At 39.0% G+C, this 72,089-nt stretch overlaps 1 protein-coding gene across 1 annotated transcript; it reads left to right on the top strand.

The window, feature by feature from the left end:
* The first annotated feature begins 18,748 nt into the window (after positions 1 to 18,748).
* LOC142176457 (uncharacterized) lies at positions 18,749 to 24,565 on the top strand. The gene is made up of 8 exons (XM_075244279.1): positions 18,749 to 18,864; positions 18,915 to 19,584; positions 20,108 to 20,179; positions 21,083 to 21,258; positions 21,343 to 21,463; positions 21,698 to 22,342; positions 22,562 to 22,594; positions 24,047 to 24,565. Exons 1-8 carry the CDS (start codon positions 18,749 to 18,751, stop codon positions 24,563 to 24,565), a joined length of 2,352 nt encoding a protein of 783 aa, XP_075100380.1.
* Positions 24,566 to 72,089: the final 47,524 nt, after the last annotated feature.

The raw sequence follows: 72,089 nt of genomic DNA, 5'->3' as shown, positions 1-72,089 counted from the left end.
TAAGGAGGAGGAGACGGTGGCCATCTAGCCTGGCAAGTCTAGAAGTTAAGATCCAAAAGTTATCCTTTAGCTCGAGTGTAGTAGAGAGTCGAGCCGATCGAGGTAGCTACATAGGAGTCTGAGTTCGATAGGCCGAGTAGATACTCGCACCTTTTCACTAGCCCAAGTACTTTTTTATGTACGTTCGAGGACGAACGTTAGTTTTAGAGGTAGAGAATGTGATGACCCAATAGGTCATTTTGAGATTTATCATATATTTCCGTATTCCTAGACCTTGATTATATTTGTTTAGCATTTCTCAAATTGTGTGCGCAGTTCGTGTCTTATTCCGGAATGTCTTTATGTGAGAAATTGAAGAAAATGTGAATTTTGCCTTTAAAATGACTTGAGTTGGCTACGGTCAATATTTTGTGTAAACGGACTCGGATTAGTGTTTTGACATTCCCGATAGGTCCGTTTCGTGATTGAGACTTGGGCATATGCTGGAATTTAATTCGGGAGTCCTAACTTGTTTAGACTCATTTTGCCAAAACTAGCATTTTTTAAAGTTGGAAATTACTAAGTTTGACCGAAAATTGACTTCCTAGCTAACAGGTTAGGGTTTTGATGTTAAAACTTGGAAAAGTACCATATTGCTATTTGAGACTTGTTTGGAAAATTTGGTTCAATTCGGAATTGATTTGACATGATTCGGACGCTGTTCTCTAGCTTCACTTTCAAAGTTCATACGTTTTGAGGATTGATTCGTAGATTCAGATGTTATTTTGGTAATTTATTTGCGCGAGCAAGTTCGTATGATGTTATTACACTTGTGTGCATGCTTGGTTTGGAGCCCGAGGGGCTGGGGTGAGTTTCGAATAGGCTACATATTGATTTTTGACTCTTGAGATAGCCGATGTCTTCTCTGTTGCTGATGTGGTCTGCAGATCTCGCATTTGCGAGCTCTAATTCGGAATTGCGAGTCTCACTTTTGCGAACAAGTGTTTGCATTTGGTAGCATAGTCAGGACTAGGTAGCCTCGCATTTTCGAAGAAAATATTCGCATTTGCTAATGAACTGTGGTTGTTTTTGCGAAGACAGAGTCGCTTTTCCGAAGACAGAGTCGCATTTGGGACTCAGTCTGTTCCTGGGTAACCTTTGCATATTGGTCCGCATATGCGAAGGTTGGGAGTTTGCATTTGTGAACAAAATATCATATTTGTGACCTCTGTAGCTCTGAGACAGGGTTTGCATTTGCGATGCTTGCAATTGCGAACAAGACATCGCAATTGCGACATCCGCAGTTGGGTAAAAGAGGGGAAAATGGGACTTAGCTCATTTCTCAAATTTCTCAACCTTAAATGCCCTAGAGGCTATTTTCCAAGAGACCTTTCTTCCTAAATTCATTGGTAAGTGACTTTAATCCATTTCTTTTCAATTACCCATTACATTTCATGAGATTTCAACATCAAATTTACGATTTGCAAGGTAGAAATTAGGGACTTGGGTAGAACTGGGGATTTTTGTAAAATTGAGATTTAGACATCGAATTGAGGTCGGATTTCGAAATAAATCACATAACCGGGCTCGGGGTGAATGGGTAATCGGTTTTTTTTCCAAATCATGATTTCTACCAAGTGGGCCCGAGGTTGATGTTTTTTGACTTTTTCAAAAATTATCTAAATTGAACCTCTTTCATTTGTGGGTAGTTTCTAGAGCTTATTTTGAATCATTTGGTCACTAATTTGCTCGATTTGCTTTGTTTGGTGGCTTATTCAAAAGGCAAGGTCGTGATTGATTGATTTCTTGAGTTGCGGAGTGAGATAAGTGTTGGGTCTAAACTTGATTTGAGGAATTAGGAATCCTTGAACTACATGTTGTGTGAATTACTTGTGAAATGGCTTATATGCGAGGTGACGAGTGTATATGCACCGTTACATTACTTGTTTCCATGTCTTTATTACTTTATAGTATATCTTGTTTCATGCCCTAATTGCTACATGCTTATTTGACTTCCATGCCATAATTGTTACATGACATTTAGTGTTCCTTATATTAAATTGTCCATTCCTTCCATAATTCCATGTTTATTTTCTACTTGTCTCTATTTGCTCTTCTTGCATATCTAAATTGTCTTATGTCTTGCTTGTCTTATAGTTTCGTAACATTTGTTGTCTTCAATAATATATTTCTATTTGTATGAGTTGTTACTTGGTAGATACCGTTGAGTTGGTAAAGTTTATATATTCGAGTTGTCAGAGGTTCTTTGATTAATATGTTATTCTCCACTGATTCGTACATTTGCTCTCTTGATGTTGAACTTCTTGTAATCTTGGTTGTTGAATTGCTATTACAGATTGAAATTGTTTATGGAGCGAATTTCACGCTGCAACAGAAATTGAAAGGTAATGAGTTGAAATGGTTGGATAAGGACGGATTATCATATTGACCGGTGATGATATGATGGGATCGGGTTGCGCACTGCGATGGACTGTATAAAGTTATATTTGTTTGTGACTGTTAGATTTGCCTCGGTAATTGAGATGTGTTTATATGATTGCTTATTCTGGACTCTCTATTAGTTAGATTTGAGTTCGTTATCATGAATTAACTGGTTTATTTCTATTCATGTCCTTTATGTTATTATTACTATTGCATACAGGTTAGTGTAAGTGACTCGCCTTAGCCTCTCACTACTTCGTCGAGGTTAGGCTCGGCACTTACAGAGTACATAGGGTTGCTTGTACTCATACTACAATCTGCACTTCTTGTGCAGATACCGGAGTTGGTCCTAGTGGCGATCAGTAGATTTGCTCGGATCCAGCTACTAGTGGAGACTTGAGATATAGTTGCACGGCGTTCGCAGCCCTGAAGTCCTCTTCTACATAATTTTAGCTGTTCATTTTGATTCAGACAGTTATGTTTATTTCATATCATTATCTATAATACTCTAGATGCTCATGTATTTGTGACATCAGTTCCGAGATTCGTATTTGAATTTCATAAATTATTAGTTTATTACCTTATTTCAGACTATTCAGTTTTATTGTTGTCATTTAATTTGAAATTTTTTAAAAATGGTTAATAGATATAGCTAATGTTGGCTTGCCTAGCAAGTGAAATCTTAGGCACCATCACGATCCCGATGGTGGGAATTCTGGGTCGTGACAGAAATATGCAAGCAAAAGATGGAATTGGGGAGGGGGGGGGGGTAAATAAGAAAAATATTGTTTTTCCCAAAATTTAGATCTTGGTTTGAACAATTAGATTTTCGAATAGAATAGAATTAATCTTAGCCAATATCAATATTCAAAAGATCATTTATCTGATTTTGTAACGAGATGTCGTGAATACTATTCGAGTAGTAACAAATAGCAACAATAAAGCAATATTCAATGGCCAAGAACAAAGAGGACAACTTTAAATGGCAATGAATGATAATGAATGGTATTTAAGTAAATAAATGCAAGCAAGTCACCCAAAACGGGTGAGATTCTTTTATATTCCCTCTAACAAAGATGGATGATGATAAGCCTTAAAATCATCAGATCCTCTTTGGATCGTGGGAGAAAAGATAGGCACAAATCAAAAGAAAAGGTGTATTTTGTGTGTTAATGGTAAAGCAAGAATCTTCAGAGAATGTCAATATGTTATTTTTTACACTGAGTGTCCAATCCCTTCTATAATTCTTTCTCTTTCTATTTATAAGGAAGCATGGTCCAAAAAAATCCTAATAGTACATATGGGAGGAATATCCCCGAGAATATTCCCTATAAGGTCTTATCTCTAAAACTAGTTGTTACTGCCCTGCTAAAGGGAGTGCTCGTCCTCGTCCTTCTGCTGAGTCAACTCAACCTCATCTTCATCCTTTTTCCAGTTAGTTCGATCTCGCCTTCGTCCTCTATTGAGAACACATCGATGACGTGTGGCAGCCTTGGAAGGCTATCTTACTGTTCACTTGGCCCACATATAATAATGATAATTTTTAGCCCATACAGTTAGTCCCTCTGCTTGTTGAGGTCGTCCTCGTGGGCGAGTTCAATGGGCGAATAATAGCATCCATGATCATCTTCGTGGGCAATGAATAGATAACAGCGGTCGTGATCGTTGTGGCAAATAGGCGACGTGGCTCTTTGTGGATCACATATTTCAAACCCCTAAATTTCTCGGGTGATTTGTTGGAACCATCTGGTCCAAAAAAAGAAGTGATGTCATGCGTCATGATAATGCCATTTTCCGACGCATTGCATCGATTCGCAGGTGACCCTTGATTGGCTCTGCCATTTTGATTTTAGTACCAAATACGATGAACCATTTTAGACTCAGTGCCTTAATCTTTATAAATATGGATTATTTCTTCATTATTTAAACTTTACATCTTTTCATACCATCCTTGCTCTTCATAAACTCCGTTCATTTGCTTGAATCTTCTTTGCCTTCTGAGCCTTATCTTTCTTCCATACTCTCATATTCTAGTAAACTTCATAACCATGTTTAATCTTCCTTCTAATGTTGATTTAACTTTCTTTCATACTCTTATCTTCTTGTAAACTTCATAACCATGTCTAATTTTCTATCTAATGTTGATGAAGAGAGCCATGCCATTCCTTTGGCTATTGTGTTCCCTACTCACGGGGAGAACGCTATCGCCATCGCAGAAGATGAAGCTCTTCCTTCAGTGGAGGAGATCATCCCCCGCAACCCTGAGTCTAGGTCCAATTTTCAACGGTCGCTAGAAACAACGCCCGAAAACTTTCTATCGTCAATAGCGTCTAGGCACCTAGTTGAATGCAAAGCCATGTTTGGCCTTCCCAACCACGTAGAATTGATCCCCGCTGGTAAGGACGAAGTGAACGTTCACCGTCCCAAGTATTGTGCTCTCTGTGCCTACCAGTTTACCATTGGTTACACGTTCCCCCTTCTCCTGCTAGTGGAGGAGTTTTTCCACCATTATGGCCTTTGCCCTGCTCAGCTCGCCCTTTTTGTTTATAAGGTCATCAATATTATGCTATTAAAATTAGCTGAATTTGTCGGAGTCGAGCTCACGGTGCGGTACTTGGTGCATTTGTTTGCACCTAACTTCAAACACCTAGCTTCTACAGAGGGATGATGTTGAACTTTTGACATCGTGGGGGCAAATGCTTGGTGGTGAAGATGGTTTATAAGGGTAGTTGACAATTCTGGCTCGACTACTTCTATGTCAATACTGAGACCGTTGTGGCTAATGTCGACAGTTTCCCTGAGGCCTGGAACTATACACATAAGTGTTTGAGTTTTTTAAAACTTTTGAAGCACTTTGTTCTTCTTAAATTAGTTGAACAATTTTTCTCTTCCTGCATCCACTAGTTGTCCGCCTCCTTTGGCCATACGTATCCATGATTGGGTCAAAAAAGTTCTCCCCTACACCAAGGGGATTCGTGATTGGCCGGGTTTCTTTTAGAAGTTCAAACTAGCCCTCCCCATAAGTAATTTATCTCTTCTAGCCGTGATCGTATTTTGTATTGGCTTATGTCATTATTAAAACCCTATGTTTCTTATTTTTTAGGTTTAGTCAGGGGGACAACAAGAAGGAATAGGGTGCCTGTGCCCGTGTTTAGGAGGAGAAGGGCCCCTAGGCCTTCTGCCTCTACCCCTATCTCGATTGTCATCCTTCTGCCTCCGCCCCCATCTCAGCTGCTGCGCCCGCTCCTCAAATGTTTTCACTTAACGATGAAAATAATGAAGTCCCTTCTTGTAATGGGGATCTAAGGCCCCGCAAGAGGAAGGCTGTGGATGTAGGATGGGGAGTTCCCTTGGACGTTGATTCAATAGAGGACGATTTTGTCACGATCCAAACCGATGGGCCACGATGGATCACCCAGTGCCTTACCCAATTGAGTACCAACATAACATATATTTCTTATCATATCATCATAGGTAAATGGGCCAAAATGGTGGTCATAAGATAACCAAAATAAAACATAAGGGAGTACTAGACCTGGTACCTTACTCAACCTGATATAGAAACTTGTAAACGTGACATACGGTCCTATAAGGCCAACATAATCATTTGTAAACTCAAAACATAGGCCGATAAGGCCATACAAGTATATGTATACATGACATCTGTTTACAAGCCTCTAAGAGTACATAAGTATCATAAAGGTTCCCCATATCAATCAATACATGTCCTAATTATACTGACCAAATAAGTAACTTCGGAGCAAATGGAGCGCACCAACACCTTCCGCTAAGCTGATAGCCTACTTAGAGAACTCTCAACCTGTCTATCGGTACCTGCAGGCATGAAACGCAGTGTCCCCAGGCAAAGGGACATCAGTACAAATAAAGTACCTAGTATGTAAGGAATAAAAAGTAACATATAAAAGACATGAAAGAAACATGGAGTAAAGTACTCAAACTGTCAGTCTAAATAGATTAGTGAATTGTGAAACATTTATAATGTCATGCATGTGCGTATAAATGTCATATCATGCAAAGTTATATGAGTACATAACATCATCAAGCCTATGAGAGTATCACATCATATCATCTCAACCTTTGTCAGCAAAATTATCAATGTAGACCAACTGATCAGGTGGTGGTACGTATATAACATTGTAACCTTTCCCTGTACCCCATATACATATAATATACGCATATATAACGCCATCTGGTTATAATGTACATGTATAAATGAATGCAATGCATAAGGAACTAAGTAAATAAGATATCTCGAATGTCATAAGATCAATATGCCTTCGGTTAATACCATGAAATAATCTTTATCAACTTAAATATTTCTAATACCCATGAACAAATGATATGATAGTAGGACATATGGGGAATCAAGAACATAGGCAACCCTAGTACTTCTAGGAATAGAATCATTTGTGAAAGTTGCATGCTTGCTCATTTCGTTGCATCATATGGATCATGACAAAAGAAAAGAAGGGATAGACTTAACATACCTTAACTCCATTGAGTCCTTAATACCTTCCAAGGAATTCTTCAAACAACTCAACTCAATCTACCATAGCATAAAGAGATTCAAAATCAGTGTTGAGTAAAGGCTAAGTGTGCAACTTAAACTTGTAGCTTGTTCATGTAACCTTGGGTAGCATATCCCCTGTAACAAGAAACTCCTACAATACCATATACCAAAAATAGCAACTAGAGAAATCCAACAACATATAAATATCAATAACAAGACACCATATAGCAACAACAAGTCACAACTACTTCATGACGAGCGGCAAGCTCTGATTGGAATCCATATACCCTATATCATCCCTTGTAGATCTTTTACTTTCACTTAAAAGTATCATTAAAATGATAATGAATACATTCACCAATTATTCCAACCTTATACCATATATTTATAACAAAGAAAACAATCCACAACTCCAATTATCCTTAATTAGCAACTTTATTCACTAGTTCGTGTCTAGTCCATCCATTTAACTTAATCACCATCAAGATAACATTAAGAACATGCAAGAACACAATATACATACCTCCTACAGTAGCTTCAACTTAAAATCCAAGTTATATTTAGCTTACAGCAGCCCTCAATGGCAATACAATACCATAGAAGTGACTTAAGCTAATCCAAGTATTATCTTGTAATTTATCATCCTAACAACTTAAGCAGTATATAAGAAAGCTCAAGCACAATTAGTAGGATTTTATACTCACCTTATCTAGTAGCAACAACTTGAAATTTTAGCCGAACACAGCCCAAAACTATCCTCAATGACAACACAACCTCAAAGAGGTGTTGCTCTTCACTAGAACAAACTTTTGATGTTGAAATATGGTGTAATCACTTTGGAACCACTTTAAACCCTTATGGTATCTTTTTAGAAGGATTAGGAGAAGTCTGGAAACTAATTACACTCGAAAATGAGCAAAAATAGTGTCTAAATTGTTTTTAAAGTGTAGTAGGTCGAGCACCGCCTAAGTGGGTCCCATGGGAGCTGCTTGCGCAGTCTCGCAGAAATGCAAATTTCTCTCTACTTCGATATCTTATCGACAAACAGTTTAATGAATTGGAACTAGACTCTAGACCTTCATTTTGGTACGTAGAAAATCCCTTAATTCCAAGTATAGTGGGAGAAAATCTCAGCTACATTTGACCTAATTTTTAGTACATTATGAATGTATCTTGGGATGACCTTTGCCAACTTTTGTTCCACAACTTGCTTGACTTCAAAACGTAGCACACGACTATCATATGACTAAAATAACTCATAACATAACCTCTTTATCATGTTAAGAACCCTAGTCTCACCCCAAAGTACATGTTATAACATTCCAAACTTGTCAACTTTCGACGAAACTTATTTTCTTCAATTGGTTTAGCTTCTATGCTTTCCAACCCTCTTAGTACTTGTTATTCATGATCTTAATTATTTGTAACCTCCAAGGTAACATGATTAAATTACTTTATATTTGATAGACTTTAAATAATCTTGCCCTATGTTTTGATGATCTAACAAACTTCCTATCAAGAACTAGATAGGGAACCTGACCTACTTGGAGTGATGCAAGCTTTAACGGATTCCAGCTAAAGGTGAACTGCTATAGCTTCAGGAGCTAGGAACCCACATAAGGACCTGATGCTCTTATGGTTTCCTCATAGCAGTACAAAGTCCATTGGACACAGCTGGAAATGAAGTGACTGAAGGCACTGTCTCTATCGCACTGCATTACACTGTCCGCCGACTCATTCTCTAACTAACAAAGTACTCACATCATTTTAAGTGATACGAACAAGATGTACCAAATGATCTTTATACAAAAACATCACTGGAAGTATTCTGTTTCTTATTCAAGCCTCTTGTAAAAAACAGATAAACCAATCCTCACAAGCTTGAAGAGCAAGGTTGAACTCTACTACGAACCTGTTCCTAAAAGATAGACTATTATTGTCCTAGTTGAGTTGTAACCTTGTTATTGTACTTACTGTATCTCCTAAACTGCATACCTAGAAGCATTTTGATTAGGAATCCTTTTGAAAATCCGTAAACTCCTTGAGTTTATGTTGTGACTAATTTTAGTCATAAGGAAATGTCTTTGTAATCGTAGAGTTACAAAGTGGCTTGTGGTGATAGCATCACAAGTTAGAAAAAGCCTTTGTAACTGGGATAGTCATAAAGTGGCTTGTGGTAAAGGTACCACAAGTTAGTAGAGTAAATCCTTTGCAATAGGAATTATTGTAAAGTGGCTAGTAATAGGTAGATTACAAGTTAGTGAAGTTAAAAGCCTACAGGTGTAGGTTGTGGTTTTTTTATCCCCTTCTGTGGGATTTTTCCTCGTAAAAATCATCTGCCTCATTTACATTCTGTTTTATTAAGTGCTCTCAGTATAACCTTGTAGAGGATCAGGTACTCTACGATTTGGTGGACCCATACAAACTAAGAATTGGTATCAGAGTAGGTTCCTCCTATTAGACTAACACCTAGGAAAGATCCTCATGGTGGCTCTACTAAAGTTTGAAGAAGGTCAATCCATATACCAACCCCCCAAGTTTGATGGAAAATGCTATTGGTGGTGGAAAACTAGAATGCACGATATCATCTTGGCTGAGGATTGTGAGCTATGGGATATCATTTGCGATGGTCCTTATGTTCCAATCAAGGTACTAGATGAATTTCCATTATCAATGGAAAAACCAGCAAAGAATACACTGAAGTAGACAAGAAAGCTATGGAGAAGAATTTTCGTGCCAAGAAAATTCTGGTATGTGGAATGGGACCTAAAGAGTACGCTAGAATCTCTACCTACGACACTGCAAAGGAAATATGGGAGGCCTTGCAAATAGCTCATGGGGGAACTACACAAGTAAAACAGTCTAAATATAAACATAATACTGGTGATAATTCCATGATGGTAGTTGAAGGCGAGGAGACTGGATATGACTCAACTTTTGGTTTGATGGCTCAATTAGATGACGATGAAGACAATGGCAACAAAGAAGTAAACTTCAGGGATGTTCAGAGAAATATGAAATCATATTCTCCAAAAAAACTCATGTGTTTAGCTGATGTTTTAATCACTGCCTTTTGTAGTCTTGCGGAGGATATGGATTCCTTGATCTTAGAACTAGAAGAATCTGAACATACTAGAGAAGACTTAGTGGCTGCTGCTACTGGCCATTAGAAAACCATTGAAATCCTTAGAAAAGAAAAGAGTGATCTGTTGGCAAAAATTGCAGACCAAAGGTTAACAATAGTAAAACCATGGACAAGCCAAAACCTGAAAGTTCTGAAAGAGGAAAGGAGATAGCAAGTGAGGAATACCTTAGGCTTGAAGATGGGGTGAAAGCTATGAGTTGTAGGATGTGTGCTGAAATTGAGAAAAATGAGCTCCTCCAAACCAATCTAGAAAGAGTAATGAATGATCTTGAAAGGTCTTTAAAGTGGACCTGGTCCTCATAAGCTACCACTGCCTTGCTTACTAATGATAGTGAAAAAAGGCAGGGAGCAGGGTTTCAAAGGGATAAAACTCCTCACAACCCTTACAGTAAGTGGGTCACTATCTCTAATAACTAGCCTCGTACCCAATGTGGGAACATTGGGCGCTTCAAGAAAGGTGTCCAGGCCAAGAATTAATTAGTTCAGAAAGACAAAGTGGCTGATAAAACCGTGACCACAAAAGAGGGACCAGGTTCCACTCAGAAAAAATGCACATTACCTGCATGGACTAAGAGAGCTCTTATTCATCCTCTTTCTTACTACAAGGGACCCAAACTTGTTTGGGTTCCTAAAACTAACTCCTAATATCTTGTGCAGGGAATAGTGAAAAGAAGAGGTCAACAATAGTTCATTGATAGTGGATGTTCGAAACACATGACTAGGAACACCACAGACTTTCTTTCACTAAAAGACCTACAAAGAGGGAGTGTATCCTTTGGCAATGGCTAAAAGGGGTACATTCTTAGAGTTGGAAAAGTTGGGAAGTCATTCACTCATCCTATTGAAAATGTGTACTATGACAATGGGCTTAAGTACAGCCTCCTGAGTGTTTCTCAAATTTGTGATAAAAGAAACAAGGTGGAATTCTTGTCCAAAATATGTACATTCACTGACCTTGTGACCGGTGAAATAATACTGGTGGCCAAAAGATACAAGAACGTCTATGTTGTTGATTTCGAATCTTTACAGAGTGGGGATCTGAGTTGTCTAAAAGCTGTTGACGATGATGCTGAACTATGGCACAGAAGACTGGGCAATGCAAGCTTTTCCCTTCTGAACAAACTAATTCAAAAAGACCTGGTCCATGGTCTGCCTATGTCAAAATTCAAGATTCAAAAAGTCTGTGAGGCCTGTGCTAGAAGAAAGCATGTGAAGTCCTCCTTTAAGTCTAAAAGAGATGTGAGAACCTCAAAGCCGCTTGAGCTCCTGCATATGGATCTGTGGGACCTATGAGGGTGCAAAGCAGGGGAGGAAAGAGATACATTTTCGTAATCGTGGACGACTATTCCAGATTCACATGGACTCTGTTTCTCAGAAAAAAGATGAAACTGTTGAAGTATTTGTGGCCTTCATAAAGAAAATCTAGGTGACGATGGAGTCTAAAATTGTATGCATTAGATCAGATCATGGGACAAAATTTGACAATGTCAAATTTGATGAGTTCTGTAATAAAAATGGCATCACTCACAACTTCTTAGCTCCCAAAACTCCCCAGCAAAATGGAGTAGTATAAAGGAAGAACAAAACTCTAGAAGAAATGGCAAGAGTAATGCTGATTGATAGTGGAATTGCAAAGAATTTCTGGGCTGAAGCTATCAACACTGCCTGCTACTTAGTGAACAGGTGCATGATCAGATCACTTCTGAATAAGACCCCGTATGAATTGTTGAATAGAAGAAAACCAAAGATGACTCATCTAAGAACATTTGGATGCTAATGCTATGTTCTGAACAATGGAAAGGTTCAGCTTGGTAAGTTCGATGCCAAGAGTGACGAAGAAATATTTCTTGGGTACTTCTCTCAAAGCAAGGCTTACAAGATATATAACAAGCGGACTTAATGTGTTGAGAAGAGTGTCCATGTTATCTCTGATGAATCGTATCCATCAGTTGAGAAGAGTGCTGAGGAAGATCAAGATGGAGAACCCTTACTCATTCCTAGTGAAGTCATTAACATGACAAACGGAAAGGCAGATATGATGAGTCAAGTAAATAAGCCAAATGAAGACAACGCTGCCTCATCATCAACAGAACGAAGCACCTCAATTACAACCACAGAAGTTGAAGAAAGGGTGGTTGATGCAGTTCAGGGAACTCCACTAGCACCTGAAAGAAGGATAGAGGAAAATCAGCTAAACATACCTTCCTCCTCTCATAATGAACCTCAAGCGTCCAACAGGAGACACCAAAGCTCTCACCCTATAGACAAAATCATAACTCCTCTAGATTCTGGAGTATAAACCAGGTCAAGAGCCAGACATTCACTTGCCTTCTCAACATTTCTCTCCCAGATAGAACCCAAAAATATCAAGGAAACCTTGAAAGATATAGATTAGATTGCAGTCATGCAAGACGAGCTGCATCAGTTTGAGAGAAACAATGTGTGGCACCTGGTACCTCGACCCCTAGATCGAACCATTATAGGAACCAGGTGGGTATTCAGAAACAAGCTTGATGAATATGGAATTACCACAAGGAACAAGGCTAGGCCAGTGGTCCAAGGATACAATTAAGAGGAAGGGATTGACTATGATGAAACGTTTGCTCCAGTGGCTCGCATGGAAGCTATCAGAATTCTAATCACTTTTGCATCTCATATGGAATTTACCCTATTCCAAATGGATGTCAAGAGTGCATTTTTAATGGAATCCTTAAGGAAGAAGTCTATGTGAAGAAACCCCCAAAATTTGAATGTCATGAGCACCCTGAATATGTGTTCAAACTGGACAAAGCTCTGTATGGGCTAAAGCAGGCTCCTCGAGTTTGGTATGAAAGACTGTCAAAGTTCCTCTTAGAAAATTGTTTTAAAAGAGAGAAAATTGACAACACTCTTTTCTTAAAGAAATAAGGAGGGAATCTGTTCATTATTCAGGTTTATGTTGATGATATCAGTTTTGGAGCAATGGCTGACTCTCTATGTCAAGAATTTGCAAAACTTATGGGAAGTGAATTTCAAATGAGCATGATGGGAGAATTAAACTTTTTCTTGGGTCTTCAAGTAAAACAGTCCTCAAAGGGTACTCCCATTTGTTAGCAAAATTACATCAGGGAACTCTTGAAAGGGTTTGACATGGAAGCATCAAAGGTGATAGACACTCCTATTGCAACTGCCACTCGACTGGACATAGATGAAACTGGATCTCCAGTGAATAAAAAATGTATGGAGGCATCATTGGGTCTCTCCTATATCTCACTACCAGTCGACCTGATATTGTTTTCAGTGTGGGGCTGTGTGCGAGGTTTCAATCCAGTCCCAAGGAATCTCACTTGAAGGCTGCCAAAAGAATACTGAGATATCTCAATGGAACGCAGGACCTGGAATAAATAGCTCTCTGAACTTGGACAATGTGGACTGCACAGAATCGAGTGCGGCCGCGGTGGCTTCTAATGTGGTCCGCATGAAATGGAGCGCGGACCATATTAGGCTTCAAGCTTGGAACTGGTAGCTCTCTGAACCTTCTCTCTGCGGACCACACTAAATCGAGTGCGGACACATTTATCCCAGTGCAGACCGTACAAAACCTCGTGCGGCCGCATTGCCTTTTTGCCTTAATAGCAGCCTCTCTGAACCTTACTTGTGCGGACCGCACAGAATTGTGTGCGGCCGCACTGGCCCAGTTTTGCCTGAGCTTTGTCTTGTCTTGATACTTGTGCAAGTTTCACTCCTTATTTGTTTTGATCTTTGACATCTTGTCACCTTGTTGATCAAACCTGCAATCAAGCACAACTTGTGAGCCTTTGGGACTATTTTGTAAACATTTCATAATCAAACATAAGCATGAAGGAGTATAAAATGTATCAAAATCCCTAGTTATCATACACCCACACTCAAAGCACTCTCTCAGTTGATAAGGCTGCTAAAGCAAAGACTGACCATGACGAACTGAATCGCCGTTGTAGTAACTCTTAAGCGGTGGTGCAGTGATAGGAGCTGAATGTGCAATGAATGTTGGCTGCTCAAGATGTGACCCATAAGAACCAAGACCGCCCGAAGCACTATGGGATACCTGAAGAGCTGACTGAATCGGCCTAGGAGGATTGCCTCTAGCAAAAGAACCCCTACCTCCAAATGAGGCTCCACTGAAACCACCGAAAAGACAAGGCCTCTTATTAGACATAGGCCCCCTTTCCTGACCACGAACCAACTCGATCTATCTAGCCATATCTATGGCCCTTTAGAAAGAAATATCATCCCTAGTGTCCTTGGCCATCTGTAGCATGATACTAAAGGTGAGTCCATCAATGAATCTCCTCACTCTTTCCCTCTCAGTAGGGAGTATAACAATGGCATGGCGAGCTAGGTCCACAAATCAAGTATCATATTGGGTGACTGTCATGCTACCCCACTAAAGATGCTCAAACTACCTACGGTAATCCTCTCTCAGAGTGAAAGGAATAAACTTCTCTAGAAATAGCTGTAAAAACTGATTCTAGGTAAGTAAAGGCAAGCTAGCTGGTCTGGTCAACATATAATCTTTCCACCATCTCTTGGCAGAACCGGTCATCTAGAACACTGCAAAGTCGACTCCATTTGTCTCAACTAAACCCATGTTGCACAATACCTCGTGGCACCGGTCCAGGTAATCATATGGGTCCTCAGAAGATGCACCACTGAAATGAACAAGAAAGAGTTTTGTAAGCTTATCCAGCCTCAACAAGGCCTCGGAAGGTGTAGCGAGCCTATCCTCGGCCTATGCCACAACAACCGGTTGAACTACCCCAACTGGTTGGGCTGTTGGATTCTAATATAGGATAACCATCTACTCCGGAATGTGAGTAGTGGGAGTTTGTGCTCCTCCCCCAGCCTGAGAGACGGCTGGTGCTACCGAAAATGTGTCGGTCCGGGACACACTTTCCATAAGACCCACCAAGCGTACTAGAGCATTCTGAAGCACTAGACTGGGTATGAATCCCTTCGGGACCTGAGCTGGTCCGACGGGTACGATCTGAGCTGGGGCCTCCTCCTCATGATCAATCTGAGGCTCCATTACAGGTGCTGCTTCTCGAGCTCTAGGCTGGGCTCTGCCTTCGCCTCAGCCTCTAGCTCAACCTCGACCTCGACCTCTGCCCCTGGTAGTAGCTACAGTAGGGGGCTCCAGCTTTTGTCTGGCTGCTGATGATGTGCGTGTTCTCTCCATCTGCGAGAGAGAACAAGAATAGAATGGTTCAATCATCAATGTTAGAATGAAATCCCAAGATAGAGAAAGAAAGAAGTGAAATTTTTCCTAAACTCCATAGCCTCTGGAAGATAAGTATAAACGTGTCCGTATCGATCCTCAAGACTCTACTAAGCTTTCTCATGACTCATGAGACCTATGCAACCTAGTGCTCTGATACCAACTTAATACGACCAAAAATTCCCACCATCAAGACCGTGATGACGCCTAAGATTTCTCTTGCTATGAAAGCCAATGTTAGCTATATCTATTAACAAATTTTAACAATTTCCAAATTAAATGGCAGTAATGAAACTGAATAGTCTGAAATAAGGTAATAAGCTAATAAGTGACGAAATTCAGATACAAATCTTGGAACTGGGGTCACGAATACATGAGTGTCTAGTGTACTACATATAATGATCTGAAATAAACATAACTGTATGAATCAAAATAAATAGCTAAAATGATGTAGAAAGGGTCTTCAGGGGTGCGAATGCATGTAGGTATACCTCAAGTCTCCACTGGTAGCTGGATCCAAGTAAATCTACTGAATGTCGCTGATCTGCGTAGATGTTTGGCATAATTGATACCAATTACTTAGATTTTAACTAGTTTTTAATGCATTTTTGGTTAATTCTGATCAAGTTTGGTTGTTTTGAAGTGCATGAGCTTGAAGACCCGAAAATATGGAAAAGAAGTCAAAAAGTCACAAAAAGACGGATATGCTGCAAGTATGCGGTCGCATAACTCATATGCGGACCGCTGACTGACTACTGATCGCAAATAGAGACAGTCTTTTGGGCTAAATGAAGAAGCAAATATGTGGTCCATTATGCGGTCGCAAACCCCTATGCGAGCTGCATAATGGTCAAATAACTCCAGTAGAAGATAGACCTCAGCATGATATGCGACGGGATATGTGGTCGCATAACATACATGCAAACCGCATAACTGTTATGCGATGGAAGCTAGATCTGGAACTCAGCAAGTCTGTGATAGAAGGTTCAATATGCGGTCCGCATAAGTCATCTGAAAGGGTATTTTTGTCCGATTTTGACTACGACTTTTGGTCCATTATAAAGAGAATAACTAGGGTTTGTGGGTCATTCAAGTCTGAAACAAGGTCCTACTTAGAGAGCATTGAATACTTCATTTATTTGGAGGTTTGTGAAGAAGGAATCTTTCACTTTTGTAAGCTTTATGACTTTATTAAATACTTTATTCTTGTATTTTAGTATGAGTAGCAAGTTTTGAATACTAAGGTTGTGGACCCTAGATGGGTGTAATGTTAATGGGTGTTTAACATTGAATATATATATAATGGTTGGTTGATATTTATTCAATTCTTGTTCTTTATTTATGGTTGGTGGTTGCAAACATTAATCTATTCCATTTTACTCTTTCTTTACTTGGAAAAGTGAGTTAGGGTTTGGTAGAATTGAATATCAAGAACTCAAGACTTTAAATCTTGTTTAATAGAATCGTTTAGGAATAAGTAGATTCTACTTGGCATAAATTGGTTGTTCTTAACTTGCAACTCTTTTATATTTGGAAAAAACATAAAGGGAAAATACTAATCAACAATTGGAAAATATTGGGTAGTCATTTAGAGATCATTTGCATATCAAAGGACCTTCCATTAGAAATATATCATATTAACACCGATAGTATTACATTCCATTGACGGGGACACAACCTTGGTTTCCTTAATCAAATCATTTACATTCTCAACATTACAATTAGTTATCTCTTAAATTCACAATCATACCATTTTCTTGTTACGTTAACGGGATAGAATTACGACTTAAGTCAAGTTCCACACTACTAAGGTAAGATTTTCACACCATATTCCCTGTGAGATTCGACCCCAACCTTGTTGGGTTATTATATTTGACACCGACCGGCTTACACTACTTAATTAAGGTGTAAGTTGAGCGTATCAAATTTTGGCGTCGTTGCTGGGGAATACGGTTTTGAAATTACTAAATAGTGTGTGCTTTACTTTATGTCTTATTCTATTACATTACATTTTGCTTGTTTTGATTGGTGTTGATAGGAATACATGGCCGAATATGAGGAAGAAATAGAAGAAAATCCTTTTCCGGAGATAGATGAGTACATTGAGGATACAAATGCTATTGTACCTCCGGCATGTGGCACTGCAACTTTCAAGGTGGAACATGGTTTAATCCTAATGCTAAAAGCGGAGGGGTTTTACAGGAATTCCACTGATGATGATCCGACACAACATCTTAAAAACCTCTTGGGTGTGTGTGATATGCCCAAGCAGAACATCATCTCAGATGATGCCCAAAGGTTGAGGGTTTTCAAGTGCTCACTAGCTGGGGACGCAAGGAAATGACTTCAAAATATGCCACCAAATTCCATTCACTCTTGGCCTGAACTTGTCCAATCATTCTTAGCTAAATGGTTCCCGCAAAGCAAGAAATCTGAGCTCCGGGATAAAATTTTCTTTTTCAAGCAACTACCGGGTTAACATCTACATGAGACATGGGAGCGATTCAAGTTATATTTGGTAAGGTCGCCTAATCATGGTTTTTCGGAGTCTATCTTATTGGAGAAATTCTACATGGGTTTAGATGCTATGAACCAATCTATAGCTAAGAATACAGCTGATGAAGCTTTTATGGATAAGACATTCGCAAGGATCACACAAATCCTTGACAAAATGGAAAAACATAATCAAGCTTGACACTCAGAGGACACAACAGGTGGAATTGCATATGGTTCTCCCTCCTTGACCAACATGATTAAGGAGAATCAAGAAAGAGATCAAGTAATTGCAGGGCTTTCCACCGATGTCAATGTGTTGACAAAAATGTTCAGTGAAAGCCAAACGAAGAAGGTAAATGTGGTGGAATATGTTCAACCATCCTCAAGTGAAGATTATGAGGAAGCCAACTATGTCAACAACTTTCAAGGAGGCAATCAAAGAAAACAATACCAAGGTCAAGGATAACAAAATCAATGGAGGCCTAACCCGCAAGGGCAAGGCCACCAACAGTGGCGAAATGACCAAGGTAGCTCAAATCAAGAAAATTGGAATAACAACAACAACAACTTCTCAAATCGGAGTTCAAACCCTTATGTTCCACCAAAGGGTCAATATTCAAATCAAGGTTACTCAAGTGATTCCAAGTTGGAAAGCATTCTTGAACGGGTATTGCAAAATCAAGAGAGGTCCGACACTTCTATGAGGAATATGACCGAGCTTGTTGGTTTTCATATCGTATCCATTCAAAAATTAGAGATTCCAATGAGAGATCTCTCTAGGGAACAAAATCCAAAGCAAAAGGGAACACTTCCTAGTGACACAATTGCGAACCCAAAGGGTAGTGGGAGTGGTCCAACTTCTTATATCATGGCAATTAATACTCGGAGTGGGAAGGTATTATAGGGTGAGAGTGAACAAATGGTTGAAGTGGAAGAATCTGAACAAGAAGTTGAGGCACCAGTTGAAGAGCAAATTGTTGTTGAAGCTAAAGAGGTTCCGGAAGAGTTGAATGTTGAAGAAGTAAACCAGAAGAGGTAAAGGAAAAGGTAAAAGAGATCCCAAAAACTCTACCACCTATTCCTAGACCTCCTCCTCCTTTCCCTCAAAGACGTGTGAGGAAGGTTGATGATAGCAAACTAGAAAGGTTCTATGACATTCTCAAGCAGTTATCGATAAATATTCCATTTGTAGAAGCATTTCAAGAGATTTCGGGTTTTGCTAAGTATTTGAAAGACTTGATTACCAAGAAGAGAACCACCAAGAATGAAGTGGTGAATATGACTCAGTGGGTTAGTTCCATCATTGCAACAATCACCGTTCAAAAAAAAGAAGAACCGGGAGCTTTCATCATTCCATGCAATATTGGGGCGTGTGATTTTGCAAGAGCTCTTTGTGATAATGGGGCTAGCATCAACATAATGCCTCTTTCCATTTACAAGCAAGCGGGGTTAGGTATGTCGAGGCCTACAAGTATGAGGTTTCAAATGGCTGATCGTTCCATAAAGAGACTGGTAGGAATTGTCGATGATGTGCTTAGGAAAGTGGGAGAGTTCCATCTACCCACCGATTTCGTAATCCTTGATTGTGTAGTTGACAAAGAGATCCCTATCATCTTGGGGAGACCATTCCTTGCCACAGGAAGAGCAATAATGGATTCGAAATGGAATGAGATCAAATTCTGTGTGAATGATGAAGAGGTTACATTCCAAGCAAGCAAGGGTATGAAACTACCACATGAATATGAAAGAATCTCGGTAATTAATGTTGTTGTGAAGTGGAAGATCCGGTTGAAATGAAGATGAAATTGTCATTATGAAACTACCACATGAATATGAAACCATCTCGGCAGCTATTTTGGTAAACTTCAACGGTGAAGATATGGAGGGGTATATGGAATCAGTCAATGCATTGTAAGGGCTTGGGTCCTACACTTATGCTCCGAAGAAGCTCTCTCCCCACTTGGAGAATAGAGCCACCCCTCCCGTAAAGCCTTCAATTATTGAGCTACTGCAACTAGAGCTCACACCATTTCTACCGCATTTGAGGTATAAATTTCTTGGCTCAAATGATACTCTACCATTAATCATGTCTTCTTTGTTGAATGATGTGCATGTAGAACAATTGTTGTATGTCTTGAAGGAGCATAAACAAGCTATTGGGTGGACAATTGCAGACATCTGAGGGATTCCCACCGAAATTTGCGAACACAAGATCCAATTGGAAAATGAGAGTAAACCAAGTGTGGAGCATCAATGAAGGTTGAACCCTTCCATGCAGGAGGTGGTAAAGAAAGAGATCATTAACTGGTTGGATATTGGGGTAGTCTACCCCATCGCCGGTAGTTCTTGGGTAAGTCCGGTGCAATGTGTGCCGAAAAGGCGAGGCATGACTGTGATTGAAAATGATAACAATAAGCTTATCCCAATAAGAATTGTGACCGGATGGAGGGTATGTATGGATTACCGGAAGCTAAACAGTGCTACGTGCGAGGATCATTTTCCTATGCTTTTTATTGATCAAATGCTTGATCGGCTAGCGGGAATGTCATTCTACTACAACCAAATCAATATTGCATTGGAAGATCGGGAAAATACAACATTCACTTGTCCATATGGGATGTTTGCATTTAGCCGGATGCCATTTGGGCTATGAAACGCCCTGGCTACTTTCCAAAGGTGCATAATGTCAATATTCTCCGACATGGTGGAGGATTTCTTAGAGGTATCCATGGACGATTTCTCTATCATAGGTGATTCTTTTTAGCATTGTCTAGACAACTTTAGACAAGTGCTTAAGAGATGTGAAGAAACGAACCTTATGCTAAATTAGGAGAAATGCCACTTCATGGTGGATGAGGGCATTGTTTTGGGCCACAAAATTTCCAAACAAGGCATAGAGGTTGATAGGGCAAGGATCGAGATCATTTCCAAGCTTCCTCCACCTGATTCAGTTAAAGGTGTCCGAAGTTTTTTGAGGCATGCCGATTTCTATAGGCGGTTCATCTAGGACTTCTCCAAAATTGCAAATCCCATGTGAAAACTCCTTGAGAAAGATGCAAAATTTGTATTTGACGAGAAATGCCTCAAAGCCGTTGAGGAATTGAAAGAAAAGCTCACCACGACACCTATTATTGTCACACACGATTGGTATCTACCATTCAAACTCACGAGTGATGCCACTGGTGTAGCTATTGGGGCGGTGCTTGGCCAACATCATAACAAGATTATTCACCCTGTCAATTGTGCAATCAAGACACTGAATGGTGCTCAAATCAATTATACTGTGACTGAGCAAGAACTTCTTACCATTGTCTATGCTTTTGAGAAATTTAGAGCTTATTTCTTGGGATCCAAGATGATAGTGTACACCGACCATGCTACTCTTTGCTATCTTATGGCAAAGAAGGATGAAAAACCTAGGTTGATTCTGTGGGTCCTATTGTTGCAAGAGTTTGACATCGAAGTCAAAGATCGAAAAGGGACGTAAAATCAAGTGGCGGATCACCTATCTAGGCTTGAAGAGGCAGGGAGACCAAAGGAAGATCTTGAAATCAATGATGCTTTCCCAAATGAACGCATATTGGCATTGTCTAACAAATTTGCTCCTTGGTATGCTGACATCACTAACTTCTTGGTTAGTGACCTCGTTCCCGAAGGTTTGGAAGCTTATCAAAAGAAGAAGTTTTTGCAGGAGAGTAGGCATTACTATTAGGAAGAACCCTTCTTGTTCCGTAATTGAGCTCGTATGTCATGACTTACATCTTGGTGGCTGTGGACTATGTCTCTAAATGGGTTGAGGAAATCGCCTTACCGAATAATGAAGCAAGGAGTGTGACTGCATTTTTTGAAGAAAAACATATTCACACAGTTTGGTACTCCAAGGGCCATCCTGAGTGATGGTGGGTCTCATTTCTGTAACAAGGCTTTCGGCAGGCTGCTTGAAAAATATGGTGTAAATCACAAGGTGGCCACACCCTATCATCCTCAGTCAAGTGGTCAGGTAGTTTCGAACAGAGAAATCAAAAACATCCTAGCGAAAACTATCAATGCAAACAGGACCGACTGGTCAAGGAAGCTAGATGATGCGTTGTGGGCATATCGCACAACATTCAAGACCCCCATTGGCACTTCGCTGTACAGGTTGGTTTTTGGCAAGGCTTGTCACCTACTAGTGGAACTTGAACACAAAGCCATGTGGGCTTTAAAGAAGCTGAATCTTGACTGGGCTGAGGCTGCTAACCGGAGGATGACACAACTCAATGAGATGGAAGAATTCTGTCTCCATGCATATGAGAGTTCAGCCATGCACAAAGAGAGGATGAAGTTTGTCCATGACAAGAAGATCTTGAAGCGAGAGTTCAATTCTAGTGACTTGGTCTTACTCTTCAATTCAAGACTTAAGTTATTTTCGGGTAAACTCAAATCCAAATGGTCTTGGCCGTTCAAAGTTGTGAGTGTGTCTCCTTATGGTGCTACTGAACAAGATTCAGAGGATGGAATTCAAACTTTTAAGGTAAATGAACAACGAGTCAAGCATTACCTTGGTACTGCAGGAGAAAGGCATTTAATAGAGCAATTTGCTCTAAGGGATAGTCCAACAATAGCTCCCACCAAGGGATAATCCAAATGGAATCAACTGCGTCATGCTGCAACGTTAAATCAAGCTCTTTTTCGGAGGCAACCCATGGGTGGTAATAGTTTTTTTTTTGTTTTTTTTATTAATGTAGATTAGATTGAGAAAGTTGACGTGTGTGCTAGAGTGCAGGTAAAATATCATGAACATGGTCCTAGTGCTAAAGAAACCTAAGGAAAAAGAGGTCCAAATTGAGCGACAACTATGCGGTCGCATAATGACTATGCAAAACTGCATAGTCATCGCAAACCTAGGCAGTGTGTTTGGCTAATTTCATTGTCAACTATGTTGTTGTGCTTCATCTATGCGGCCTGCATGTGCACTTTGCGATCGCATTGTGCATCACATTTCGCATCTAAGCTGCCTAGTCATAGTCCATCACATAACACATATGCGATCGCATACTGTGTTATGCGATGAGCTTATACGTCGCATATTCCCAGGTATAAACCTAACACTCTATGCACACTCTCACATTTGAACGAAACAAAAAAATAGGACAAAGAAAGAACTGAAAAAAAGCATAATGCTCAGTTCTGCTAAGGACTAGAGAAAGGATTCAAACCCACTCACAAGCTTTCTCTTTTCTATTGTAGAATTGTCAAGCTTCAGGTATGACTTATGGTTCTCCTCTCTTTTCTTCACTCCAATTTTTCTTTCTTATTCTTCCTCTTGTGAGTCTACCCTAACTTGAATGCCATGAAAATTTTGTGCTTGTGATTGGCCACATTGGGTTATAGTGGTAAATTGCTTATGGGTTCAATTGGTGACTAGCATAATAGTAGGGTATATGTTTTTTATTTTATTTTGTGAGGAGTAAAATTGAGGAATTAGTTGTGTGTCTTTGGCCACGAACCAAAGAGGGGGAAGTTTGAGTACCTCTCTCTTTCCATCTTGTGAAACTAATCGCAGTGGATTTAGGTTTTAGAATGAATAGAAAAAAATTGGGGGGGTATAAATTTTCCCGAGGAAGATGACTTATGCGGGCCGCATAATCGCTTTGTGGTCCGCATAATCATTGCATACGACCCCTCAATATTTCCCTAGGTTAGACAGGTTATGCGATTGCTTCTGCGATTACATACCTATTATGCGGTTCATATATGTGCCACATACTGAGGCAGTTCTTCAGGATTTCTACCCTTCCATTAGGCTGTCACTTTGCGATCACATAACTACTTATGCGGTGGTTTTGCGATCACATAACTACCACTGCCTTTTTGCTTCTGCACATATGTGATAGTTTTGTTGTCCGCATACTTGATATGCGACCGCAAACCCATTGCATAGCAAAAAAAAGAATTTTTTAATTTTGTTTTGTTCTTTTTCTTTTATATATAATGTCTTTCCCTGAGCCCTTTCACTCACTCATACAATGTTTCATCAACAAGCATGGCACCAAAGGGGTCTATTACAACACAAACACCGCTAGGTGATCGACAGAAACGGGCTGCTAATCCTAGCCAACAAGCACAACAAGCGAAAAGGTAGCGATCTCAGGCACTCCGCATTACTACTGAGCAATCCTCCTAATATGAAGAGGAGGAGTCACAGAGTGACCTTGGACCTACTGTTGATCTGCAGGCGGAGGCTCGGAGGAAGCTGGGGGAGAACCTTAAGCTCCGATTTGGGATCAAGGGCTCCATAGATATGTGCAAAACAACGCTTTCAAAGAGGAACATTCTAGAGGATAATCAATTGAGCTTGAATGGGCTATCGAAGCATTACCCTCACATCCTTGAAAACATCAAACAGAGGAAGTGGGAGTTCTTAATTGAGGCCTCGGATGAATACAATGAGACAATTATAAGGGAATTTTATGCTTCATACGGTGCCTCGAGGAGTGCTCCACAGAAGCGCAACAGGATCTTTTCCAAGTATGTCCGAGTGCGAGGGGTTGAAGTTGGTTATTGTCCTGAGACGATTAATGAACAGTACTTCAAGGATTGGCGGCTAGGAACAACTGAATATGATGCCAAGGTAGCCAATAAGCATAATGAGCGTGCCTGGGTTGCCTCAGTAATAGTAAAGGGGACACCGACCTGGATTGACCCGCAACACAAAATTTTCAAGGAAGATCTTACAAGGGAGGGTCGCTACTAGCTTAGCTTTATTACATCCTGTCTGATGTCGTCCAGAAATGAAACCGGCATAAACATTGAGAAAGCACTTCTCATTGCGTGCATCATGACAGGGATCAAGATTGATATGGAAGAGATAATTTTCCAAGAGAGAGGAATTAGAGCCAATCAAAAACAGACATCACATCCTTTCCCCTGCCTGATCACTGCTCTTTGCCAAGCTGCAAGTATGCCTCATATGCCTAAGCATGGCAAAATGGAGAATGCTACCAAAGACATTGACATCATGAGAATCAGTGACGCAGTAGCAAAGGAAATTGTAGCTCAGGTTGAGACTCTCTTGCCTTCTCCAACAGATATAGTTGTATCAGAGGGTCCAGCACTACCGAATACCTTTCAGGCCCCAACTACCTTTACAGCTACTCCACAGCCCGCTACTGCACAGTCCCAGGTTCTATTTCCATCTCTGTCCAAGCTGGGTCTACTTGCTCAGAATACCAATGCTAAGGTAGACCGACTTATCAAGAAAATTCCCAATCTTATCCGACAGGCATTGATCCCTATCCAATCCTCTGTGACTGTTCTTCAGCAGCAGCATTAGACTTATGAGGATCGTCTTAAGAGCGTTGAAGCGCGTCTTGAGACTGTTGAGCAGGGTGAAGTTGGAGGTATGCCACAACTCCGGAAAGATGTGAGTGACTTGAAAGCTGAGCTGCAGAAGGTGCAAAGTTTGGAGTTCGATCTAATAGACTTCCTACCAAAGAATGGCGAGCAGGGTGCTGACACTTCCGTCCCAGGCCTAGATATTGATTTCACTACATTGATGACAGCCCTAGATGCACAACATGTTGAGACCTCTAGAGCTAAAACTCCTCTTGCTCATATTGATGTCCTTTCAGATGAGGAATCTGGAGATACTGAGGGAGTCCGATGAGGGGGAGTCAGGAGATGAGGAGACAGATGAAGAGGCACTAGGTGAGGACACTGAGGCACATTCACTAGCAGATTTGGCTGCCAAGGCACACCCCTCAACCACTTAGACATCACCGGGCGAGGCTAGCAGCTCTCAGGCCCTAGCTCCAGCTTCACAGCAGGCGAATCTTCCTGCTCTACCCTCACAGTAGTTGGAGCCTCTTGCTCCAGCCATGGTGGATACTATTCAGTCTGAGGTCCCACCAGCTGCAATTCCACTACCAGCAGCCGCTCCAGCAGATGTCCCAGATCCTTCAGCTTCCCCAAGCTCCTAGTGCACCCCAGGGAGCTCCTCAGCTTTCTTTTTGCTTTATATATGCATTGCGGACAATGCATGATCTTTGGTTGGGTGGGGTAGTTATGATCATAATCTTGTACCCATGTTTTGTAGAAATATTTTGTTGTACCCCATGTTTGTATATAAAACTGTTGTAGTTTAGCTTGTTGTACCCCATGTTTGTATATAAAAACTCTCGTAGTTTAGCAATGAATTCCCTTTGGTTTTTCATGTTTGTATATAAAACTCTTGTACTTTATCTTGTTGTACCCCATGTTTGTATATAAAAACTATCATAGTTTAGCAATGAATTCCCTTTGGTTTTTCTTCGCCGGATTCTTTTCCAAAGGTGCAATAGTAGAACCACGGTAGTAACATGAAATGTGTTGACTTATTTTGTGTTGACTGTGTTGCTCCAAGCATGTGCCAAGTGTTGTATATATATGATACCCTTCCTTCTTTTGAATCTAAAAAAATCATTCTTTTGAATTTTTGGCTCGCTCTTTGACTCTATGCTAATTTAGAATCTTACACATTTTGAGATGAAAGTGTTGAGTTGCCTTATGTCTCTTAAGGGCTGAAACTATGCCGAGTTGAACAATTCATGCGTTGTAAGTGAATGAGGATTTGTATGAATAATGCACATGTCTAATTTGTGATGTCTAGAACTTGCCTAGTTGGTCACTTGCTGTGACTCTCAGGTTAATGAATGGATGTTGAAATGTTCTTAGGCTCTCCTTGTGATTACTAGCCAGTTTTGCCTAAATTGACCTCCCTGGTATATTAATTACCCTAGTTACCCCCTTTGAGCCTTTAACCTTCCATTGGCTACCACATTACAAACATTTACCCCTTTTGTGAAGTAATTCCTTCTTTTGAACCCATCCCTCCTTGAACGTGTGAGATTGAGGCTTAAAGCCTAAGTTGGGGGTACTGTTATAAAGTGCAAATTGGAAAGGTTTGCTACTATGTGTATAAAAAAAATCAATAACTACAAAGTTGTGTATATAACGAAATGCAAGCTCCAAAAAAGAAATGAAAAACAAAAAAAAACAATAAAGAGAAAAAGAGTGGAGTCTTGTGGAACTTGAAGAAATACTTTGAGGTAGTTCTAGGTCGGTAACTCAAGGTAAATAAGGGCTATGTAGTAAAAGAGCATAATGTATGTAGAGTTCAAGGAGGGTATAACTACTACATTCCTAAATATTCATCCAACCCGTCCCGAAGCCTACATTATAACCCGAGAAAAGTCCTTAGTGATCTACGATCAATCATTCTTGAGATAGCAGCAAAGTTAAAATAAGGGAAAGCATATGGACTGATACTTGTAGCATGTAGCTTTCGTTCCGAGTGTTAAAGTGTTTTGATTGCATCCCCTGTATATATATATGTGAGTGGGGATTTTCTTTGTTATGACTGCGCATGAATTTTAAGACTTAGCAGAAGATAGGTTCTTGAAGTAGAACACAAGTGCACTTCACTGTGAATAGAATTTTGTCATTTTGGTCGAGGCTCTAAGGTCACGATTTGATTAGTCTAATGGTTGAATGATAAGTGTTTTTCAGGAAGGGTAAATAAATGGGGTTACATGCTTGTTAGTTGTCAGTCAAAACCATCTATAGTCACTACTATTTTGTGGAACGTCGGAAATAAAAGTGATATAGAATAGGATAGCTTTGTTTTAGTTTCTTGAGGACAAGCAATAGTTTAAGTTGGGGGTGTTGATGTGCCGTAGAATTTTAGCACAGTTGATAACAATTACCTTAGATTTTAACTTGTCTTTTAATGCATTTTTGGTTATTTCTAATCAAGTTTGGTTGTTTTGTAGTGCACGAGCCTGAAGACCCGAAAACATAGAAAAGACTATGTGGGTTCTACTTGGCATAAATTGGTTCTTCTTAACTTGCAACTCTTTTATATTTGGAAAAATCATAAAGGGAAAATACTACTCAACTATTGGAAAATATAGGGTAGTCATTTAGAAATCATTTGCATATCAAAGGACCTTCCATTAGAAATATATCGTATTAACACCGATAACATTACATTCTATTGACGGGGACACAACCATAGTTTCCTTAATAAAATCATTTACATTCTCAACTTACAATTAGTTATCTCTTAAATTCACAATCATACCATTCTCTTGTTACGTTAACGGAATAGAATTACAACTTAAGTCAAGTTCCACACTACTAAAGTAAGCTTTTCACACCTTGTTGGGTTATTATATTTGACACCGACTGCCTTATACTACTTAATTATGGCGTAATTTGAGTGTATCAGCCGCTATGACCAACTTCGGATCTGCACAAGAAGTGTATTGTGTAGTATGAGTACAACCAACCCCATGTACTCTGTAAGTGCTGAGCCTCACCTCGACAAAGTATTGACGTAAGGCGGGTCACTTACACTAACCTGTATGCAACAGTAATAATAACAGAATGGACAAGAATATAAATAAAGTAGTTAATTCATGATAACAAACTCAAATCTAAATAACAGAGTCCAGAATAACTAGTCATATAAACTCATCTCAATTACCGAGGCAAATCTAGAAGTCATAAACAAATATAACTTTATACAATCCATTGACTTTTACAAAAATGATCCCGAAATGGTAAATTGATGGCTCCAATTGGTTCGTATAGTGATTTTGGATGTGGGCATATGTCATGACCCAAACCGATGGGCCGCGACGGGCACCGGGTATCTTACTCAACCGAGTACCAATATAACGTATCTTTTCAAGTCATGCTATCATAGATAACTGAGCCGCAAGGCTGCTGTGAGTTAAGTAGAATAGAACATGTGATACCAATTTATACATAAGACATACGGGCCTATAAGGCCAAAATAAGTAATCGTATATTGAACTTAGGCCGACAAGGCCATACAATATTTTACGTACATGACATCTATCTACAAGCCTCTAAGAATACATAATTTTCATAAAGGTCGGGATAAAGTCCAGCCATACCAAATAGTACACGTCTAAATTATACTAACCAAACAAGTAACTGCGAAGCAAATGGAGCGTACCAACATCTTCCGCTGAGCTGATAGCCTATTTGGATGGCTCTCGACATGTCTATCAGGACCTGCGGACATGAAACACAGCGTCCCTAGGCAAAAGGGACGTCAGTATGAATAATGTACCGAGTATGTAAGGCATATAAATAAGTACATAACAGACATGGAAGAAATATAGAGTAAATAACTCAACCTGTAAGTCTGAAAAACTTTGTAAATCATGAAATACTTATAGTGTCATGCATATGAATGTCATGTCGTGCATAGGTACATGTTTCATAACATCATCAGCCTCTGAGGGCATCTCATCATATCATCTCGGCCACTGTGGCAAAAATCATCAACGTATACCAGCTGATCAGGTGGTGATGCGTATATAATGCCATAACTTTTTCCTATTTCCCATATAAATATAATATACATATATACGCATATATAACGCCGTCTGGTCATGGGTCAATGTGCATATGTAAATGCATGAAATGCACGTGAAATAAGTTAATAAAATCTCTCGGTATGTCATAAGACCATTATGCATCTGATTAATATCATGAAATAAACTTTACCAACTTACGTATTTTTAAGACCCATGAATAGATCATAGAATAATATGACACATGGGAGAACAAGAATATACACATCTCTAGCATTTCTACGAATAGAGTAATTTATGGAAGTTGTGCATTTGCTCTTTTTGTTCGTTCGTATAGATCATGCCAAAAAGAAAAAAAGGGTAGCCTTAACATACTTGGAGAAGGGAAAATCCGTATAATATTCTTTGTAGGAGAATTTGGATGCAAGAAATCTCGTTGTTAATATCTTGTAGGAGCTTGAATTGTCAATATTTCTAACATTCTGATTGTAACTTGTTTCCAAGATATGATAAAGAAAGCTTTGTAGAAAGCTTTGAAATGTCTAATGTTCTTGGACTACCAACTTCTAATGTCTTTGAATTGTAAAGAGTTTCTAAGGTTTTGATGGTAAGACTTGTTTAATAATGATAAGAATGTGGTGTCCCTTTCTTGGATAACTTAGTTGTCACCTATTTGTAATGACTTCTGAGTCATTTTAAATTAAAAGGAGGGGCTGCCATCTCATGCATTTTAATGCTTATCCAATATATCCCCATGTAATTATGTATTGTCCCGTTACCTAGTAATTAACCAATTACCCACATAATTAAGAATTGTCCCACTTTACTTAATACACTATATACACCTTACTATCATGGCCATGTGGTACCTTGTATGGTACTAGTCCATAAATACCATGTATTTTAGCTCGGGCCGTATTTTATCCAAAATGCCAAACTTCGACGAAACTCATTTTTTTCGATTCGCTTACCCTTTCACCTTCACGAATTTACTTATCCCTTGTTATAATGCTTATAATCTCCAAATAAGCTTTTCCTTGAACTGAGGTCAATTATCTTACGATAATTTCACGTACACCACATGTAACGTCATCGTAATAAAATACTGCGGAGCATAACATCTTCGTAATTTAATACTCCAGAGTGTAACACCATCGTAATGTAATACTGTAGGGCATAACATCATTGTAACATAATATTGCAGGGTGTGACATCATCGTAATATAATATTGCGGGGCGTAATATCGATGTAATACTGTGGGGCATAAAATCATTCCCCCTTTGAAACATTCATCCTCGAATGTTGACTGATGCACTTATCATTTTCATAACTTATAGCTCTTGTAAATACCTTAATGATCTTCTTGCCATTTAGGCAATTGTTCTGTGACTAAATCCAAAGTCCAAAGCAATCCCCTATTAAGGGCTCTTTCTCACGCCACGACTTGTGGCCTGAATCCTTCTAATCTCGTAATTGTTGCTACCTTCTTTCATGCAGCCCGTACGACTCTAACCTTGTAAGTATGCCAATGCGATCCTCTCTCCTTTTTTATCCAGCTTTTAGCCAATCTTTAGGCCTCACTTTGTGAACATATAGAGAGCTTGGTGAGATGTCCCTCTGGGCATCTCTAAGTATACTGAAGTTCTTTGCTCAATACTTTGTCAAATTTATGAATATTGCTATATCTTATTTCATAGACTCGATAATCTATTCGTATGACTTTACTGCATCTAAGTAGGTTAGTATGCCATCTCTCTTACTTCAATTTATCGTTACTGAGGTCTGCGATGAAACTCCAGGTTACTTTTGTTGCTTATCCTATATGTATAAGGCTAAGTCCTTTAACGCTTCCTCATTACTATTCATCTTAAGAATGATGACATAATCTCAGCTCATACTTTGTGACTTTTGTCCATCTATTATGAATCGCCTCAATATTGATCTACAATATACCATCGATAACTTAAAACTTCCTCCATAATACCTTGCCACTAGGGCTTACGTTGCATCGACAAATATTTGAAGTGATTTCCATAATCGTATTTCATAGAATCCCAATGTGATTCACCCTACGTGTGTATTTTAATTTAGTGCATCTCATGAAATCCCCCTCTCTCTTTTTTCAAATTATTACTCAATCTGTGACAACCTGACTAGTCGTCTCATGAGTTACCACTTCGTTTCCCCTATTTATACTCCTTATTGCTTTGTCTATCGGTTCTAGGTGTGATCTGGTTGGTTGTCTTGGGTTCGGAAAGGTTTTTGAGAAGGTTTGATATACTTAGTCTCTTTTGAGGAAACTTAAGTTGAAAAAAGTCAACCAAATGTTGACTTATGTGTCGGATGTGAGTTTCGATGGTTTGGATAGCTTCGGGAGGTGATTTAGGACCAAAGAGCGTGATCGAAATGTGTTTTGGAGGTCCGAAGTAGATTTAGGTTTGAATTGTCGAAATTGGTATTTTGGCATTTTTTGAATCATATGTGAGATTTTGATATAGGGGTCAGAATAGAATTCTGGGAGCTGTAGTAGTTCCGTTGTGTCATTTAGGATGTGTGTGCAAAATTTCAGGTCATTCGGACGTGATATGGTATATTTTTTTATCAAAAGCGTAATTCGGAAGATTTTGGAAGCTTATGCTTGAATCCGATGTATTTTGGGTGATTCGATGTTGTTTGAGGAGTTTTTGAAGATCGGTACAAGTTTGAATAGTGGTATGTGACATTTTTGTGGCTTTGGTTGAGGTCCCGGGGGCCTCGGGGTGATTTCGGATGGTTGACGGAGAGTTTGGGAGTTTGGTGAAGCTGCAAATTTTTCTGGTTCTATTGTTTCCGCACCTGCGGATTGGGGACCGCAGGTGCGACGCCGCAGATGCAAAGAAAAGGGCTACAGAAGCGAAAGAAGGCAAGGAGGGCAGGAACCGCACTTGTAATGGCGCAGGTACGGGCAGTGCATCGTAAATGCGGATTTTTGGCCACTTAAGTGATTTGCGCAGAAGCGCACCTGGGACCGCAGGTCCGAGTTTGGGACCACAGAAGCGGTTTAGCTGGGGTAGAACATATAAATTATTTCCGTCGCGAATTTTGGGGTATTCCACCATTTCTATGTCAGTTTTTGGAGCTTTTTGGGCGATTTGAAGAAGGATTTCAAGAGGGTTTCATTGAGGTAAGGATTGTGGCCCTAAAACTCATTTCTATGGTATTATTTCATAGCTTAGGCTTGTAATTTAATGAAATTAAGGGTTAAAATTTGGAAAACTAGGGCTTGAGATTGTAGACCTTTGAGCAAGGATTTGAGGGGTCATTTGTGATCGAATTTTAGTACTTTTGATATGTATGAACTCGTGGGTAGATAAGGAATCTATTGATGTAAATTTTATCGAATTTTGAGATGTGGGCTTAGGGGTCAGGTTTTGGGTAATTTCGGGATTTATTTTATAAATTGATTATTTTAGCATGGGCTTCGCTCCCTTAGCATATTTTGACGTCGTGATTCTGATTTTGCATAGATTCGACACGAGTTGAGGCCGATTCAAGGGGCAAAGGCATCGCGGGCTAGAGTTTGGACTGGATTGAGGTGAGTAATGAATGTAAATGTTGTCCTGAGGCTATGAAACCCCGGATTGAACATAATGAGGAGATGCACACGCTAGATGACGAGCGTGGGATCATGCACCATTGGGGATTGTGACTTAGTCAATCTTGTATGACTGTTTTACCGCGTATTTGATTAAAAACTATTTGTTATCCTTATAGTTTGGGATGAATGCCATATTTGGGCCTCGTGCCAACTATTTGGACCCTTAGGGGATTTTTACTGATATTTCCTCATTGTTTTGACTTCATACTTGTACTCAGTCATGTTATATTCTACTATTTTTATAACTCGGCCATGTTTACTCTATTTTAATACATTAAATGATAATTTTAATGATAATTTGGGCTGAGCATCATGTTTTACTGTTGCCCGAGTGGCTTATGAGATTCTGACTGAGTAAGGCCGAGGGCCTATGTTGTGAGGAAACACTGATTATGATTATCAGGCTGAGGGCCTGAGATTTGTACGCCACGATGTGGATTGTTGATATGATGCAGAGAGCATATATGATTATGCCACGAGATGGCTTGATATTATGCTTGGGCCGTAAGGGGCCCCTCCAGGAGTCTGCATACCCTAGTGAGCACGAGTACCCATTGTGATATGAGATAGAGCCCGAGGGGCTGGTACTGTTCCATGCGTTGCCCAAGGGGCTGATTCTGTTGGTATTGTGCCGATGGGCGGTTCTTTATGTGTTTACCTTTTCTAGTTTCTTGTCTTTTACTTGCTTAACTGTTTAAAAAGGCAAATTGTGAGAAGCTTAAACTGAACTTAAGTGACATTACACTGTTTCATTGCTTTTACTACTTCTTTATAGCCTGTTGATGTGGCTTTACGTGAATTTTTATTTCTCAATCTTCATTTTTTTTATTACTCACTGAGTTGGAGTACTCACTTTAGTCCCTGCACCCCGTGTGTAGATTCAGGTGCTTCAGGTCCTGCTTGCGAGGGTTAAGAGCTTCCAGCAGATTCCGGAGTTCATGAGGTAGCTGCTCGGCGTTAACAACTCTGTGTTTCTCCCCTATCTTATTTCTTTTCTCTTTTTAGTGTTTTGTAATAATTTGTGTAGACTCTTTCAGACTTGTGGTTTGTATGATAAATGCTCATGACTGGTGACACCCCAATCTCGGGATGTGTTGGTTTTATTTCCGCAAATTGTATTGTTTCACTACTTAACTGATGATTTAATCATGTTAAAGGCTTAAATTATGTATTTTTAATTATTAAACGGAATCGGGTGTCGTGTCAGCTGGCTTTGTCTTCACGAGAGGCGCCATCACGATCAGGTCCGGGTTTAGGGTCGTGACAAGTTGGTATTAGAGCCCAGGTTACACAGGTCTCACGAGTCATGAGCAGGTTTAGTAGAGTCTCGCGGATTGGTTATGAGACGTCTGTATTTATCATCGAGAGGCTACAAAACCTTTAGGAAAAACTTCATATTCTTGAAATTCTTGTCGTGCGAATCTGTTGATCCGAGTACTAAACTTCTATTATTCTATTCTCTCACAGATGGTGAGGACACGTGCTACCGGACAGGATGGATGACTACCAGTACCACCAGCTGTGGCCAATAGAGGCCGAGGGCACGGTCGTGTTCGCGGTAGGGGTAGGGGTGTGGCCTACACAACAGCTAGGGCAGCACCAACAGGTCCACCAGCCGCCCTAGTTCAGGATCAGGTCAAAGTCGTGGACACTCCAACAGCACCAGCTCAGGCACCAGCTGTGCCTATTGTGATTCCGGGTCTTCAGGAGGCCTTGGCTCAGATTTTATCAGTATATACTAGCCTAGCTTAGGCAGTCTCAGTTACTACAGCCACAACTACTTCTCAGGTGGGGGGAGGCACTCAGACTCCTTCCACTCGCACACCTGAGTAGTTCTTGTAGGGACTTTAGACATCGGGGCATATCCAGCCCAGCCAGTTGCAGCTGCTCAGGACTATGTAGTTCCTACCATGCTAGAGGACAAGCAACGTAGGTTGGAGAGGTTTGGTAGACTTTAGCCTCCGACCTTCAGTGGCGCATAGGGCGAGAATGCCTAGGGTTTCTTGGATAAGTGTTAGAGGATGCTTCGTATAGCAGGTATTCTGGAGACCAGCGGGGTCGATTTCACTACTTATCAGTTTTCTTGAGCTGCCTTCGCTTGGTGGGAGACTTTTGAGAGGCGTATTCTTGTTAGTGCAACACCCCTTACCTGGCAGCAGTTCTCTGTTCTCTTTTTGGAGAAGTATGTCCCATAGTCTTACAGAGAGGAGCTGCACAGGCAGTTCGAGTGGTTGAGTCACGGAGAGATGACTGTGACGCAATATGAGATGAGGTTCTCTGAGTTAGCTCATCATGCGATTTGGTTGGTTCCAATAGATAGAGAGATGATTAGGAGGTTTGTTGTTGGCGTCACTTATCAGCTTCGTATTCTCATGACCAGAGAGAGGGTGACTGGTGCTACATTCGAGGAGGTTGTAGACATTGCTCGTGAGATTGAGTCAATTCATCGCTAGGAGCAAGATGAGAGGGAGGCCAAGAGGCCTCGAGGATCTGGTAGTTATGGTGGTGCTCCTTCGAGAGGTTAGTTTCAGCACGGCAAAGGCCGTCCATTCAGTCATGCTCAGCCAGCTCGCCCAGGTTATCATGGGGCATCATTGAGTCATGGTTCTCACAATTCTCATTAGGGCCAGTCATCACTTAGTGCCCTTCTAGCTCAGAGTTTGTCCCGTGCTCCATCAGTTTCGGGCTCTTCTATGCCAGGGGCATCTGCTAGTCATTCCGATGCGAGGGGTTCCCTTCAGTCTCTGTTTCTAGCACCTGAGAGTTGCTATCAGTATGGAGAGATGGGTCATATGTGGAGGCAGTGTCGTCGTCGTCTTGCGAATTCATCTCAGTAGAGGAGTCAGTCATCGGCTTCAATGCCAATTACTTCACCATCACCCACCCACCCAGCTAGCGGTGGAGGATAGTTAGCTAGGGGCCTCCCTAGCGGGGGGTCGATCAGGTGGTGGTCAGGACCATTTCTATGCACTTCTAGCTTGACCCGATTGATAATAGGCGAAATCTAGGTGATTTAGCTATTGTTTATGCTTCCGCTTGTTTATATTCCAATGACATATTATGGTTAATTGATGAAAAATAGGCTCTAATTGTGATATGTATACATTGCAGGATGAGGAGCCTATATGATGCTTTCAAGAGGATATTGGAATGATTTATGAGCAAGAACAACCTCTCAGAGTCGAGTGCGCGCAAGGATGAGATGAAAAAATAGACGAAATCAAGCTCCAGGTGCGCGAAGTCGCGCAGTAGTTCGCGCGTAAGAAAGGCCGAGGCAGAATCATGTGCGAAGAAATGCGCGACGTTATGCGCAAGCTCGCGCGTGTCGGTTCCGGAAAAACGTTATTTAGGGGTAAAATTGGAAATCTGGAGGGAAACCCACTTAACCTATATAAAGTCAAGCTCGTCCAAGGTTAAAGTATCAAGTTTTTCATAGTTTAGTGGAAGAAATAGAGAGGCAAGAGGCAAGGAGGAGTTTTGACCATCAAGTTCTTCTTTTCTTCTCTTGTTTTTGCTGTTTTGTGATGAAATTGAACTTATTTATGATGAACACTAGTATGAGTGGCTAAAACCCATTGTTCTGGGGTCATGGGTGAAACATGAATGTTGTTGTTTGAAGTTTAATTCTACAAAGTTGGTTTATCATATTGGGTTGTTTATTTCATTCTGCGTTTAATTATTTTGCTGAGTAACTAACAGTGAAATACTATCTACGGATCTTTAGTTGAACTCGAAAGTGGGAACTTTAGATTGCATATAGAATTAAATAGAGCAAGTTCTTGAACCCCGGGCCTCGGGGAACGGATTTTCAATTGGGATAGACATATACCCAATTTCCTTGCTTGGTTGAAATACAGGAATTGTAAATGCATTCTTGTTAATTTTAATTCCATAGACATATAGGCGTCGAGTTGACTAGAATAGGCGAGTAAGAACTCGACAGATTCTTATGAGTAATATCAACCCTGTCAATCAATAACTCAGATAAATTGATTAGTCATTTTGAGCCAAGAACACAACACGATTGTTGACTATGCACGTGCCCCTGGAATATCTTCTCCTACTATTTGTTACTCGTAATTGCTATTCGTTTGGGTACTTGCGTTAGTTAGATTAATTCTTTATAGTTTAAGTAGTAAACAATTACATCTCTCTTTAGTGAACAATCTCTTGGGTAGATAAAGAAATTGGGTTTGAACCAGTCAACAGTTAATCATAAGTCTTCGTGGGAACGATACTCTACTCACAACTCTAATACTTGACGATCACGTGCACTTGCATGAGTGTTTTGGTCGCAACGCCGATGCTATTGCTTCTGATGCTGTTGTTACAAGTATTGTTTCAGTTTGCCACAGAGATGCATCTATATTATTTGATACCGGTTCCACCTTTTCTTATGTGTCATCATACTTTGCTCGTTATTTGGATACGCCCTATGAGTCTCTTTTTTCCCCTGTTCATGTATCTACTTCGGTGGGCGATACTGTTGTTGTAGACCGTGTGTACCGGTCATATGTGGTGACTATCGAGGGTCTAGAGACCCGAGTGGATCTATTATTATTATGCATGGTAGACTTTGATGTTATTTTGGGAATGGATTGGCTATCTCCGTGTCGTGCTATTCTGGACTGTCATGCTAAGACCGTGACATTGGCTATACCGAGTGTGCCATGGATTGAGTGGCGAGGTTTGACTAATTATGTTCCCAGTAGGGTAATCTTATTCTTGAAGGCCCAGCGTATAGTTGGGAATGGTTGTCTTTCATATTTATCCTTTGTGAGGGATGTTGGTGCAGAGACTCCCAGTATTGATTCTGCTCCAGTTGTGAGGGATTTTCCCAATGTGTTTCCTGCAGGCCTATAGGGCATGCCATCGGATAGGGATATTGACTTTGGTATTAACCTGGTGCCGGGCACTCAGCCCATTTCTATTCTATCGTATTGTATGGCACCAACGGAGTTGAAGGAGTTAAAGGAGCAGCTTCAGGAACTCATATATAAGTGGTTCATTCGGCCTACTATGTCACCTTGGGATGTTCCAGTTCTATTTGTGAAAAAGAAGGATGGCACTATGAGGATGTGCATTGATTATAGGCAATTGAACAAAGTAACAGTTAAGAACAAGTGTCCTTTGCCTCACATTAATGATTTATTCGACCAGCTTCAAGGAGCGAGTGTGTTCTCCAAGATTGATCTCCATTCAGGTTATCAGCAGTTTAAGATTAGGGACTCGGATATTCTTAAGACAGCTTTCAGGACCCGATATGGTCATCAATTGTTCTTGGTGATGTCTTTTGGGCTGACCAATTCCCCAGCAACGTTCATGCATTTGATGAACAACATGTTCCGGCCTTATCTCGACTCGTTTGTCATAGTCTTCATTGATGATATTCTGGTGTATTTGCGTAGTCAGGAGGAGCACTGGAGCATTTGAGAGTTTTGTTGCAGAGATTGAGGGAGGAGAAGCTTTGTGCAAAATTCTCCAAGTGTGAGTTTTGGCTCAATTCAGTGGCTTTCTTGGGGCATGTGGTGTCTAGTGAGGGTATTCGGGTTGATCTGAAGAAGATAGAGGTGGTTCAGAGTTGTCCCAGACCGTCCTCAACCACAGAGATTCATAGCTTTTTTGGTTTGGCAGGTTATTATCGCCGGTTTGTTCAGGGATTTTCATCCATCGCATCGCCCTTGACCAAGTTAACTTAGAAGGGGTGCTTCATTTGTATGGTTGGATGAGTGTGAGGAGAGCTTTCAGAAGCTCAAGACAGCCTTGACCACAACTCCGGTGTTAGTTTTGCCATCAGCTTCAGGTTCATATACCGTATATTGTGATACTTCGAGAGTTGGTATTGGTTGTGTTTTGATGCAGTAGGGTAGAGTTATTGTTTATGCTTCTCGTCAGTTGAATCCACATGAGAAGAACTACCTTATTCATGATTTGGTATTGGCTGCCATAGTTCACGCGTTGAAGATTTGGAGGCATTATTTGTATTGTGGGTCTTGTGAGGTGTTTACTGATCATCATAGCATCCAGCACTTGTTCAAGCAGAAGGATCTCAATCTGAGACAGCAGAGATAGTTGCAGTTGCTAAAGGATTATGATATTACTATATTTTACCATCCGAGGAAGGCCAATGTGGTGGCCGATGCTTTGAGACAAAAGTTGGTGAGTATAGGGAATTTGGCATATATTCCAGTTGGGGAGAGACCTCTTGCAGTTGATGTTCAGGCCTTGGCCAATCGGTTTTTGAGGTTAGATATTTCGGAGCCTAGTTGGGTATTGGCTTGTGTGATTTCTCGGTCTTCCTTATATGATCGCATCGAAGAGCGCCAATATGATAATCCGCATTTTCTTGTCCTTAAGGACAGGGTTCATCATGATGATGCCAGAGATGTGACTATTGGTGATGATGGGGTGTTAAGGATGCAGGGCCGATATGTGTCCCCAATGTAGATGGGCTTCGGGATATGATTCTGGAGGAGGCCCATAGCTCGCGGTATTCCATTCATCCGGGTGCTGCAAAGATGTATCAGGATCTAAGACAGCATTATTGGTGGAGGAGAATGAAGAAAGACATTGTGGGATTTGTAGATCGGTGTCTCAATTGTTAGCAGGTAAAATACGAGCATCAGAGATCGGGTGGCTTGCTTCAGCAAATGGATATTCCAGAGTGGACGAGGGAGAGGATCACTATGGATTTTGTAGTTGGACTTCCACGGACTTTGAAGAAGTTCGATGCTATTTGGGTGATTATGGATCGGTTGACCAAGTCCGCGCACTTTATTCCTTTGTGTACTACGTATTATTCAGAGCGGTTGTCGGGGATCTATATCCAAGAGATTATTCGTTTGCATGGTGTGCCGATTTCCATCATTTCAGATAGAGGTACTCAGTTTACTTTGCAGTTTTGGAGAGACGTGCAGAGAGAGTTGTGTACTCAGGTTGAGGTGAGCACAGCTTTTCAGCCTCAGATGGACAGGCAGTCTGATCGCACTATTCAGATAGTGGGCACAAGTTGCGTGCTTGTGTCATTGATTTCGGAGGGTCATGGGATCGGTTTCTACAGGTTGCAGAGTTTGCTTATAATAATAGCTACCAGTCAAGTATTCAGATGGCTCCATATGAGGCATTGTATGGGAGGCAGTGTAGATCTATAACTGGTTGGATTGAGCCGGCTAAGGCTAGGCTATTGGGGACATACTTGGTGCAGGATGCTTTAGAAAAGGTGGAGGTGATTCAGGAGAGGCTTCGTACAGCGCAGTTGAGACAAAAGAGTTATGCTGACAAGAATGTTCGGGATGTGTCCTACATGGTTGGTGAGAAGGTTCTGTTGAAGGTTTCACCCATGAAGGGTATTATGAGATTTGGGAAGAAGGGTAAATTGAGTCCTCGGTTCATTGGACTTTTTGAGGTGCTTCGGAGGATTGGGGAGGTGGCTTATGAGCTTGCTTTTCCACCCACCTTGTCGAGTGTGCATCCGGTAGTTCATGTTTCTACTCTCCGAAAGTATATTGGGGATCCGTCTCATGTTCTGGAATTCAGCACGGTTCAGCTGGATTGTGATTTGACTTATGATGTGGAGCCAAGAACTATTTTGGAGCGTCAGGTTAGAAAGTTGAGATCAAAGGATATAGCTTCAGTGAAAGTGCAATGGAGAGGTTGGCCCGCGGAGGAGGCTACTTGGGATACCAACGGGAGATGCGGAGCAGATATCCTCACCTGTTTGAGTCTTCAAGTATGTTTCTTGACTTGTTCGAGCACGAACGTTTGTTTAAGAATGGGAGGATGTGACGACCTGGCTAGTCGTCTCATGAGTTATTGCTCTGTTTCCCCCATTTCTGCTCCTTATTTCCTTGTCTATCGGTTCTAGCTGTGATCGGGTTGGTTGGCTCGGGTTCGGAAAGGTTTTTGAGAAGGTTTGAGACACATTGTCTCTTTTGAGTAAGCTTAAGGTGGAAAAGTCAACCAGATGTTGACTTATGTGTTAGAGGCTCGGATGTGAGTTCCAATGGTTCAGATAGCTCCGAGAGTGATTTGGGACTTAGGAACGTGATTGGAATGTGTTTTGATGTCCGGAGTAGATTTAGGCTTGAATTGGCGAAATTGGTATTTTGGCGTTTTCCGGTTGATAGGTAAGATTTTGTATAGGGTCCGGAATGGAACTACGGGAGTTGAAGTAGTTCCATTGTGTCATTTGGGATGTGTGTGCAAAATTTCATGTCATTCAGATATGGTTTGGTATACTTTTTGATCAAAAGCGTAATTTAGATAATTTTGGAAGCTTAGGCTTGAATCTGATGTGTTTTGGGTGATTCGATGTTGTTTGAGGTGTTTTGAAGATTGGTACAAGTTTGAATGGTGGTATGTGACTTGTTTGTCCTTTTGGTTGAGGTCTCGGGGGTCTTGGGGTGATTTCGGATGGTTGACGGAGAGTTTGGGAGTTTGGTTAAGCTGCAGATTATTTTAGTTCTGTTGTTTCCGCACCTGCGGATTGTGGACTATAGGTGCGACACCGTAGATGCGAAGAAAAGGGCCGTAGAAGAGGAAGAAGGCAAGGAGGGCAGGAACCGCAGAAAAGGTTAAGGAACCGCACCAGCGATGGCGCATGTGCGGGCAGTGCATCGCAGATGCAGATTTTTGGCCACTTAAGAGATTTGAGCAGAAGCGCACCTGGGACTGCAGGTGCGGGACCGCAGGTGCTAGTTTGGGACCACCGAAGCGGTTTAGCTGGGGCATAACATATAAATTATTTCCTTCACGAATTTTGGGTTATTTCACCATTTCTAAGTCGGTTTTTGGAGCTTTTTAGGCGATTTGAAGAAGGATTTCAAGGGTGTTTCATTGAGGTAAGGATTGTGGACCTAAAACTCATTTCTATGGTATTATTTCACGGATTAGGCTTGTAATTTATGGAAATTAAGGGTTAAAATTCGGAAAACTAGGGCTTGAGATTGGAGATCTTTGAGCAAGGATTTGAGGGGTCATTTGTGATCGGATTTTAGTACTTTTGATATGTATGAACTCGTGGGGAGATAAGAAATCTATTGATGTAAATTTTATCGAATTCTGAGACGTGGGCCCTGGGGTCGGGTTTTGGTTAATTTCGGGATTTATGTTGTAAATTGATTATTTTTGCATGGGCTTCGTTTCCTTAGCATATTTTGACGTCGTGATTCTGATTTTGGATCGATTCGATGCGAGTTGATGCCGATTTGAGGGGCAAAGGCGTCGCGGGCTAGAGTTTGAACCAGATTGAGGTGAGTAATGATTGTAAATGTTGTCCTGAGGGTATGAAACCCCGGATTGAACATCGTTATGCTATATTGAGGTGACGCACACGCTAGATGACGAGCGTGGGGTCGTGCACCGTTGGGGATTGTGACTTAGTCCATCCCATATGACTGTTTTACCGCGTATTTAATTAAAAACTATTTGTTGTCATTATGTTTTAGGCTGAATGTCATATCAGGGCCTCGTGCCAACTATTTGGACCTTTAGGGGATTTTTACTAATATTTCCTCACTGTTTTGACTTTATAGTTGTACTCAGTCATGTTATATTCTACTATTTTCATAACTCAGCCATGTTTAATGATATTTTAAATGATAATTTAGGCTGAGCATCATGTTTTACTGTTGCCTGAGTGGCTTATGAAATTCTAACTGAGTAAGGCTGAGGGCCTATGTTGTGAGGAAACACTGATTATGATTATGAGGCCAAGGGCCTGAGATTTGTACGCCACGAGGTGGTTTGTTGATATGAGGCCGAGAGCCTATGTGATTATGCCACGAGATGGCTTGATATTGTGCTTGGGCCGTAAGGGGCCCCTCCAGGAGTCTGCACACCCTAGTGAGCGCGGATACCCATTGTGATATGAGATAGAGCCCGAGGGACTGGTATTATTTCATGCGTTGCCCGAGGGGCTAATTCTGTTGGTATTATGCCGATGGGCGGTTCTTTATGTGTTTACCCTTTCTAGTTGTCTTTCTTTTACTTGCTTAACTGTTAAAATGGCAAATTTTGAGAAGCTTAAACTGAACTTAAGTGACTTTACATATCTTCATTCTTTCATTGGTTTGACTAGATTTTAATACTTCTTTATAGCCTGTTGATGTGCCTTTACGTGATTTCTTGTTTCTCATTCTGCATTTATTATTATTACTCACTGAGTTGGAGTACTCACTTTACTCACTGTACTCCATGTGCAGATTCAGGCACTTCAGGTCCTGCTTGCGAGGGTTGAGAGCTTCCAGTAGATTCCGCAGTTCACGAGGTAGTTGCTCGACATTCGCAGCCCCGTGTTTCTCCCCCTATCTTATTTCTTTTCTCTTGTTAGTGTTCAGTAATAATTTGTGTAGACTCTTTCAGACTTGTGGTTTCTATGATAGATCCCATGACTGGTGACACCTCGATGTCGGGCTGTGTTAGTTTTATTTCCGCAAATTGTACTATTTCACTGCTTAACTAAATCGTGTTAAAGACTTAAATTATGTATTTTTAATTGTTAAACGGAGTCGGGTGTTGTGTTGGCTGGCCTTGTCTTCACGAGAGGCGCCATCACGACTGGGTCCGGGTTTAGGGTCGTGACACAATCGAAGGCCCAAATGTCATCTTTTACTTATCACAATTACACCCTCATTCCATTAACATGGCAACATTCCATTTCTTCTAAATGTTATTAGTCTTAGACTCCTTCTTTCATTCAGGCTATACTGAACTTTCTATAACTTAGATAAACCATTAGCTCTCTTGTTTTCATGGACATAATCCTGGGGACTTATCCATTCTCGCCACCTTTTCATTTGCCTTTCCTTATCCTTACTTATGTCTTCTTAAAACTTTGTCGCTCTACCATACTTTAGCTTGCGACCTATACATATGCATTTATACTACTCGCAACCTTCTTTCAACTTGCTTGCACCATAGATTTCCTTATGTTATTCTGGAATGTAAAGCGAGACATCCCATCGTCTCTAACTCTTCTCTACTCTTTAACTTGACCTCTCGGTGCTTAAAAACCATAGGCTGGAAGACATGCCACTATCATTCTCGGTTATTGAATCCTCGCGCTTCTAGCCTTCTATCTGATGTATGGACTATTCACAACCTCCTGTATTTGAGTATCTCATACGTTGTTCACCTTTACCTTAATTACTTAAAATCTTGCATCATATATTCTTTCTCTTTCATAACCTCCCCTCCATAGGTATGATTCACACCACAACTTGAAGCTCTATTATAATACTACAATCTGGTAGGAGCTTCGAAACGACTTCTTACAAGGCTGTTACTTTTGTAACTAGCTTTATCGTAGAGCTATTATAGAATATGGCTATTGTACTATCTCTCATGTACCTCTGATATCTAAAAGGTAATCCTGCAATGTTCTTAATAACGAGATCTATAATTTTATTGGTCCAATAGTTAGATTCTTGATTTTCTTTGTTGATGTTGCTCATTAGTTTGTTCATCCTTTTGTTCTCTATTTACGTAGGCTTTCTAGATTCCAATCTGCGGCTCCTGGTATTAGTTATTACTTTGGCCTTTCATGGCCGTTATGGAATATCCATGATACAAATTTCAACCCTTTTTCAATGACCTGGACTCAATTCTTTCTATTAACTTATATCAGAATCTTCTACGGCTGTATGATTGTCAACATATATGTACACTCAAAAATCTCAAGTGCATTCATAACCTAACTAACTCTGGATCATTGATCGAATAGTTCCTTCTCAACTTTCTTTAAACGTAAGCTGTTACTTTTCCTGGTCTTCTGCCTGCTTGTTGCATGCATACTTAGCTTATCTTAGATCCCTCGCATGCCGGAATTTTCATGCAACTCATATGATCTCGAATATTACTTTTCGTTTTTACTCCCCGTTCGTTAACCACAGCATGTGCCACTCTTTTATAGCGTGCATACAATGTTATAGTGAGACCCTTTTTTTTGCATGATCGTTTTTTTTGTTCGAGTTACCATGTTTAGGTTGAAGCCTTCTTCCTTATTTCCTCAGTTAGTCTTTCATTGTAGTACTTAGGGAAGACCTTCTGACTCTTGTAAAGTTGCGAGCTTATTACATCGCATACCCGATGGAATTCTTAATGTTCGTACTAACCTATATTTATCCGTAGTTCTTGCCTTCACATCCTTGTGCTTGTAGAGTTGCCTTTTGAACTGATATTTTGATTGTCTTCCCAGTGGCACTTTCTTTTATTTCCATAACATTCATACGATACCTTTAACTACCCCAACTCCTATTTGAATATTTCTCAAGTAATACAATGACATCACTATGATACTAAATTCACTATATTAGGCTTTACCATGTTTATCTTGCACGATCTACTGACTCATCTGTAACCTCCTATTTAGCCATAACTAGGCTCTTCCTGAATCAGCTACCAACTACTCGTTGGCTCATTCACATATCAATGTTCCGTGTAATCTTTCTTGGGTTATTTTCTTGTCTTAACTTACCTCACATACTAGCTCCTTATCTATCAACATCCCGGGTAGGAACCCTTACCCCCGCCCCCTTTTTTTTAACGTCATGCTTACATAACTTTCTGGAATCATAGCATATCTGTAACATCTGGATAGGTGCAATCTCATCCCTTTCTCATTTTTTATCGCATTCTTCCTTTATCATTCTGTAATCCCTCCTTAGGGGAGTACTAAGACTTGGAGTACTTAGTGTAACTGGCACATACATTCCCTTAAGCTTAACTTTACTCCCAATTCTTGCTTTAGGGAAGCGTCGTCCTGAATGACCATTCTCTAAATTTCTCATGAATTTTCTTCTGTTGTCCATTCTAATATCGCCAGAACGCGATCTGAAATTCTCATGATGTTGACTATTATCAAATCACTCAGTCCCTAATTCATGTTTAGTTTATCTTGTTCACCAGTCCATATTGATTTCTATTACTTTTGGTCTAATTTTTCCTTCTGTTAATCTTGTTAGAGTTGTGAACTTATTTCTCGAAATGAGGATATGACTTTATGGCCTATATTCTTTTATTGTCTTAAGGCCTGTCATCTTTGGTATTTTCCTTCACTTGACTGTAGACTCTGTAATATTGTCATCATTTTTTTTGACCTACCGTTGTCGTCCATGTATCACATCTTACTCATAATGCTTCATTAACTCTCTTCTTATCTCCTGCTAATTATCTATGTCTACTGCTTCACTCTGAAAACTCGAACAAAATATTCTTTTGCTTTTGGCTCCCCTTGCTCCATCCCTTGGCTCTTCGAATTGCCTAACATTCTTTCTTTACTGGGGATGGGAGCCACACTAAGGTAATATTTATTTCTTCAAGGCTTCCAGTGCTCATATCTAGCTTTACTATATTAGGGTGCACTATCTAGGTGTCTCACGAGGAGATCTATTAGCACATTTGCAATATCTTTCGGAAATGTCAACTAAAGCAAACAATCCATTCACTATTTTGGGCCACTCTAACCCCATCCAGATTGTGATATCCCATCCTTTTCTTAATCTACACCATTTATCCCCCAATATGGTATAACTGAGATGGGTGTGACCAATTATACATACCTCTGTTACTATTGAGGGTAACTCACAATGCTTATATTTTTCTGCCGGAACTGTAATATTGATAATCTTCATTAACTGGGTACCTCGTACCCTTCTTCACCTTGCTTCCTTTACTTGCTAAAACTTGTGTATCCCTCCTTATTCCTTTTTACCATAAGAGTGGATTGGCATCCTTGCCTTGGGGATTCTTATCAAGAAGCTTACACATCTTAGTATACACATGATCTGCTGACGACCTCACATTTACTTATCATAAGCATGATGCAAAGTCGAGTTCTTCTGACTCAACTCTTCCACATCCATATCTCTTACCAACTGTCTTTCTAGATGTAGGTATCGTCGTACTATAAGTAAGATAGAGTTTAGAAAATTGAGTTCTTACAACTGAGCTCTACCACACGATCTAGAGTAGGAAGAAAGAGTGACAGTCCTAAATGCCTTGTAGCCTCCTGGTTATAAGTGTGGTGCACGACACACCCATAAACAAGACTCTACTAGACACGGCTTGTAGACTTCCTAAGACAAAACTGCTCTGATACCACTTTTGTCACAACCCAAATTGATGGGCCTCGATGGGTACCCGGTACCTTACTCAGCTGAGTACCAACATAACGTATCTTTTCATGTCATACTATCATAGATAACTGAGCCGTAAGGCTGCCACGAGTTAAGTAGAATACAACATGTGATACCAATTTATACATAAGACATACATGCCTATAAGGCCAAAATAACCACTCGTATACTGAACATAGGCCGACAAGGCCATACAATCTTTTACATACATGACATCTGTCTTCAAGCCTCTAGGAATACATAATTTTCATAAAGGTCGGAACAGAATCCCGCCATACCAAATAGTACACGTCTAAATCATACTAACCAAACAAGCAACTCCAAAGCAAATGGAGCGCACCAACATCTTCCGCTGAGTTGATAGCCTACTTGGAGGGCTCTCCACCTATCTATCGGGTCTTGCAAGCATGAAACGCAGCGTCCCCAGGAAAAACGGATGTCAGTACGAATAATATACCGAGTATGTAAGGCACATAAATAAGTACATAACAGACATGAAAGAAATATACGGTAAATAACTCAACATGTAAGTCTGCAAAAATTTGTAAATCATAAAATACTTATAGTGTCATGCATATGCGTATGAATGTCATGTCATGCATAGGTACATGCTTCATAACATCATCATCCTCTGAGGTCATCCCATCATATCATCTCGGCCACTGTGGGCAAAATCATCAACGTATTCCAGCTGATCAGGTGGTGGTGTGTATATAATGCCATAACCTTTCCCATATCCCATATAAATATCATATACATATATACACGTATATAACGCAGTCTGGTCATGGGTTAATGTGCATATGTAAATGCATGAAATGCACGTGAAAATAAGTTAATAAAACCTCTCGGTACATCATAAGACCATTATGCATCTGATTAATATCATGAAATAAACTTTACCAACTTACGTATTTTTAAGACCCATGAACAGATCATAGAATAATATGACACATGGGAGAACAAGGATATACATATCTCTAGCATTTCTACGAACAGAGTGTTTTATGGAAGTTGAAGAAAGAAGGGGTAGCCTTAACATACACGGAGAAGGGAAAAATCCGTATAATATTCTTTATAGGAGAATTTGGATGCAAGAATTCTCGTTGTTAATATCTTGTAGGAGCTTGAATTGTCAATATTTCTATCATTTTGATTGTAAATTGTTTCCAAGATATAAGAAAGAAAGCTTTGAAATGTCTAATGTTCTTGGATTACCAACTTCTAATATCTTTGAACTATAAAGAATTTCTAAGGTTGTGATGGTAAGACTTGTGTAATAATGATAAGAATGTGGTGTCCCTTTCTTGGCTAACTTAGTTGCCACCTATTTGTAATGACTTATGAGTCAATTTAAATTAAAAGGAGGGGCTGCCATCTCATGCTTTTTAATGCTTATCCAATATATCCCCAGTTAATTAGGTAATGTCCCGTTACCCGATAATTAACAAATTACCCGCATAATTAAGAATTGTCCCACTTTACTTAAAATACCACTCACCTTTAATACACTCTATAAACCTTACTATCATGGCCATGTCGTACCTTGAATGGTACTAGTCTATAAATATCGGGTATTTTAGCTCGGGATGTATTTTATTCCAAAATGGCAAACTTTGACGAAACGCATTTTTTTCGATTTGCTTACCCTCTCACCTTCACGAATTTACTTATCTCTTGTCTGAAATAGCATAACGCTTATAATCTCCAAATAATCTTCTCCTTGAACTGAGGTCAATTATCTTATGACAATTTCATGTATACTACATGTAATGTCATCATAATAAAATACTACGGAGTGTAACATCGTCATAATATAATACTGCAGAGTATAACATCATCGTAACATAATACTTTAGGGTGTGACATCATCGTAATATAATACTGCGGGGTATAATATTGACGTAATACTGTGGGGCGTAACAACATATGCCCGGAATTGAATTCGGAGGTCCCTATGTTCATTTGACTTATTTTGCCGAAAGTTGGTAATTTGAAGGTTTAGAAATTCCTTAGGTTTGACCGTAGGTTGACTTTATGGCTATCGAGGACGGATTTTTGTTTCGGGACTTGAAATAGGTGTGTTTTGTTATTTGTCACTTGTCTATAAAATTTGGTGTAATTCTGAGTTAGTTTGATATGAATCGGACGCCTGGTTGTGTTTCTAGAAATTCTCAAGTTTCCTTTTGAATTTCATGTGTTTTGACGTACGGTTCGTTGTTATAGATGTTAATTTAGTATTTTGATTGTACGAGCGAGTTCGTATGATGTGTTTAATCTTGTGTAGATGTTTGGTGTGGAGCCCCGAAGGCTTTGGTGAGTTTCAGAATAGTTTGAGCTGGTTTCAAGTTGCTAGTGTGCTGGTGCTCCGGCTATCGCATATGCGAGAACTAGCATCGCAATTGCGATGTAGGCAGGGAGGCTCACATATTGCAAATGAGATACCTTACTCGCAATTGTGAAGAAAGGATTTGGCTGGGTAGGTCGCAATTGCGAATATTTGGCCGTACTTGCGACATTTTCCTGGGTTGTCAGGCGCCGCATTTGCGAGGTGTTTTTCGCATTTGCGAGGGTTTGCAATTGCGAACCTAGGGTCGCATTTGCGACTTCTGCACCTGAATAAAAGAGCTAAAAAATGAGACTTAGTTTTTATATTATAGAACCGTAGACTCGATGTGAAGCAATTTGGAGGAGGAATTTTCACATAAAAATATTGGGTAAGTGATTTTGATCGTTTTTAATTATTTTACATGATTGTTTATGAGATTTAACCTCTAATCCATGGAATTTTAAGAAATTTTTTGGGTGAGTCGAATTGGACTCAGATTTAAAAACAAAATACTTATATATACTTATAGGGTTATGGGTAGTCAAGATCTACCCTTGGAGTAGGGTTTTAACCGGATGGTCCCGGGTAGACTTTGTTGACTTTTGGGTAATTGTGTAAAGATCTTAGCTTTATTAATCAAAATTGGATTCTCTTGCATTGTTTGATGATATTAAGTAGTTTTTTGTTAGATTTGAGTCGTGCGGAGCCAAAAATTAAAGGAAAATCTATTTTTGAGTGTTGATTTGGATTAGTTGAGATAAATATTTTGCCTAACTTTATGTTGGAGAACTTCCCCGTAGGATTGGGCTTACTTGCACTATTAAATATACGTATATATTATAAAAATAATAAATAAAATAATATAGAATTATTTTAATTATTATTAAATACTTAGGTAGAAACATAATATATAATATAGAAGATATTACATAAATGAGAGAATTTATAATGTCAAGAGCGCAATCGACTTTTCGGTAACGAACACAAAATTGAATGACATTTACATAACCAAAAAATAAAAAAATAACTTTTTGTTAATTAACACAAATTTAGATGACTACCCATGAAATTTCCTCGAGATAATAACCTAATCTCTATGGTAGGAAGAGTACCATTTATAAGGGTTTAACTAAAATATTGTATGTCCATCAAGTAATGTATAATTAGATGAAGTTTTCTATTTGAACATCCAATAGATTAGGTGTGAAATCTAACAAATATATGCTTTATAGATATTAATTTATTTAATGAGCATCATGACATATCAATAGAATTTTGAGAATATAACTAAATTGGTAAAAATGATGCAAAAAATTGAAAAATAATAAAGGTACATACTTCATCAATCTAAGAAAGTAACAAACAACTAACTAAAAGTAGCTAATCTATTTAGTTGGAGTAATCTATTGAGAAAAAAAATTAAAAGATCTAATTTAACATGGTAATCAAACCAATTTTCTAGCATACTTCTAAAATATAAATAATGGAGATGGTAACTTGAATGAAAATTAAATATAACTCTAGTTCCTTCAAAATTAGGAATAATAATATTATAGTATTTTGGATTGTTGTAAATATCTAAAAAAAATCACATAATATGTAATTCATTAATAAAATGGAATAAAAAATACTTTAAAAAGAATGTTGCCGCCTATAAATGAAGTGACTTTCTCCTCAGAATATCTCAAGCGCCAATATAGTAAAACTACCTTCTTTCCGCTTTCTTTTAACGCTTTTGCAATGGCAAAAAACAAGAGCTTGAGCCGGAAAAAGGCACAAATAAAGGCGCTAGAATCTACGGTTGAATGCTTAACAACTTTCGCAAAGACAAAGGCAATCATTTTCATAAAAGCACATGAACTTTCGATTACGACGGGTGCTGAAGTTGGTCTTCTTCTCTTCTGCCCAAGTGAAAAAACATATACATATGGATCTCCTCGTAACTTTGATGCAATTGCAGATAAGTTTCTAAACTTGAAACTAAATGATGGCAAAAATAATTATTCTGATATAGTTGAATCTAATTGCAATAAGGAATTTGAACGGTTGATTGTTCAGAAGGCAAAACTGGAGAAACTTTTGGATATAATTCAAGAAATTCTGAATCTTAGTACATCGCCCAATTTTGTTGCTCTTCGTCCATCTTCATCTGAAGAAAGTTGCGTAATGAATGATTTGAATGTTGTTGCTAACGCTGACGGTGGGATACTTCTGCAGCTAATTAATTGGAGGCCATTATCAGTTGTCACCAGGGAAGAGTTTATCCAGTTTTTTTGAGTTTGTCATTTGCTTTATTTGAGATTTTCAGTGATGTTTGTTTTTTCAATAAGTGAGTGTCGCGCCCCCTTTTTCTCGTAAAATCGGTTTTATGACATTTGGGAGGACAACTCGTTCCCTTTTGGGAATTGGGTTTGAATAGAAGAGTTGCCACCTAATGATTTAAGTGCATTAGGACACTAAGAAAGGTTTGATTTGAACAACCAGAGATTGGGTAAGGGCTTGAAATTATCCCGAGAGGAAGGTGTTAGGCACCCCTCAGGATCCACTAGTGTGGTTCCCATCCAGGCAATTATTGTGACTTTAGTGCAAATAACATATAGGCAAATAGAGGCTTCAAATAAGAGGGGGTTTTCACGTAATGGTTACAAATAACAAAAATAAGAAAAAGGAACTAAAATGAGCTGATTTTCTTAAAAAAATGGTTTAAAAAAGATTTAAAAGAAACAAAGAAAACAAAAGGAAGGGGGGGAGGTCCTAGGTTTATTAATAATATGGATCACCCCACACAACATCCGGTAATCACTCCTCAGTGAGGGGCTACACGTGATGTTATTGTGTGGTCATCATATCCATATCTACCCTTTCCCACCCTGTTAAGGTATTAAAGCACGGAATGGTCTTGTTTACTTATTGTATGCTATTACCCGCCTCAATCTTATCAGCCCCGGAGGCACTTGGGACTACTAATCTTAGAGGGAGGAGGTATTGGACTAATTTGTGGTTTCAAAAGGTAAAATACTAAGGCGACAAACAAAACACATATAACAAGTTTGGGGAAGCATATAAACAAATAAAAGGGCTCAAACATACCTCTTTTAAACCAAAGAAAACACATAATGTAGCATGACTTGCATGTACTATTTAAGGTCTGATTAAAACTTAAAGGGTCGAGGCAGACTGATTTAATACATAGTTCAGATAAGAAGCCCGAATCAGGCCTGCCTGCTGGTTGTAGCATATAAAATCTGATTCAGTTTATAAACTTTCACCCTATGGCTTGCCTAATTGCTGGACGAAGACCTATAGGCAAGATATCTACTGGTTCCAAAAATAATGAAGTAAACATGAATACATACTGATTTAATAAAAATTGTCTATTATTAAAGAAAGGCGAGTTTTAGCAAAAGAGCATGCGTCACTGTTACTGGTTTTAGACTTATAAATGAGTGAAGCGATTCAGACTTGATTAATAGCTCCTATAGGCATGCTTTCTACGCGTTGTTGATTTTAAACCCTTTTTAACAGACATGGTAAAATGCGGAAACCCTATAAACATGATTGCCTAATGAAGAATGCATATGCAAGATTCAGAAAGACCTATAGGAATATCTTCTATATGCATATGTAGGATTCAGATTTCCAGGTAATTATAGACATGGTATCTATATGAGAAATGCAGAATTCAAGAAGTAACCTATAGGCAGGATATCTATATGAGAGTACAAAAATTCAGAAATAACCTATAGGCAAGATATCTATATGAGAGTGCAAAAATTCAGAAATAACCTATAGACAAGATATCTACCCTTCACATAGTTATCTCTCCCTTTTAACTAGCCATCCCCAAGTGTTTATTACAAAATTATTACAGCCCAGAAAAATAAAATACATTAGAAATTAAAAGGTACAACCAAGGAGAGCCTGATTCAGACTTCCTGTCTGAAATATGAAGTAAACCCAACTCCAAGGGATCATATTTCAAAGCCTTTCTCCTATTTGGATGTTTCAGAGATCCCTAAGAATTTTATAAGAACTCCGTACAGAGCTTACACCCAAATATATCACCAGATTAGGACATAGTGCAGTGTAGAAGGGACAGCCCTCAGGTGTCCAAGTTTAGAGGAAACTCATGGTCTGTGACGACCCGACCCGTCGTCTCATGAGTTACCACCTTGTTTCCCCCATTTTTATGCTTCTTCATATTTCGCTATCGGTATTCGGTGTTAGAGTTAAATCGGATTGGCTTTGATATGAAATGAGACACTTAGTCTCTTTAAGAAAGGCTTGTTTTGGAAAAAGTCAACCGGATGTTGACTATTAAGTTAGAGGGCTCGAATGTGATTTCCGGTGATTCGGTTAGCTTCGGGGGATGATATGTGGCATAGGAGTGTGATCGGAATTTATTTTGGAGGTCCGGAGTAGAATTAGGCTTGAATTGGCGAAGTTAGTATTTTGGCGAATTCCGGTTGGCAGGTGAGATTTTGATACGAGGGTCGGAATGGAATTCCGAGAGTTGCAGTAGCTTCGTTAGGTTATTTTGGATGTGTGTGCAAAATTTCAGATCATTCGGAGGTGTTTTGGTCGGGTTTTTGATCCAATGCGTATTTCGGAAGTTTTTAAGAAATTAGGCTTGAATTCGATGAGTTTTGGGTAATTTAATGTTGTTTGAGGTATTTTGATGATTGGAAGAGGTTTGAATAATGTTATGAATTATGTTGGCATGTTTGGTCTGGGTCCCATGAGGCTCAAATAAGTTTTGGAAGAGTTTTTGGAAGATTTTTGCCGTTTGAGCATAAGCATGTAATGATCCAAAGGTCCATTTTTAGTTCTAGAGATCGAAATTTTATTTCGAGATTTCCAGAATTTAAATAATGAATTATAGGAGTGATCTAGAAAGTTTGGTCTAATTTCATCAAGTCGCGATTGGGTTTTTGACACGAAATATGAGTTAATTGTTTAACGAGAAAAATGGGTATTGAACTGAGTAAAAGAGCTCCGAATTGAGTTCTTATTGAAGGTCTATGTTCGTACTATTATTTTTGACTCATACAAACAAGAATCATCGAATTCCGAGTTCATATGATGGAGTTAGAGCCATTTTAGTGAAAAGAAAAGTGCTGCAATTTCTTTGGCTGCTGCTGTATTTTTTTTAGCAGCGTGAACAGTAACCCCCGCGCGTGAACAGTAACCGTGCGGGGGAATAGTGGCCACGCGCCTGAACAGTAACCGCACGCGTGAACAGCAGTGAGTTTATAAAACACTTCATCCGCGATTTTGGGTCATTTTTCCTCCATGGTTGATCATTTTGAGAGCTTCTTGGTGGAGATTAAAGAGGGATTCAAGGGGGAACGACTTGAGGTAAGTTTCTTGGACTTAGAACTCGTTTTTATTGCGAATTCCACCTAGATATTCATGAAATATAAGCCTACAAATCAAGAACTAGGGCTTGAATTTTGAAACCAAACAATTAGGATTTGATGGGTCATTTGAACTCGGATTTGGGAGTTTTTGGTATGTATAGACTCGTGGCAAGACAAGGAATCCGGTGATGGTAATTTTCTGAGTTTTCGAGACATGGGCCCGGGGCTCAGGTTTTGTCAAATTCGTGAATTTTGATATTTTTCGATTGCTTTCGATTGGGTATTGTCTCTTTAGCATAATGAGACATATTCGTTGTGATTTTGAGCAGATTTGTCGCACGACGAGGGTAATTTGAGAGGCAAGGGCATATCGAGAGACTTTGACCATCGTGAGGTTAGTAGTTGATGTAAATGATGTCATGAGGGTTTGAAACCCCAGAATTTCACATCGTAACGCTATATTGAGGTGACTTGCATGCTAGATCACGGGCGTGGGGTAGAGAACCATTGGGAATTGTGACTTGGTCCGTCCCGAGAGATGTTTGTACCATGTTTTCTACTTGAACTAAATTGAGAATCATCCTTACTTAGATTTAATTGCTACATTTGGGCTTCTTGCCGATTATTTGAATCCTTCAGGGATTGATATCACTACTTTCGCATATTTTGCATATCATTTGACCTCAGTCCAAGGTTTTAAATACTGTTTTGCAAACTCAGCCATCTTTCTAAGATTTAAAAACTTAAATGATATTTCTAAATGATATTTCGGTCTGAGAACTACTGTTTTACAAATGCCCAAGGGGCTTATCATGGTTTCTGGACTGAGCATGGATCGGGTTGCACGCCGCACTAGTATTACATTGATATTAAGGCCGAGAGCCTGGTTGATTATACTGAGATTGATATGAGGCCGAAGGCCTAGATTTGATGCCACGAGATGGCTTGATATTGCGCTTGGGCTGTAGGAGCCCCTCGGAGTCTGTACACACCCCCAGTGAGCGCCGTCGACGATAAATAAATGGATGGCTCGGGCTGCACGCCGCAGTGGGTACTAGAGTGTACCATCATATGCATTGCATTGCACTCATGCATTTGTTTTTATCGGTTATACCTGTCTCATTATTTGGTACTCTGATTTAATTGACTTGTTGCTTCACTATTTGTTGTTCTAAACTGCCAGTTATAGTTTACTTTGTATTTTTCCATGATTTCTTATTCTCAGCCTTTATTTATGTTTATTACTCACGGGTCGGAGTACTCACATTATTCCCTGCACCTCGCGTGCAAATCCAGGTACACCACAGGCTGAGTGAGGATTTGTTTAGCTGAACAGCAGTATCCGGGAGTATTGAGGTTGTTGCATGGCATTCGCATCCATGATATCTCCCCTCTATCTCTATCTTTTATTCCGCATTTTTCCTAGACAGACTTGTAATAGGTGGATATTCTGTATTAGAGGCTCATATTCGTGACACCGAATTCTATTGGGCTATGGTGTGGTATTTTAATTGAATTTTCGCAGATTTTATTATTAATTATACACTTGAATGTAATAACTTAGTAAATTCTCTGTGATATTTATCTATAATCTGAATAAGAATTTGGGATAATATTGTTGAATGGTCGGGCTTGCCTAGTAGTGTGTTGGGCCACATCATGATCGGGGTTGGGGTCGTGACAAGGTCCCAAGGAAAGGCTCACCAGATAGGGGCAGAACCTAGGGACTTAAGAGAGAGTGCAAATGCAGAAGTAGGATTCTGAAAGGGGAAGGGGAAAAAGGAAGCTGCTTAAATCAGTACACATAAGGGTATAGGGGAATGGGGAAATTGCAAGAGGCAAAAGAAAAGTAGCCTGATGGGCACACCCAACAATGGGAGATGCTGGCACATCCTCCAGCCTATTTACATAGAGGTTAAGACCCCATTGGTTCAAACTTAATTCATGGGAAACAACTCACATTGTCATGCCTTAAGGTATAACTCTCAAACACATGGGGGTAATGGGGATAGGGAGGAAGGATTCACAACAGAAACAGGAAGAAAGATATGAGCATACTAACTTAATATTGAACTGTACAGAAACAGTACAGTAGACATGGATATAAAATCTATAAATGAACACATTGTGATGATGCTAGGAATTAAATCGGGACATACCAGTTTTCAAGGAAACAAGTAAAGAAAAGCAGTAGGTCTTGTAAAACAGGCCACAGTGCAGACAAGAAGAGAATATTATTATGAGAGAGAATGAATTCAGAAGGATTCTGAAGGTGCCCCCCTGTTTGTGAAGAGGGTCGTGCCTTTTATAGTGTAAAATTAGGCAGAAATAAGGTAAGAAAATAGTTGAGGAACTGATTGTCAATTAAGAATCAATTACACAAGACTTCCCCTTAATTAAGGGATTCGGATTCAAACGGGTAAAAACCATTTAAGGAAAGAGATTGAGTAAGCACTTTGTGCACAACATGCAATTAGGGGAAAATACATAAAGGGTTATTTTAAGGACGAGGTTTTGAAGTACACGGTTGCACAAATAAGGTAAGAAAATCAATTAGTATCTAGTAAATTAAATGGTCAGGGAACTTGTAATTACTGATCCATGAATGAACCAAGTCATAAAAGTTGAGAAGGGTTTTAAAATTAAGTCGAGTCATGAGGAAAATCAGCAAACAAGGAAGGAGAATCAATTAGTCCTATTCAAAAGGAAGTCTGAACTAATCATAAATTCGAAAACCTCTTTAGAGGGAGGTTCATCACATATAAAGAGCATACAAACATGCTGAGTTGAAAGAAGATATTGTGCCATTACAAAATCAGTAGGAAAATCCAGTGTAGAAGATTTTAGTAAAAAGCCAGAATTGTATGAAAACAAAGATGTCCAAACTCAGTTCAGAGACTCGTAATTGGTCTCAAAGAGTTGGGGGTTTTGAAATAAGCAAACCACAAAGCAGATATGAGAGGGCAAGCAATTGAATCGAAACATGTGTATAGGTTTCAGAAAAGAACTGAAACTTCCAACATGCCTCTTTTAGCAGCAGAACTCCTGAGTAACATGCAAACACAGTAGGAGGGTTCAAGGCAAATAGAGTGAAGAAACTAATTCGAAGCATGATGAGAAGAGACTGATAAGAACAATAGAAGAAGCATGCTTAAGAAGATCTTTTAGAAGAAACTTAAACAGAGCTCAGTAGAAAGAACTTGATAAGGAGAATTAAGAACTAAAAAAATACAGTAGAAGAAACACAAGAACACAGGAGAAAAGAAATACAGTAGAAAAGCATGCGAGAACATAGTATAGGAAAACACAGTAGGAGAAGCATACAAGAACATGGTAAAAGAAAAATACAAGATCACAGTAGAGGAAAATGAACACAAAGGAAAAAAGAAAGAAAGTCAAAGAAACATTTAAATATTTTCAGAAAGCCCTACATCGGAGAAGAAATGGTTTTGAATTTGAAACAAAAGCTAGAGAAATCATTTGAAAACTCAGGGAAAGCATGGATACACAACAGATCTAAAGGAGTCGGAGAAAACCTCGAAGGGTTAGGGTTTCAGAGGAACCCTAGAAATGAGAAAGGCTTTAAAAAGTCACTGATCTGAGTCGGAGAGGTCAGAATTAGGCTCAAACAATCATGGTACGCCAAAGCAAAGTCGGAGATGACCCTAAAACTACGAATCGACAGAGGTCTGGATACGACCTTTCATGGTTAGGCCTTGAAGTTTTCGGGGTGGAAGTGGTAGGAGGTGGCTAGGGTTCGAGAAGTTTCGAGAGGGTTTGAGAGAATGGGGAGGGTTCAGAGGCGGCTTGGTAGGTGGAAAATGATTTAGGTTTAGGGGGGTTGGGTGATTAAAAATGGTAAGTAAGAAATGTGGTCGTTGATCATTTCGATCAACGGCCTGGATTAAAAGGGGGGCCGGGCGGGTCATTCAAACAGGCTGTGGGTTGGGTCATTTTAGGAATTGGGCTGGGTGATTTGAAATTGAAATTGGGTTGGATTAGGGGTGCAAATTAGGCTGAAATTGAAATGAAATCTAGCTATATTTTAAATAGCCACTTTTTCCCATTTATTTTATAAAAAATAGAAAATAAAAATTTGGAAATAAATTGCGAGTACTAAAATGATTTATAACATATAGTTATCAATTTAAAAATACTGGACTTAATTTTTATAAATATAAATGCAATCAAATCGTAAATGAGGCTAATATTGCAATTACATGCAGTTGAGCTTTACAAAATGCTAAATAAATTTGTAAAAACATGCAAAAATTATTTGGGCTGTAGTTTAGCATAAATATGAGAATTCAACAAGTGAATCACCAAAAATTATAATTTTGGACACTTATTGGATTTTTCTTAATAAAATAAGGCAATAAAATTGATTTTAAAAGCCTTTAAAATTAAGGAAAAATAGTAAAATATTTGTTAACACTTATATATGCATACACATGTTATTTTGAATGTATTTTGCATATAAAAATATACAGGAAAAATTGGGTATCAACAGCGAGTCTTTTTATTAGCCAATTATTATCATTTAATATTTAGTGGTCTAATAGTTTGTATCATATCTTTAGTCATCCATTTCTTCATGGTCTTAAACTATGGATATGATGTCTTATGTTGTTTCAGTATTTTATTTGTTTTCCTTATGAGGATATTATAATAAAATAAACTCTTATCTATTACTGACTATTACCGTTATGCCATAGAAAGAATGTATGATTTTACTTACTAGTAGAAGGAATTGCTCTTTTGAAAAATTGGGTGACTTGTCTGAAATCTCTATGAATTGGCAGATTTATTATGGATAACACATTTTTCTAATTTAATGATTTGGGACGAGGGTAATGTGCTTTATATGGTTTTGGTAGAGTTCAGGAGCTTTGGCTCAAACCACACACTTCGTTATAAAAAAAAAGAAATCTTACGAAAATGCCCCAAATAAGTTATAACTTATAACCTCTAGCCTTTAATCATAGACTTACCCAAAACTAGTTGTTACACCCCAAGTTTTCATATGTGAGAGTACATCATAAGTCATTGATGTAACTCGGAAATAAGATTATATTTGGAAGCAAAAAAAGTAAGTTAATCATGTTACCTTGGAGGTTACAAATATTTAAGATCATGGATAATGAGTACTAAGAGGGTTGGAAATCTTAGAAGCTAAACCAATTGAAGAAAATAAGTTTCGTCATAAGTCGACAAGTTTGGAATGTTATAACATGTACTTTGGGGTGAGACTAGGATTCTTAACATGATAAGGAGGTTATTCTATGAGTTATTTTAGTCGTATGATAATCATTTTCTACATTTTGAAGGCAAGCAAGTTGTGGAACAAGAGTTGACAAAGGTCATCACAAGTTACATTCATAAATTTGCTGAAATTTTGGTCAAATGTATCTAAGAATTTCTCCAAATATACTTGGAATCATGGGGTGTTCTACCTACCAAACTGAAGATCTATGAGTCTAGTTTCTAATGCATTAAACTGTTCATCAATACAACATCGGAGTAGAGAGATATTTGTGTTTTTGCGAGACCGCGCAAGCAGCTCCCAATGGGACCCACTTAGGCGGTGGTTGACCTACTTCAATTTATAAACGAATTGAACGCCTATTTTTGCTCACTTTTCAACTAAAATTCGTCTCCAAACTTCTCCTAACCCTCATAAATATATACCACAAGGGTTTGAAGTGATTCCAAAGTGATTACACCATATTTCAACATCAAATCTTAGTTCTAGTGAAGACCAACACCTCTTTGAGGTTGTGTTGTCATTGAGGATTGTTGTGGGCTGTATTTGGATGAAATTCCAAGTTGTTGCTGCTGTCTAAGGTGAGTATAATAGCCTACTAATTGTGCTTAATCTTGCTTGTATGTTGGTTAAGTTGTTAGGATGATAAACTACAAGATAATACTTGGGTTAGCTTATGTCACTTCTAGGGTGTTGTATTGCTATTGAGGGTTGTTGTAAACTGAATATAACTTGGATTTTGACTTGAAGTTACTATAGGAGGTATTTATATTGTGTTTTTACTTGTTTCTAAGGTTATCTTGATGTTTATTAAGTTAAATGGATGGGCTAGACATGAACTAGTGAATAAAGTTGCTAATTGAAGATAGTTGAAGTTGTGGATTATTTTCGTTGTTATAAATATATGGTTTAAGGCTGGAATCATTGATTAATGACTTATTATCATGTTAATGATACTTTTATGTTGAAGGAAGAAGTTTATAAGGATTGATAAGGGGTATACGGATTCCAATCGGAGCTTGCCGCTCGTCGTAATGTAGTTGTGACTTGTTGTTGTTGTTATATGGTGTCTTGATATTGATAATTATGTATTGATGGATTGCTCTGGTCATTGTTGTTTGTATATGGTATTGGAGGAGGCCCTTGTTACAAGGGAGATGCTGCCAAAATTTACGTAAACGAGCTACTAGCTTAAGTTATAGACTTAACCTTTGCTCAGCACTGATTTTGAATCTCCTTATACTATGATAGATTGAGTTGACTTGTTTGAAGAGTTGCTTGGAAGTGATTAAGGACTCAATGGGTTTAAGGTATGTTAAGGCACTTTCTTCTTTCTTTTGGCATGATCTAAAGTGAAATGAATACGCTACTTCATAAAGGATCTACTCCTAGCAACTAAGGTTGTCCATGTTGTTCTTTCCTTATAGAATTATTCTAAGCAAGTGTGTATGATCCTTGAATCCTACTAAGGTTCATATTGAGGGTATGGATGTCCATAGTGTTCTAAAGACACTCCAAAAGGTTTAGAAGGTGATTCCATGAGTCTAGCATGCATTATATATAGTATCTATTTTACTCTACCGAGCCGCGCTATAGTCGGCCGGGTACGACGCCTATTGTGAAACCACTGATCAGTTGGGTTTACCGAGCTCCACGTGGCCGGATACGATTCTACCGAACCTTATGATGGTCGGATACGCTTTCTTTGAGGCCGGGTACGATTTGATGATGATGATGCCCACAGAGGCGAATGTTTTAAAAAGTTTATGTATATATATGTATTATGCATTTCATATCATAGCCCTTAGAGGCACTCAGATGTTACATGTTGTATCTCCTCTATCTCTCTCTTTACATTACTGTTCTTGTTTATGCTTTCCTACCTAACATGCTTGGTACTTTATTCGTACTGATGTCCCTTTTGCCTGGGGACGCTGTGTTTCATTCCCGCAGGTCCCGATTTATAGGTTGACAGTCCTCCTAGTAGGCTATCAGCTCAGCGAAGGTGTTGGTGCACTCCACTTGCTCCGGAGTTGCCTATTTGGTCAGTATGCTTTGGATATGTATTGATTGGTATGGCTGGGCTCTGTCCTGACCTTTATGATTTTATGTACTCTTAGAGGCTTGTAGACAGATGTCAGGTGTATGGATAATTGTCTGGCCTTTTCGGCCTATGTATCGAGTTTACTAATGGTCATGTCGGCCTTATAGGCTCGTATGTCACATATACTAGTTTGTATATCATGTTGGGCCTTCATATATTGAGTATTCCCTTATGTTTTATTCTTGTTATCTCATGACGGGTTTTCTGGCTCATTTACTCATGATAACATGATAATAAAGATATGTTAAGTTGGTACTCGGTTGAGTAAGGCACCGGGTGCCCGTCGCGGCCCTTCGGTTTGTGTCATGACAGAAGTGGTATCAGAGCAGTTCTGTCCTAGGGAGTCTACAAGCCGTGTCTAGTAGAGTCTTGTTTATGGGTGTGTTGTGCACCACACTTATAAGCAGGAGGCTACAGGGCATTTAGGTCTGTCACTCTTTCTTCTTACTCTAGATCGTGCAGTAGAAGCTCAGTTGTAAGAATTCAAACTCCTAAATTCGACTTTAGTCGTAATACAACGATACCTACATCCACAAAGACAGTTGGTAAGAGATTGCATGTGGATGTCGAAGAGTTGAGTCAGAGAAACTCGATTTCACATCATGCTTATGATGAGTAAATATGAGGTCTTCAATAGATCATGTGTGTACTAAGATGTGTATACTTCTTAATAAGGAGCCTTAAGGCACGGATATCTATTCACGAATATGGTGAAAATCTATGAGGAATTCAGAAGCTAGATACAAGTTTTAACAAGTAAAAGAAGTAAGGTGAAGAGGGGTACGAGGCACCCAGATAATGAAGATTATCAATATTTTCAAATCAGGCAGAGAAATATAAGCATTTTGGTACCTTCATCAATGACAGAGGTAAGTACAATTGGCCACACCCATCTCAGTTATGTTCTATGGGAGCTAATATATATTATTTAAGAGAAAGATGGGATATCAGGATCCAGTTGGAGTTAGAGTAACCCAAAAATTATGGATAGGTTGTTATCATTAACTAACGTTTCCGAAAGATGGTGCAAATGTGGTAATAGATCTCCTTCTAAGACACCCAGATGGTGAACTCTAGAGTAGTACAATCAGATACGAATACTGGAATATTCAGAAATTTCAGAAGATAGGCAGTGGGATCCTAGAAGGAACAAATATTTACCTTAGTATGACTCTAGCCCCGAGTAACAAAAAAAAGAATGTTAGGCATTTCCAAGAGCTAGTGAGATGAAGCTAGGGGAGCTTATAGGGAAAGAACCTTTTGTTGAAGTTTTCAGAAAAAAGTGATAGACAAAAAAAATTTATCCGGAGAATAAGAAGAAAATAAATGAAGCATCATGAGTAAGATGTGATATATGGGTGATAATAGTAAATCAAAATATGACACGATGACAGAGTCTATAGTCAAGTGAAGGAAAATACAAGAGGTGATAAGCCTTAAGGCAATAAAAAAGTATAAGCCATAAAGTCATATTCTTATTTCAAGAAATGAGATGGAGACTTCAACGTGATTACCAGGAGGAAAGGTTAGACCCCAGAGTAATAAAAATCAGTATGGGCTGGTGAACAAGATAAAACCGAACATGAATTAGGGACCAGAGGATTTGATAATGGTCGACATCATGAGAATTTCAAAGATCCTGCTCCAACAATAATAGAATAGACAACAGACGAATAACCTTTAAAGTCCGTTTAGGAAGTCGCTTACCTAAAGCAAGCACTCTGAGCAGAGTTAATCTTAAGGGACTAAGTATGCCAGTTACCGTAGGTGTCACCTTCGAGCGTAAGAAATTTAGTTATCCCTGGTACAGAAGGTTACCATAAGGTGATTAAGGGTCATTGATAATGTGAAAAGACGCCAAATATGAAAAGGTAAAATAGCTATAGGTAGATTGTCGTAGTACTAAATCTTAGTACACCCCTAAAGGGGGGAATATGGTGTGATATGATATTAAGTCGGAGTTAAGCGGTTTAGTTAACTATGGAATGGTAAAGAAAGAATGTGGTAAAAAGGAGAAATGGATGATGTTGCATTTATTCAGTTACTGCAGCTATGTTGCGACTCCAGAACATTATACAAGCACGACACCGGAGAGAGGCAGTAAATGTTTCCATCCAGGATGTTATTGATAAATAAGTGTAAATGGACACTTGATACATCAGGAGCTAGTGGAGAGAGATAAGTTAAGACAAAGGATATATCCCAAGAGGGATTATGCAGAATATATATATATATATATATATATATATATATATATATATATATATATATATATGAGAATGGACCAACGAGTAATTAGTAGTTGATTCAGGAAGAGCCTAGTTATGGCTAGACAAGAGGTCACAAATAAATCAATAGATCGTGCAAGATAAATGTAGTGAATCGCAGCATAGTGAATTCAGTCTCGCAGATACGAGATCACAATCATTTGAAAAAAATTTCAGATAGGAGTTGAGGCAGTTAAAGGTACCATTTTTAAGGTTTATGAAAATAAGAAAGAGTGCCACTAAGGAGACAATAAAAATTTGAGCTTAGAAGTAACTCTACGAGCACAAAGGCATAAATTAAGTAACTAAGGATTATTATAGGCGAGTAAGAATAACGAAAATTACCTTCGGGTGTACGATATATCAAGGTCGCAACTTTAAAAGAGCCAGAAGGTCTCCCTAAGTACTACAATGGAAGACTACCTGAGGAAATAAGGAAGAAGGTTTCCACCTAAGCATAGTGAGCTAAAGAGTAAATGATCTTGTAACAACAGTTTCACTACAATATTGTATATACTCCATATGAAAGTGGTACCTATCATGGCTAATGAATGGTAAAAAAAAGCCATCAAAGGTGATGTTTGAGATCATATGAGGTACAGGAAATTATAGTATTCGTGGGCAAAAAGACAAGGCAAGTATTCATGCAACAAGTGATAGAACGACCAGGAAAAGTAATTGCTTACATTTAAGGACAACTGAGAAGGCACGAAAGGAAATTTATGGTGCTAGCAAGTTAAAGTAAGGTTGCGAGTAGTATAAATAGATCGGTGTAGGTCCTAAGGTAAAGTATTGTAGAGCAACAAGGTTTTAGGTAGATAGGAGTAAGGATATGAAAAGGTGAGTGAGAAGGTGACGAGAATATGTATGTCCTCGAGATTAAACCCATCAAAACAAGGGAGCTGATGATTTCCATATGTAATAAAAAGCTCGGTACAGCCTGAATGAACACAGAGGAGTCTGAGACTAGGTGCATTTAGAAGAGGTGGAATGCTGCCCTGGCAGTAGAATAAGGGTGTAATTGTGATAGCTAAGAGGATGATGCTTAGGCCTTTGATTGAGTAATGATTTAACGAGAAACAGATTTCATTAATTGCACGGGATTAGAATACCCCCATAAGATGAATCGCGTTGGGATGCAATGAAATACGGTTATTGAAGTATAGTATTATCCCTAGGTGGATCAGGAAAATTACTTTATATGTTCCCCGATAAGATGTGAGCCCTAGTGACAGTGTATTACGTAAGAGGTTGCAAGTTATCAGTGATAGATTATAGATGAACATTAAGGTGAATAAACAATAAATGGGTACAAGTTCCAAAGTTCGAGATGAGATTTGTTTGTTATTCTTAGATGAATAATAATGAGGAAGCACTAAAGGACTTAGATTTATACATATAGGATAAGCAGCGAGAGAGTAACCTAGAGTTTGGTAGCAAACCTCGGTAATAATAAACCGAAGTAAGCTTTATGGTATAGTATAACCTACCTAGATGTAGTAAATCCATAAGGATAGATTTACAAGGCTGTGAAACAAGAGATAGGAATAGTCTTAAGTTCGATAAAGTACCAAGCGAAACACATCAGTACACCTATAGATGCCTAGAGGGACAGCTTGTCATAATTTTGTATATGTTCATAAAGTGAGGCTTAGAGATTGGCTAAAAGATGGAGGAAAAAGAGAATACGAGTCGCTAGGCGCTCATACAAGGACACAGTCGTACATACTGCATGACATAAGGTAGCAAATGTTATGATGTTGGAAGAATTCCGACTACATGTCATGGCATGACAAAGAGGCCTAAAAGGGGGGAATGCCCAAGCGTTGGATTTATTCACAAAACAATGGCTTAGATGGAAAGATGAGCATTAAAGTATTCGTAAGAGATATAGTTTATGAAACTGATAAGCACATCAATCAACATTCGAGGATGAATGTTCCAAAGGGGGGAAAGATGTTACACCCCAAGTTTTCATACGTGAGAGTACATCGTAAGTCATTGATGTAAGCTCGGAAATGAGATTATATTTGGAAGCAAATAAAGTAAGTTAATCATGTTACCTTGGAGGTTACAAATATTTAAGATCATGAATAACGAGTACCAAGAGGGTTGGAAATCTTAGAAGCTAAACCAATTGAAGAAAATAAGTTTCGTCAAAAGTCGACAAGTTTGGAATGTTATAACATGTACTTTAGGGTGAGACTAGGGTTCTTAACATGATAAGGAGGTTATTATATGAGTTATTTTAGTCGTATGATAATCATTTTCTACATTTTGAAGGCAAGCAAGTTGTGGAATAAGAGTTGGCAAAGGTCATCACAAGTTACATTCATAAATTTGCTGAAATTTAGGTCAAATGTATCTGAGAATTTCTCCAAATATACTTGGAATCAAAGGGTGTTATACATACCAAATTGAAGATCTATGAGTCTAGTTTCCAACGCATTAAATCGTTTGTCAATACGACATCGGAGTATAGAGATATACGTGTTTGCGCGAGACCGCGCAAGCAGCTCCCAATGGGACCCACTTAGGCGATGGTTGACCTACTTCAATTTATAAACGATTTGAACGCCTATTTTTGCTCACTTTTCAACTAAAATTCGTCTCCAAACTTCTCCTAACCCTCCTAAACATATACCACAAGGGTTTGAAGTGATTCCAAAGTGATTACACCATATTTCAACATCAAATCTTAGTACTAGTGAAGAACAACACCTCTTTGAGGTTGTGTTGTCATTGAGGATTGCCGTGGGCTGTATTTGGATGAAATTCAAAATTTTTGCTGCTGTCTAAGGTGAGTATAAAAGCCTACTAATTATTCTTAATCTTGCTTTTATGTTGGTTAAGTTGTTAGGATGATAAACTACAAGATAATACTTGGGTTAGCTTAAGTCACTTCTATGGTGTTGTATTGCTATTGAGGGTTGTTGTAAACTGAATATAACTTGGATTTTGACTTGAAGTTACTGTAGGAGGTATTTATATTGTGTTCTTACTTGTGCCTAAGGTTATCTTGATGTTGATTAAGTTAAATGGATGGGCTAGACATGAACTAGTGAATAAAGTTGCTAATTGAGGATAGTTGAAGTTGTGGATTATTTTCGTTGTTATAAATATATGGTTTAAGGATGATATCATTGATTAATGACTTTATTATCATGTTAATGATACTTTGAAGTTAAATGAAGGACGAAGTCTATAAGGATTGATAAGGGGTATACGGATTCCAATCGGAGCTTGCCGCTCGTCGTAATGTAGTTGTGACTTGTTGTTGTTATATGGTGTCTTGATATTGATAATTATGTATTGATGGATTGCTATGGTCATTGTTGTTTGTATATGGTATTGGAGGGGGACCTTGTTACAAGGGAGATGCTGCCAAAATTTACGTAAACGAGCTACTAGCTTAAGTTATAGACTTAGCCTTTGCTCAGCACTGATTTTGGATCTCCTTATACTATAATTGATTGAGTTGACTTGTTTGAAGAGTTGCTTGGAAGTGATTAAGGACTAAATGGGTTTATGGTATGTTAAGACACTTTCTTCTTCTTTTTTGGCATGATCTAAAGTGAAATGAATACGCTACTTCATAACGGATCTACTCCTAGCAACTAAGGTTATCCATGTTGTTCTTTCCTCATATAAAAATTATATATTCTTTATCCTTAGGTTATGGGTAACAACTTTCTTTAAAAAAATTCGGAATCCGGCGACGTGGGCCCAGGGATGAATTTTATGAACCTTGCATCTAGGGTTGGAAAATTGGTTGAATAATTAAAATATGAACTTTTGAGCATGTATTGACTAGTTCTTACCACATTTGAATGGTTATGTGCTTCTATTTGGGGGGAGGGGGGGAGAGAGGAGGGGCTACGTACGCACGAGGTGACGAAAGTCCATGCGTAACTACTTTTATGTGTAAGTCCGGGTAGTCTATGACCCAAAAGCATGCTATACTTGGAATATTTGTAATCTTATTGACATATGAATTGCTTAAATCCTATCGGATTGGTAAATGAATTTCTAAAAGGATTAAACTTCATTTTTCTTAAATCATTAAAAGAGAAGTGGCTTTTATTTGGATAAATGTTCCCCGATAACCCTTAATTGGTTGTTTGAATGTGTGTATCTATGTGTGCCCGCGTCACATGTAGGATTTACAAGCGGGGTGTTTGTTTATTTATGATGATCGTGTCGCATGTATGATTCGCGAGCGGGGTAACAGATACATCTCTGGTTTGCGCCGTTCGACCCTCGGCAATGCATATTTTACATTTATGTTGGATCGGGCCGTACGACCTCGGCATGATATGCGCATGTTTATATTTTTTGCCTGAGAATTTTAAATGTTGATACTTTTCTTTCCTGGCCAGAGATAAATGGATAAAGATAATGAAAAGTAAATCTTTGGATACTCTTTTATTATTGAGAAGTTGTTTACCTGCTTTCTGGCTTTATGAGTTTATTTTGCTTTATGAAATCCTTGATTTCCTCACATTTTTACTATAATATCATTGAACCACTAGTAAGTGTCGAAGTCGACTTCTCGTCTCTACTTCTTCGAGATTAGACGGGACTCACTGGGTGCATGTTGTTTTCGTACTCATACTACACTTGCTGTGCATTTTTGTTGCACAGGTTCATGTGCAGCTAGTGGCTTAGCGGTATAGCGGCGTGGTTGATACGGAGACTTAGGTGAGTTGCATTTGTCGAGATGATCCGCAGCCAGCAGAGTTCCTTCAGACTTAGCAGAAGAAATTGATAAATATCATTAAATTGGAATTCTATTAATGTAGTCATAGCATAAAATCTCCACCTTTTAGGATATTTATCTCAAGTGCAACATGAATACGACAACAAGCAGAGTCACTATGATCCGATGAATATGCAATTTTTTTTATCAAGGAGCATGTTTGATAAAGAAAATATTTTATTAACGTAACAAAACACTACATGGTCGGATTATACAAGGTACCTGATCTCTTTTGCTGATTCCTAAAGTATATCCTTATCCGGGTTGGGACATACACACCCCGAAGGACATAGACATCACCTGATCTTTGTGCAATTGGCTGCACTGGCCTCTACACTATTGAATGTTGAAAAGTAAAAATTGTAGGAAGTGATAGTTTGGTGATGTTATGGTTTTAAAACCTTGAACGAATAATTTAATTCAGAGCAAGAACTAAAAAGGGAGATTTGTTGCTTTTTGAATTGTTGAAATATTAGCACACTACTGACATCTAGTAATCCCTAAGCTATTTTAGCGTCTAGTTAGAAGCGTTTTTTGGAATTACAAAAGACTTATTAGCATTTTTAGGAGATCCAACAGTGACTACAATCCAAGTTCCGAGTAAATTGAATAAATAGGAGTGATAAGTAAAAAAAGAAAAACGTCCATGGAAAAAGGCAATCCTAAAAGATTCAATATGAACGATGTGATAGATCACCTTAAGCATAAGGTGCAAGTAAACAACTACTTTAGGAATATATGGAGGAAAATCTAAAGGGATTAGTTAATGTATGCATCCAGACACCACCATTGGATTCATTACACATCAATTTTCCTTCTCTTCAATAATAGGGTAAATTTAACAAATGGTCATATAATTATGACTTTTTTTTATCATCTAACACAAAATCATAAAATTTCAAAATCATTGTGACTGGAAAACATAATTTTCCGGAGTATTTTTTATTCTAGATTTTTTTTATTTTTTATTTTTTATTTTCAGTCAAATATGTATTTGCTAGCGAATGATCAATTTTCGGAGTAATATATATATTTGCTAGCGAATGAAATTAGTTTCGTCCGACCGATCAATTTTATATTTTTGCCTTAAATTAGGAATGACTCGGTCCAATCTAACCCAATACCCATATACATAAATTAAAATAATACTAAAAGTGAAACTCTTCCCCCGTAAAAAACCTAGCTTGGAATGCATGAGATTCTCACAAAAAATAAGTATAATTAAAGAGCGCTTAAAACGAGAATGCTATCAATTTGAATGGAAATCTTGAAAAGAAAAATAAAAGATAGAAGTATCGTGTTTTGAAAGATGCTCTTTTTTTTGTGCGAAAGATAAATTGCATTAAACATAAATAAAATTACTACAGAGAGGGTGATGCTAGTACATCAATATTATAGTTGTTATTTGTTTGATCATGACAAGGACTACTACTAGCTATTCTAACATTGTTATCCATCATAGTGTCTCTATTTGGAGCATCCAGTTGTCGTTCACGAGCATAGTTTACAAAAGTGTTGCGATGCATGTCCTCCCCTTGTAGCTGCTGTGTGTATGTTGTCTTCCTTAGACGAGTTGCCCCTGCTTGATCCCTTTGCAAAAAGATTCTGACAAAATCCGGTGGTTCTTCAAAAATGGATAGAGTTGTAGTAGGATTCATGTTGCACCTTGCCTTTGCTAAGCCATCAGCCACCTCATTCCCCTCCCTGTAGGTATGTGCAATAGTAGCACTATGCAGTTGGCCCAGGAGGTGACTGCAATTATGGAGTATATTAGTATAAAGGAGGTTGTCTTTTTCTAATATTGTGAGTACCTCTGATGCATCGATGTTTATTTCCAGTGGACCCAAATGGTAGGTGTTTGCCAGTTCTAGTCCATAGAATAGAGCCTTTAGTTCTACATGAACGATGGTGGCATTGTCCAAATTGCCTGCAAAACCTACAACCCAATTTCCATTTGAGTCACGTATGGTTCCTCCTATTCCTTCTTTATGAGTTAACGTTGCTACAGCCCCATCCGTATTTAATTTGTAGTAATTTTGTATAGGGGGCATCCATTTAATAGGATGCACTATGGTTAGTTTTGGTATGGCTACATTTACAGCTAAATAGGTGAATTCCGATGCATGATTAGTAACTTGTTTAAAAGATAGGTTGTGTGGTGAATTATTGAAGCAGTGATTGTTACGACTAAGCCAAATGTCTCATAATGTGTATGAGATGAAAATTTTGCTATTTATATGGTAAGACATGTTGTTGTGCTTTGTAGTAATGAGTTTGATTAACCAGACAGATGGTTGAGAGTATTGATTTATGTGGTTGATAAAGTTTGTTATTCCTAATGCGTTCCATATATGTTTTATTTAGCACAATCAAGAAATATATGATTGATAGTTTCCGGAGCTGCGTGACAAATTTGGCATTGATCGTCTAGCGTGATACCTATATGATGTAGATATGTTTTTGTTGGCAACCTGTTATGCATCACGAGCCATATGAAAGTTTTTATCTTTCGAGGTATTTGAAGTTTCCAAATCCAATTATAAGTGGTTGGTTGTTGGTGCAAGCTTAAGTCTTATTGGAGCAATTGTGAATACATTGATTGGACAATAAATTTTCCATTATTAGATAGTCCCCACTAGATAGTGTCCACTTTAATTGTGTAGATGGGTATGTTAATTCTATTGAATTTTTCTTTAAAATTGTTTGTAATGTTGAAAGGAATTTCTGCCCAATTCCAAGTATTATGATGTATGTAAGCATTAATATTTCTAGTAGTATGTTTCAAAGGTATAGGCCCATGTAGTAAGGATCTTATTGTGGTATTAGGAGCAATCCATGGCTCCGTCTAGAAATTGATGTTTGAATTTTTTCCCTACCTGCCATTGAATGTCAATTTGGTATTTTTCCCAACCTAACATAATATTTTTTCAAATGTGTGATGAATTTTGTAGGGTACGTCTATCTTTATATTTATGGATAAGAGTGGTTGTCCATAATGTATTAGGAGAGTGGAATAGGCGTCATGCTAATCCTGCG

This window comes from Nicotiana tabacum, chromosome 3 (assembly GCF_000715075.1).
Source record: "Nicotiana tabacum cultivar K326 chromosome 3, ASM71507v2, whole genome shotgun sequence".
NCBI classification, from domain to species: Eukaryota; Viridiplantae; Streptophyta; class Magnoliopsida; order Solanales; family Solanaceae; genus Nicotiana; species Nicotiana tabacum.
The sequence above is the reverse complement of the archived record's forward strand: the minus strand, read 5'-3'. Positions and strand labels throughout refer to the sequence as shown.

What these genes read in the sequence shown, in the direction of transcription:
- LOC142176457 (XM_075244279.1), top strand. Translation starts at nt 18,749, where the DNA reads ATGGTTGAAGTGGAAGAATCTGAACAAGAAGTTGAGGCACCAGTTGAA. An exon ending in GAAGAAGTAAACCAGAAGAG is followed by an intron (nt 18,865 to 18,914) that starts GTAAAGGAAAAG and finishes ACCTATTCCTAG; the next exon opens with ACCTCCTCCTCCTTTCCCTC. An exon ending in GAAAAACCTAGGTTGATTCT is followed by an intron (nt 21,259 to 21,342) that starts GTGGGTCCTATT and finishes TCACCTATCTAG; the next exon opens with GCTTGAAGAGGCAGGGAGAC.